Below are 72,089 nucleotides of genomic sequence, written 5' to 3'. Positions count from 1 at the left end.
CTAAATAGATTCGATTTGCTTTCCTTTTTGGTATTTAATAGTTTTTAGCAATTAGATTTCTTTCCTTATTTTTACAGAATTTTCAGAGAAGTTTGTTTTTAAGCAATTTCCTTGCGCTGTAAGTTTCCTTACGTTTTTAGGGTTTTCTTTATGTTGTTAGGGTTTTTTATTTATAAATACATGTACTGCAGAGTAGATCAATCATTCAATTATTAATATATTATCATATTCATCTGCAAATTCTTAATTCTTCCTTGTGGATTCAAGGTAACCCTCGTTCCTTTGTGAACGTTTATCGCTTCTGCTTACATCAGTTGGTATTAGAGACTTGTTGTACCCTGGTCTGATGGCAGAGGATGGAAACGACAACAACCACTCTGACAACGTTGATCAATGAGTGCAGGCCCTTTGGGCAGCCATGAAAAGCAAGAAACAACTGAATGAACGGATAGAGCGTACGTTGCAGGATCTCCAACGGGCTTTCGCTGGACTTTGGGTTGGTGGCAACCAGGTCCGTGAACCAAGTCAAGTTCACGCTAATGTTGTTCCTCGTGGCCAACCGAATATGGTTAACGTTCCTGTACCTCCACATGGGCCTCCTATGCAGGGTCTTCCAGTGAAGATTTTGGGAGATTTAATAAGCGAGATCGTGCTAGATAGTACAAAAATCAAGATGACCCAAACACTCGTGATTACTATATGAAGATAGAGCTACCCACTTACAATAGACATTTTCACATTGAAGATTTCCTTGGCCGGATTGCTAAGGTGGAACACTTTTTTGAGTATACCGATATTACGGAGGAGAAACAAGTTAAGTTTGTGGCATACAAGCTTTAGAGGGGGCGTCATTGGCAGTATGATGTTGATGCGATTTATAACGGGAAGGATAACACAAATCTATTTTGGTGGCACGACAGAAAAATTGTATTGATGCCTATGGGGGAAGAACTACCCAAAGCTTCCAAAGTAGAGGGGTGTTCCTTTCTTACTGTCCTTCAAGAACAATTCACAAATACAGTGGAAGAATCGGGCGAAGTTATGGTACTCGTTGTTAAGGGTGAGGAGGAAAGAAGAGATTCACCCATTCCTGAGATATTGTAACTATTACTGGCAAAATTTCAGGATTTAGTCCTAAATGAGCTGCCAAATGAGTTACCACCCATGCGGGATATCCAGCATCATATAGATTTGGTACCCAAAGCAAGTTTACCAAATCTGCCGCATTATCGTATGAGCCCAGCAGAAAGTGCAGAGTTGCAGAAGCATGTGGAGGGGTTGGTTTTTAAGGGGCTGATCAAGGAGAACATGAGTCTTTGTGATATTCCTGCCTTGTTGACACCAAAGAAAGATGGTACCTGCAGGAGGATGTGTGTTGACATTCGTGCAATCAATAAAATTACAGTGAAGTATAGGTTCCCAATTCCACGATTGCATGACATGCTGGACATGTTGGAGGGTTCGAAGGTCTTCTCCAAAATTGATTTATGGAGCAGGTATCATCAGATTAGAATTAAACCGGGCGATGAGTGGAAGATAGTCTTCAAAACAAAAGAAAGGCTATATAAGTGGATGGTTATGCCGTTCGAACTGTCCAATGCACCGAGTACTTTCATGCGATTAATGAACCAGGTGCTGAAGCGTTTATTGGCAGATTCGTGGTTGTCTATTTCGATGATATTCTAATTTACAGTCATAGTCGCGAAGAACATATGGAGCATCTGCCGGAAGTCCTACAAGTTTTACGTACCAGCCATCTATATATTAACTTAAAGAAATGTTGTTTTTTGACAGAGAAATTATTATTTTTGAGATTTATTGTAGGGGTTAATGGTATACAGGTGAATGAAGAAAAGGTTCATGCTATCCGAGAATGGCCTACACCGACACAGTAAGTCATATTCGTAGCTTTCATGGATTGGCAACCTTTTATCGCAGATTCATCAGGAGTTTTAGTAGCATTGTGGCTCTTATTATGGAGTGCATGAAGAAGAGAAAATTCTAGTGGGGGCACAAGCAAGAAGTGGCATTTGCTGTAATCAAGGAGAAGTTGTCCACTACTCCAGTTTTAGCATTGCCAAATTTTGAGAAGGTGTTCAAGGTCGAGTGTAATGCTTCTGTCATAAACATAGGTATTATTCTTTCTCAAGAGGACAGACCAGTAGAGTTTTACAGTGAAAAGCCTAGTGAGGCGAGACAGAAGTGGACTACATATAAGCTGAAGTTTTATACTGTGATCCAGGCTTTGGGAGTTCCTAATTTACACGCAGAACAGTTTAAACTGTATGCATACCGGGTGGATTACTTTTCTACAGAAGTTTACCTTCATGCTGAAACATAAATCAGGACAGCAGAATAAATTTACTAATACGTTGAGTCGTTGGGCAGCATTGTTGATAACCTTGAGTGCTGAAGTTGTTGGTTTTGATTGTCTAAAGGAGTTGTATGAGAAAATTTGGCCAAGTGCAATTCACGGTAACCTGCAACAAATTTTCATATTCAAGATGGTTATTTGTTTTGTGGTAATTAACTTTGTATCCCAAAGTCATCATTGCCAGAACAAATCATTCGCGAGTTGTATGGTAGCGGTTTGGGTGGACATTTGAGCCTAGATAAAACAGTTGCGCCAGCAGAAGAGCATTACTATTGGCCACAGTTGAAATGCGATGCTGGCAAGTTTATGTAGAGGTGTCCAGTGTGCCAAACAGCCAACGGCTAGATGCAGAATACTGGGCTATATACTCCACTCCCCATGCCAGAAAACATTTAGGAGGATTTAACCATGGATTTTGTATTGGGGCTTCCTCGAACTCAAAGAGGTATGGATTCTGTTTTTGTGGTTGTTGACAGGTTTTCAAAGATGGCACACTTTATTCCGTGTCAGAAAACCTCGGATGCCACCCACATGGCTAATATGTTCTTTCGGGAAATTGTGTGTTTACATGGAGTCCCGAAGTCTCTTACTCCATATCGTGATGTCAAGTTCTTTAGTCATTTTTGGAGGACTTTGTGGAAGAAATTTGATACCTTCCTAAAATACAGCAGCACTAGTCATCCGCAATCCACTTAAAAGACGTCGTTTGAAATTGTTTATACTAAAGCACCGAAGCATGCCCTAGATTTAGTCTCATTGCCCAAACTTCCAGGAGTGAGCATTGTAGTAGAAAACATGGCTGAAAGGGTCTAGAAAATTTAAGCTGAGGTCGAGCAAAATTTAGAACAGTCCAATGCCAAGTACAAGGCTGCTGCAAACAAGTATAGGCGAGTCAAGCTGTTCGAAGAGGGTGATCTTGTGATGGTTTATTTGCGCAAGGGTGGATTTCTGGCTGGAACTTATAGCAAGCTCATAGACAGAAAATATGGGCCATGTCGCATCAAAAGGAAGATTAATGATAATGCATATGTGGTCGAGCTTCCAGATCGTATGTCCATCTCTAATACCTTCAATGTGGCAGACTTATTTGAGTATCATCCTCCTGACGAGTCTCTTTATCCAGAGTTGAACTCGAGGGTGAGTTCTTTTCAAGTGGAGAAGACTGACGCAGAATAGATAGCTAAAAATTTTGGAATCCGTTTAGACCGTTAAAAGGTCAAACGGGCAGGCTAATCAGTTTTTATCAAATGATTTCAACGAATTCGTATTTGACCTGAAAAGAGCCCCATTTTATTAGAAACGGCCCAACTCGTAAATATCAGCAGCTTTGTTGCCGAGTTAGGACGCCTTTTGGCCGAATTCAATCGTTTAGGACTCAGGAATTGCATTTTCCCAATTTTGAATATTTCGAGATTTTCGCTAGAAGACTAAACAGATTCAATTTTTCTTTCCTTGTTGGTATTTAGCAGTTTTTAGTAATTAGGTTTCTTTTCTTATTTTTATAGAATTTTCAAAGCAAGTTTGTTTTTGAGCAGTTTCCTTGCGCTGCAAGTTTCCTTACTTTTTTAGGGTTTCCTTTATGTTGTTAGGATTTTTTATTTATAAATACATGTACTACTGAGCAGATCAATCATTCAATTATTATTATATTTTCAGATTTCTCTATGAATTCTTTTTTCTTCCTTGTGGATTCGAGGTAACCCTCGTTCCTTTGTGAACGTTTATCACTTTCGCTTACGTCACCTGCACATGGGGTAGGACCTGGGTCCATTTCAAGCTTGATTAGGGATGCTAGAAAACTTGGCGCGATACTATTTAGAGGGCTAGAAAACCCTATGAAGGCTGACCAATGGATCCTAGATCTAGAGAAGGCATTTGGAGTGATGGCTTGCATAGAAATCCAGATTCAAAGGCTAACGACCTTCGTTTTTTACTAGGGATGTTTATCATTAATGGAACTCGGTTACTCGTGCAGTGGAGAGGGCCGATATGACCTCGCAAGCCTTTAAGGGGGGTTCTACGAGAAGTATTCCGATGGTCAAAGACAAAAGGAAGTGGAATTTATGGGATTAGAGTAGGAAATGATGACAGTCTAAGCAGCACGAAAATGGATACGGGATACGATTATGACATGACACAGACATGGTGATACGAGAAATCCTAAAAAATTAGGATATGAACATAGCGAATAATAAATATTATATGATATATGTGTGTGTGTGTGTGTGTGTGTGTGTGTGTGATGTTGTAATTTAAGAATTAAGATTAATATTAATTTTTATCAACCTAAAAATGAAAATAAAAATTTATGTTTAGCTGGAAAAAAGAATGAATGAATGGTTGGATTTGTTCCTTACATGGGTTTGATTCATTCCCTAACCGAATGATTGAGAATACCTTGTATATTAATCTTAGAGAGCTTCTTTCTAATTAATGGAACTAGGGTGTGAGAATTGGCTTGATATTACATGCATATTAAGATAATATATTTTAATGATATATTGCACAGTTGATATTAAGGTATAGTAAGAGTTATTTGTTAAGGTGTGAGCTCACCTTTTATTTAACATTTCAGGTAAGGCATGTATGGAGCAAATTTGATATTTCCCTAGATGATAATCTTAGTTATTTTGCTTTAGATGGTTTTTGTGGCAAACTTGTGGGCGGGTGCAAGAGGCACTGACAGACTACCGCACTGGGCGAGTTACAGGTGCACAATCCCACATTGCCTAGTTGTGGAAAGGGGAAGTATTATATATAGGTGAGTCACTCCAATTGGTATGAGGCCTTTAAGGTAAAACTCAAGAACAAAACCCTGCGAGCTCGGGCCCAAAGCGGATAACATCATATCATGTGGTGGAGTGAGTCATTACAAATGGTATTAAAGCCTGACCAGCCGGAAGTGTGGCCAACGAGGACATTGCTCCCGAAGGGTGATTGTGGCGACCTTGTGGGCGGATGTAAGAGGCACTGACAACTTGGCGAGCTACAGGTGCACAATCCCGGGTGTAGAAGGGGAAGTGCTATATATATAGGTGTGTCAATCCAATTGGTATGAGACCTTTTGGGGTAAAATTCAAGAACAAAACCGTGCGGGTTCGGACCCATATCATGCCAAAGCAGACAATATCATACTATGTTGTAGAGTGAATCATTACAATTTTACTTTCCAAGCGAGACATGGTTTGAGAGGAATAATGTAATCATTGACATTTGTTTTCCTATTGCTCCTATTGATGACCTTGATGTTGGGTTATATGTAAGATTGATTTAACCTAGTTACTTAAATCAGTCTTTCTTAGTTGTTTGGATGGTTGGAATTTTGTGATTAGCCATGCCAAGTATTATTTGGGTGAGTGAACCCGATGTGAAAGTTGGGGTGTGACATGTGTACCCTGTCCTTGGTTCCGCCATTTTATCTATGTGCTCTGTCATGGCTGTCTTTGAGAGAGAAAGGTGTTATAAATTAAATAATTGGAGAATTCTGTGTTTGAGAGAGTTGGAAATGTTGAGAGATAAAATTGGTTTAATATGAGGGAACAAAATTTCAAACAAGAACAAACTTCTCAACTTTCCTTATGGTATACACAACTATTTGTAGGGTTCTTTACAATGGTAAGACCACAAAAATAAGAGATATCTTTGGTAACAATAAGATTCTTACTTCTACAAAATAGCAACTTGATTGCACTCATTGCTACAAAATACTAGCAACAACTTAATAACCGGATTTGACTAATTAAGCAATTTAAACCAAAAAAACAAATGCATGTTCAGTGTACATCCAACTTTATTAGTGGCGTGGGGCCTTACCTGAACTACATGCATGCATGTACATGTGGAATCCAGTAAACACACATAACACATTCCATCACTTACCAAATGGCTATTTTCTATTCATTCACATCCAGTTTGCCACTATAAAGTTGAAGAGCGACCTTATTCCCCCAATTTGTTCATTATCTTTACTATCTAGAGTGGTTAATACTCAGGGATGAATTATATACATTGTTGAAAAGTACTGAAGTTCTATGCTAGATTTAGTATTATGCTTACTTACCCTTTGTATCTTTCATGTGCGCAGATTCTCTCTTCCATTCCTAATTTACGGGAAAGGGAACCCTATATGTTTTGTAATTTGAGGTATATAAGGATCCTGACATAGCATAAATGTAAGGAGATGACCATTCCCATCAGTATTCTGACCTATTTACTTCAGAGCTCTGGTGCAAAAAACTCCACGTTGGATCTTCCCAAGGTCATATTTGTCTTTAGCTTCAATTCTTGTTACTTGATTTCTAAGCTGCTAACAAAATGAAAGAGAATAAAAATTCTGCTTCCAATCCACCAGATGGACATGTTTTTTTGTTTCAAAACACAATGAAATGCTTCTCTGTTTTTTTTCCTCCCGTTTTTTGGCACATAGATTTTGAGAAATATGCGGGAATCATGTTATATTGCAAACAGAAAGAGCATTGTAATTTGCAAGCTAATAATGTTATGGAGTTGCTACTAGCAAAAAAAGGGTTGCTTGCTTAATATGCCTTCACTTTGCATAAAAAAGATGCAGAACAAGTTAATCTCCTAATTTGTTTTTCTTTTCTCTTGTGGTTCTAGGTGTAATTGTAAAGGGGGTGATGTATAATATGTTCGGTCCTAACAGAAGTATTAACCTGCAATGTCTCCTCACCTTCCAAAGTGGAAGGTTGAAGGTTGAAGTCTCCGCAAGGGGCAAAGTGGATGTGGGAGTCACTTGCCAGGATCAGAAAAATAATAAAAAATAAATAAATAAGTTATCAAGACCAGTACTTTTCTGAAGTAGCAATTCATTTTTTACTAACTGGTTGTATATTAATTTGCTTAGATTCTCTCCATCACTCGTTTACTTCAGCACCAACCCACCACATTTTCTGATTTGAAGCATCTGAAGCTGAAAGCAGGTGGTAAAGGCATCAACATGACCATACCTTTCAATGTTTTGACATACTTACTCAGAAGCTCTCCTGGTGCAGAAACTTTGATTGTTGAATTCGATGAGGTGATGATTTACCCATTGAGTACTGTCATTTCTAATCTTTAGTTCTTTTAAAGCCCTGCACCTTTCATTTTAATGGCACCCATTAACAGGTAAGTTTCAATTTTGGGTGGTGAAAATCTTTAGGAGAACTGCTGCTGTTTGAGAGACCATAATCAGCACATCTGCCTATATTCAGGGTGATCCGTTTGTTGTACTTAATCTTATTGCGCACCAAATTGACATTAATGTCATAGATGTTTCCAGTGAGATTTGTTTTTCTTATAAAGTGATGCAGAGGAATATTTCCGAGAACACTACTCACGATCTACAATAAAATTGAAAACCTCTGCTTTACAATGTTGTTATGAACAAAATTATAAAAGAAAACACTCTTACAAAACATTTTAAATCTTGATTCCTTATCAAGTCGAGCCAGAGAGAATCAATCCCTATCCGGATCTTCTTGCGTTTGTTATCTCCCCTTACGCTTTCTTTTGATTCAAGCCCACCTTAGACATTCCTCAACACATCTTGCAAAATAATAATGGAAAACACTTTCCATTATTATTTGGAGTTCATCAGTGTACTTCCTACAAAACAATTTGTATAGATCAATTACACTGCGCTACAATGTTGTGAAAAGTAATCAAGTAACAAAGGTGAAGTTATATAAAAACAACAAAAATCACTTTACATTTTGATTGTCATGCTTTGCAATCATTAGAATTAAAATGGCAAATTTTGTTTGTGATCTTTAGCTGATTTGTAGTAGGAATTTCCTCTTTTCCTTTTAGGTTTATTCTTTGCCATTGTGCAAAGTTAAGCCCCTCAGTACAAACAAATCCCCTATAGATACAAAACCAGCAACAGAGAAACTCAAGTGATATACCGTGGAATGTTTTGAGTTGATGTGGCTGCAGCTGCAGTGATTTACACAAGTTTATTAGTCGAGGCAACTAAATAGCTATCAGAGATAAATGTGGATTTACGCACTTGGATTTATGAGAATGTCCTTTTGAGCGAAGGTTACTGACACAGGTTAGACCGTTTGATCAGAAGAACACGACGTTTTCTCCCAATCCATGTAGTCATCCATGGTGAATCTCCTGCGACGATTCTGTAGCCTGCATTCGTGTACAATTGGCGAGCACCCCAATCATCTTCATAAGCCCGCAGGACTAGATATTTAAAACCCCAGTATGCAGATAGCATGTCACAGCCTTTTAGCAATGCTGTCGCTACTTTCTGCCTCCTGTTAACTAAGCAGTAATCAGTATGAAAGCCAGAAGAAAATGTTGATCAGAAAATATGAACAACAGGAACATAAGCAGTGAAGAGAAAGCCTGTTAGGGTGTTTAACCTGAATTTGTTTAGTACTGCTATTCCGGAAATGTAAAGATATTCTTCTGCCCCTGGGAGATGCTGAAGAACAGCTTCGTCCCTGAAGACCGTAACATCTACAACACCCACAAGTTCCTTTCGTGACTCTGACTTAGTAGCATCAACAGTCTCGGCCACTAAACAGGCATACCTATTTGCAGATATTAAGAGTGAGACTTGAATGATTGTTGGCCTGAAATTGAAACTTCACAACTTGCAGTGCTAAATTCAGGTTATACGTGTCATGCTGTATTTTAGAGAAACACAGAAATAGAATGTTCTTTGAAGAGACATGCTTTATTAGATTTTGGTTGGTGCTACAAACAGGCACTAAGATATGGTCATTACATTGTGGTTGATCAAGTCACAGTGATGCTTCATTTTCCATAATTGATGTTTACCTGTCTGGTGCTGAGTTTCTAAGTCTGTAAAGAAGCCCCGAAAGCACTTCAGCCTGTATAGTGCAAGAATGTCATCTATAGTTAGGATTTAGGACTTGCAATGATTGTGGTGATTATATATATATATTTTCTTAGTTGGTACTCACACACATTGGTCTCTTTTTGAGACTTGAACATTTGACCTCCTTTTGGAAAGTAAAAAATTGGTCATTGCCCATTGGTGATTGTGGTGATTATAATGGTAACAGTAGTAATAACAATAGGAATTCACATTCAGAATTTTCTTGATTTCTTGATGAACTATTTATGGAAGCATTGCTTGGTGTTATAGTGGGAGCTTAAGCTGACAAGCATGAGAATGTTGATTTCACTCTCTGTATAATATTGCTAGGTCTGTCTCCAGTACTTTTCTACTAAAACCCTGCTTAGACGGCACCGTAATTGGTTAACCCACCATTGTTTGAGTTTGGTGATCGAGGGTTGGATGCACAATAGAGACTATTTCTGGTTTCGAACCTGTGACTTCCAAATCACATCGGAGCAATGTTTACCTTGCGGCACCATAATTGGTTAATGACCATTATTGATAATTTTTTTGCATAAGTTGTGTTGGTAGGGCTGATAGAAGCAGGATATAAAAGCCTGTACCCACAAGGGCAGTAGTGTCATCTCCAAACAAATAAATAGCTAAGAGCAGAAATAATAAGTAGAGGGAATGGGAAGAAAACCTGAAAGTATTGGAAGAACAAATCATTGAAGAAAAACACTGGTACATGAAATGCTTCAGCCTGAACTTGAGCCACCTTCCTCATCTCATCTTCCTTCTCAACCATCCTCCTTACCTTCCATCCGTACTCGGTCGCCAAATACCCATACTGCCACTCAACTTCCTCGGCCGATGAAGTCGGAGAAGAAGAGCTAAATCTCTGCAAATAAGAACCTCTCTCTCTCTCCAAAATCCTTGTATTCTCACTAAACCTCCCAATTTGACCTGCATTTTTCCAACTTAGTCTCCAATCATTCAACCCAACTCTATCATGTTTAGTGCCTCTATACCCACAAGAAAATTCTCCACAGATTCCTTTGGATATATTGAGGTACTTTTGTTGCAAATAAGCCATTTCTAACTCTTGTTGAGTAAGAGCCTTTTTGGTATAGCATGTGACATACATTGCTATTTTAATTTTGTGTTTGTGTGTGTGTGTGGGAGGGGTGGGTGTGTGGGTGGGTGCAAATAAGTCATTTTCTTTTCCGCTCCATTTTCTCATGTTTCAATGGTGCAGGAAACTGAGGGGAGGATAAGGGAATTGGAAGTGTGTGGTGGTGGACGTACCTTTGCCAGAGATTTTATAAGATGAGAGCTGCCACATGGAAGTGAATGAGCCAAACACTTGTTCCTCCAAAAAAAAGCTACTGTTTAAATCATTTTGATGGCTACACTTCACAGGTTGTGTGTTTTGATCTTACCTTTTGTGTTTTCCGGGATAATTATGACCATCCAACCTCATCTATGTCAATATATGGAATGAAGAGTCGGTCACTGACTAATCTACCGATGTCAATATAATTCTTAAATCGATTTCTCAATCCGATGTGGATCTCACTAATCTACCTGAGCATCTTTATTCCAATAATTGAGCAACTTTTGCTTTCACAACCAAATGGTGTCAGAGAGTGCAAAATATTTATACCCGGTCTGTTTAATATATATATATAAATATATAGTAATAATTTATGTAAAGTAAAAAGATTCATTCGCACTTTTTATAATAATCATTCAATTTAACTTAATGATCACACCCTAAACTCATATATATAATTTTCTTTTAACACAAAATTACTATTTCTATTTATAGTTTTCAAATTTAATATTTATTAATATTACTAATTATAATAATAAATGGTAATTACCAAAGAAAAAAAAAAAAAAGGTCTTCACGGCTCTTGAAAGCAAGAACTACAAAATAATTAATGATTAGTACATTATTGTCTACATTATTCTTAGTACTTCATTTTTTTGTTCTAATTTAGTTATATGTGTGATAAAAGTTCTTCTTTACAGGTTTTGGAAAGTTATGTTGCAGTAAATTAAGAACATGAGATTATCATAATTCACACAAAAGTGAAAAAAAAATAATAATAATTCACAGGGGAAAAAAAAAAATCATAGATTATAAATTGATGTAAGAACTTAATAGAAATTCATCATGGACCAACAGTTCTTCTTGAATTCTTCCTTGTGAAAGGTATTCACTCTCCATTCTTTCTTCAAGTTAGACAGATCAGAAAATGAGATGCATTAGTGCAATCAGTCAAAATAATGTCCAAAAAAAAAAAATTACAAAATCATATAAGCAACCTTTGTTTAGCATTACATGACAAACCAATTGTATAAATCATATAAGCAACCTTTGTTTTGCATTACATGATAAACCAATTGTATAACGGGTAGACAACAGTTTGCAATGTGGTTAGTATCAAGTCATGAATTCAATTCAAGTCATGGATTTAATTTTTTAACACTTGATTTTCTAATACAAAAATTCCAATCACTCGTGAGACGTTCCAAATGTGAAGAAGAAAATTTTTTTGGGTAATGTTTCTGATTGTATTTCTTTTGAGCATTATTTTGATTGATTGCACTGATGCATCTTAGAATGGAGGGAGAATACATTTCAAAAGTACAAATTGCTGGTCCATGATGAATTTCTATTAAGTTTTTATATCAATTAATAATCTACGGTTTTTTTTTCCAATCTTGTGCAATTAAGGCAACTTTTCAATTAACGTAACTTTTCAAAACCTGTAAACAAGAACTTTTGTCACACGTATAACTAAATTAGAAAATAATAATAATAATAATAAAGTAGGAAGAATAATGTTTGTTCTAAAATTCGGCTAGATCAGAGACAATAATGTAATATTCATCAATTATTTTTTAGTTCTTGGTTTGAGAGAAACCGTATTTTTCAGAGATGAATAAGTTTTTTTTTTTTTTGGTATTTATCTTTTAGGGTAAAGTGCATTAAACCCCCCTGAATTATTGGGGTATGTGCAAGAAACCACCCTGAACTATAAAAGTTACAAAAAAACCCCCTAAACTATTGGGGTATATGCAAGAAACCCCCCTGAACTATAAAAGTTGTAAAAAAACCCCCTAAACTATTGGAGTATATGCAAGAAACCCCCCTGAACTATAAATGTTACAAAAAATCCCCCTAAACTATTGGGGAATGTGCAAGAAACCCCCCTGAACTATTTTTTTTTTTTTTTTTTTTTTTTTTTTTTTTTTTTTTTTTTGCAATTTACCCCATTCGCGCGAATTGATTGACTGAAAGGGACGATGAAGTCGAGGAATTTGTTGCTGGGATCGTTGTGTCTCTTGTCATAGCTCCATCATAGTCGTTGCACCACCCGCCAGATCTGTCGGCCATATATATCGCACTTCTCTGCACCGTTGCGTCAACCATTGCCGTCACCATCTTGCCCGCCGTTCAGCTTACCTTGCTCACCGGTCCATTCCACCGTCCATTCCAAGCTCGCCCCGCCCATTCCGCCATCTCCATAGTCGAGCACACCGCCGTCCGTGTTTCGAGCACACAGCCGTCCACAGTTCACCGTCGAGCACCCTTGAGCTCACTGCCGCCTCCACAGTTCACGGCCGAATCAACCGAGCTCTCATCATAGCCGAGTCCTCCGCGCATAAGCAGCCATCATCCGAGACCGAGCCATCCCGCCGACCTCGGATTTCTTTGGTCTCTTCTCTCTCTCTCTCTAGCTCTCTGTTTTGGGTTGTGTTGGGTGAAAAATATCTTTTGACAGAAAAAAAAATGTAAGAAGTGTATAAGTTGAAACGACGTAGTGTGTTATAAGGATAAATTGGTCTTTCAAAATTTTTTGTGCCGGAAGCTAATGTCATGGGGGTAAATTGCAACAAAATCATAGTTTAGGGGGGTAAATTGTAGTTCAGGGGGGTTTCTTGCAAATGACCAATAGTTTAAAGGGATAAATTGCAACAAAATCATAGTTCAGGGGGTTTTTTGTAGTTCAGGAGAGTTTCTTGCAAATGACCAATAGTTCAAGGGGGTTTAATGCATTTTACCCTATCTTTTATTGTTATAATTAGTGACATTGCTAAATATTAAATTTACAACTCAAAATAAGAATAATGGTTTTGTATTAAAAGGAAATTATAAAGGTAGGTTTTGAATGTGACCGTTAAATTAAATTTAATGGCTATTATAAAAAGTAAGGATAAATTTTTTTATTCCATAAAAAATAAGAGATCATTACTCTATGTATACGCGCTAACACGCACATGTAAATTGGATAAGGATTATGTATGTGGTGGTGTTGGCAAAGTTTACATATAATTGTTATCTACTCTATGCATTATTATGCATCTTGTGTGAGACAACAACTTCATGCGGACGTGGGAATTATGTCTTGCTTGGAATTACAGATGTAACATACTTGTCAAAAGCCTGCTTCAATTCTGTTAGCTTTGCTTAGGAGATCAGTTTGACTAATTATTTATATCTTGTGGCGTAAGTAAAAATATATCTATTTTAATGGTCCTATCGGGTACCATATCACAAGTGTATTAAAATATTCTATATTATGATGATATAATCAAGTGTGTATATGTATATAAATAATTCAATTAAGCTCACACTGACCATTGATCTAAATGAAATCACACAAACTGACAATTTGGTCATCATAAGATTCTTAAAATTGAAGCCAAAGTCTGGTTAATTTTGAATTAGCCTTGGGTTCAGATTCTAAAAATTTAATGTAAATATATAAGACATTTTAAATAATTTCCCAAGAAATTAATTCTATAATATATGAATAGGGTTAAACATGAAGTGGGATGTTCTAGATTTGACTTTCATTGGGTACAAAAACATGAGAAAGTGTACAATACATTATCACATATCTCAGAGTCTCTCTCAGTCATAAAATTATCCATCAAGTGAGTCTCACCACCACATTCAACAATTGAAAACTTAAGAGGTAAAGTACCCGGTATTGTAAATTTTCATCAAACACATGAATGATATAGTATTTTTAGTTACCAAAAATGTGTGTATATATATATATATATATTAATAAATGATCATGATTATAAATATATCAAATACATTTAAGAGTCTAAATTTATCTGGGGAAAGTTCTTTATGGAATTAACTATTAAGAGGTATAAGTGGAGTATATCCAAATTGTTCATACATTGACTTTGGTTTGGCTTTATCCGGGGAAAATTTATGGTATTAGGAGCTACAAGTGGAGTATATCCAAATTATATACATTTTTCTAATTCAATTTTTTTTGGTTATAATTGTGTGTACTCTTGCGTTGACTTCCAACCTTCCGTTTGTATATCATGAAAATGTATACAATTGGAAATTTTTTTATAATTTCAGTGGGGAGCTGTAATAAAATTTTATAGGTATGTAACATAAATATAAATAAAAAGTAAGCCAAAAATAAAAATTTCAATGAGGGCAATTGCGCCCACATAGCCTTGAATAAGTCCGTGCATGTATACAATATGCAATCACCATTTGTCGGTAATTAGGGGGTATTATTGTGATTTCTCTAATTTTTGCTCCCCCACCCTCTTTTCTTTTACTTTTTCTTTTTTATTAATTTGTTTTTGTTTTGCAAATAGTTGAGGCAATACAAAATTCCTACAAAATCTAAAATGACTTTTAAAATGATATATTAAAATGACTTTTAAAATGATACATTAAAATGTTATTTTGTGATGATATATACATTTAAAATGACTTTTTTTTATACATTTAACATGACATTTTGTTTTTGGTCATGACAAATCTAAGTCACACATACATCTACTCCCATGGAGATTGGAGACGTGTGAACTCTCCCACCTTCTATGAGAAAAAGTAAAGGTGACAATTCGTATTCATGAGTCATGTTTATGTCGTGTCGTGTTGATATAAGGGTATTATATTAAATAGGTAAATCTAAACCCAACTCATTTAATAATCGTGTCAAGAATCCTCAACATTAACCCGACCTGTTTATTAAACAGGTAAACGTGTTAATCCATTTAATGACCTGTTTATCAAAACGAAATATTTAACATTTAATCAAATACTGAATAATATAAAAAAATTTCATAATTAACCCAAATATTCAAAATAAAAAGAAAATTTGTAAGACATAGACAATGTTTATGTTAAAATGACTTAACTATTCACAGTAATTGGATTTAAACAAGTAACATATTACATAGGTCACTTCTAACATGTTGAGTTAAATGGGTCATAAACGAGTTACGCGAGTTGAACTGTTGAGTTTTAATCAAATAAATAACATGTAGAAATCAAAATTAATCATAAATTAAAGAGATGTTTTGATATCATACATGATTAGAAGATTAAATTTTAGATACCTTTGAGAATTCCTTAGTGCCCTTTAAGAGATCTGAAAAATTAGAGCGCTTTACCCCCTTCTGAGAATTTTCAATACGATAGGTCTGAATAAGGGTTTTAAAACCCTTATATATAACAACAACAGGGGGGACGACTTCTCTACAAACAAGCATATATAAGTCTCCCTTCCTATCATGAAAACGTAGATATTAATGGTTAGAATTAAATCACACCAAATAAGTTAGAAAACCACAATCCAACGGTAATAAACCATACTCCCAATTAGACCACCAAATTGAAAAGTACAACCCAATTTATCAAATATCAATAATCACATTGCAATCGTATTTTAGAAAACATAGTGTATAGGACCATAAAATAATTTTTATTATTTATATATAAAATTTTCAACAATATTACACTTTGTCCATGCACTCTAAGTTTTATAAAATGATACTATGGATTGCAACACACTTTAGAAAAGTCGAGTGACCACTCATTTTTGTTTTATAAAATACAATTATCGAAATAGATGGATTGATACTTTAGAACACTCTCCTCCATAAAATTCCCCAATAGTAAATCATGAATGCGTAGACAAGTAATATATTTCGTTTAAACAATTCCATGATCTCAAAACCGATTCTGTCTAGGATTCAAACAAATATAGTGGTTTTTACTGCTTTTCATGAGATGTGCAAACTGCATATGGCCTAAACGCACACCTCACTATCCGTCCTGCTTCATACCATCTCGGTATGTCACCTGAACAAATTACAGCAAACCGCCAACCTTCTATTCGGTGTGAGGGTTTACCGATATGGAGTCAATCCCATATCTAGCCCAAGCTATCCTCATGGAGTGTGAAAAAACTCCCACAGGCAAATTTTAATATTTATGTTTGGATTTTCCAATGTGGTGTCAATTTCATATCTAGTCCAAACAACCTCATGAGTGTTTTACCACTCCTAGACAAATCTTATGTTTGGATTTAACGATATGGTGTCAATTTTATATCTAGCCCAAACAACCTCATGAGTGAAATACCATTTTCAAACAAACATAGTAGCATGTGCATAAACCATATATATCAAGATAATAATAATGATGCATCATAATTTTATTTTGGATGCAAATAACTGTCACCACAAGGCATAAATAAACTAACTGTAATGTAACATATATAAAAGAAATACCGGGCATCATAACATAATGACTCTCGAACACCTATCCGAATCACGTGCTTTATAAATATTTTATTATCTTCGGCTGAAGACCTTTAGTGAGAGGATCTACAATCAAATTTTCTACTCTATCTAGGAACCTCAATAACACCTTTCTTAACTTTCTCACACATGAAAAATGTACTTTATGTCAATAAGCTTACTACGTTTGGTCACCCTTAAATTTTTTCATATATTTAGTTAATATAAACCTTTAGAGAAAGTCCAAGTATGCTAGTAGCGTGATCCCTATGAATCCTAATGCCAAGGACATACTCTGCATACCCCATGTCCTTCATGTCAAAAACTTTACATAAAATTCTTAATATCATTTGTCACATGAATGTCATTGCTACCTAGCAAAATATTATCAACATATAGGACAAGGAAAGCAAAATGACTCCCACTGAACTTGAGGTATATGCATTTATCCATAACATTCTCTTTGAACCTACAATTAATAACCACTGTATCAAAATTTTGGATACCACTACTGTAAAACTTGTTTAAACCATAAATGAGTGATAATGAAAGAATGACTCTTAAAGAGTCCTTTAATAAAACTAGAGAAAAATCTCAAAGAAATCAGCACTTAACTGTTGCTTAAGCACTTGGCCATCATTTTTTGTCTTATATCCACCAGACACCTCAAAAACATCAACTACAACATACTTCCAAGCTCTAGAAGATCTTCTAAGCTAAACTGGCTTATGAACTAGATTGAAAAAAAAAAAAAAAAAAAAAAAAAAAAAAAAAAAAAAAAAAAAACTGCAAATGAGAAATAACTAAATGAGTGGGAATAGCTGAAAAAGTGAGAATAAGAGCTATAAATAAAACCACTAAATAAAGTAAAATAAAGTCTAAAATAAATGGAATAGATATTGAAAGTTGCTCATCTGCAAAAAGAAACTACAATATTCTAAACTTCCACTGGATTTACCACTCTCATTAAATTTGTATGATATATATCAATAATCTCCATAGGTAGACTGGACAGAAAAATCTTCAATCCTTTAATCTTTTAAGATGCCCAATAAAATAATCATTACTAGTGTGAGTATTAAGCTCATTGATATCTTCATTATAGAACTCTGTCTCTATAAAATATTCCTATTCTACAACTGTATTCTATTCAGGAAAACTAGGAGTGGTGTACTGTAGCACAATGCACTGCTCTTTAAGTATGTACTAAAAATACTACAATTTACACCCTCCTTATCCATTATCCTAATAAAACTCACTACCTCAGTTCGATCTTAAAACCATAATCACTATACCCAACTACTTTTAACTTTAGTCTGTTATATTTTACACACATCAAGTGCTTCAGACTTCTGGTAGATTAAGTACACAATCATACCTTGAGAACCCATCAATGAAGACAATGAAATACCTTTACCGCAAATAAGCTACAATAAGAAATGGACCACAAAATTCGATATAAATATAGTCTAAAAGACCAAATGACTGACTAGCCTCAAAATTGCGTTTCTCTGCATCTATCATTTGATACAACCAACGCATAAAATTTGTGACCCAATAATCTCATCATTGACCAAACGTTCAAGTTTCTTTTGAGAGATATTCCTAATATCTTATACATAACATAGATAAATCCTCTCTAACCAAAACACAATTTTATTCGAACGGTATCGAGTTAATTGAAAAACAACAAGCAGATATGATCGCATCCGGATCCATCTACCATGTCTATACCTATACTTTTACCAAGTTTAGCTCGAATATTAACATGACAATTTTCTTTCCTGCTTTGTTTTTCTTTTTCACCACAATATCCTTTTTCTTTTTTATGTCTTTTTATTTCTACAGAACCAACATTTATTATTCCATGATCAATGTCTTTTCATTTATTGTTTTGCCTTTTTTTATTTTGTTTAGCCTTATGTCACGGCAAGATGAGCTGACTCGGTTTTAATACCCTTGAGTCGCTCCCCTTCAATTACACAAAGTGCTAACAGTTGGTTAATGCCACATTTAACTTCTTGTGAATTATAATTCACTTTGAAAAGCTGAAAAAACCTAAGTAGAGAATAGATTACCAAGTAGACAAATAACTTATCATCAAATATGATTCCCTACTACCTTTGATCATTAACCAACTTGCACATTTTATAAATGTACTCCCTCACTGATTCATTGCCATCATATCTGATTAACATAAACTATGTCAGATAATAGTATTGTAGTTGCTTTTTAATACCCATTAACTTTTTCTTGATCAAATCAAGAAGCTCCCTAGCAGTATCAAAACCAGAATACCACCATGAATAATATCACCAATAGAAGCATAAATTAATCTAATGGTATGGTTATACCTTTGATCCACTTAAAAATGCAACAACTTTTCTACCTAAGAAGACTCTGCACTTGGCATATAGGTTTTTTCCTATAAAAAAAATACAGACTCGTAGTCCAAGAAACCCAATATAATATTAAAACATGTCTTTTAGGCAATATAATTTTAACCATTCAATGGTTCAATCCCTATGAGCTATCTTTAAATTGTAGAAGCGGCTGTAACCTGAATAAATGTTATATTGAATAACACCACATAAATAATATATAAAATATTATGTCACAGCTTTAGGGATTATTACTTTAATTTGTGCTTGGGGTTTTAAGTCGAATTTCTCAGGGTGTTTTACTATGTGCAAAAACTGTCCACCCTGCGAGAACAGATAAAATGCCATCTAAAATTACCTTTTGGCAGAATTTTATATTTTACTTTACCCCCAAACCTGCGATAAAATCGCACATAGACCTATTTAATTATACATGAATTTTTGCTAAACACTTCCATTACCTTTTAGCAAGAAGGTTATTTAGTTATAATTCAAGCACTCTCAAATATTCTATTCACTTACCTCAAACTAAGACATTAATCACCTTTTGGCAGAATTAATGCCCTCATGTAAGTAAGTGCACTGTGAGATCTCAATAAGACCAATGTCTTAAAATTTCAAAAAAATAATAATCTCCGTGAGCATGTCACCTTTTGGTAGGCATCACCCACTTTGGCTACCACATTTAAAACTGTCACTTTACCGGTCTTCCTAAACCCTAAGGAAGAACCTAAACTGCAGAAGTTTCATTTATTTAAGTTCGACAATTTTTTTATAATGCACATAAACTAAACCCAAATATTATGGAACACTTGATTAATTTCACTGTAATATAAATGGCTTTAATACAAATAAAATAAAGCCTCCTCATGCATCTTAAGAAATTACAGTGCATAATATACTAATAACATGCTGTAGGTGCAAAATTCCGCTCAACCAATAATGATTGAGAAAAATCGAACAACTCACTCAACAAACAATAAAAATAAACAAGAACAGTATATAGAAAAGCGTAGAATTGCTTCATCTTTTTATTGGAGGTCTTGGCCTCTATTTATACATAAAAAGTAGTAGAATTATGGTAGGACTCGCATTGCTTGTCCTCCAATTCTTTCCATGTATGATTTTCTTTACAATTAGAATTCTTTCAATTATTTAATTTTCTATGCACAGTACTTGCCTTGTACATAACTTCCTATCTCAGAATTTTCCTTCTATGGTAAATCCTTCAACTGGTAGGACTAATGCATTCTTGAATAACTGGGCTGAACATACTCTGATCCGGCTGGGCTTGAGTAACGGACCGGATGTTAAATATTAACAAGTTGGGCTGATGACCTCTTGATTCGCTTTGATGGAGGTTGGGAGACAGATAACAATGGTCTTGGGCTATAAATACACTCAATTTGGGCTTGAGCATGACGGGCCTTTGGAAGATAGATTTACCTTTGTGATGACGTGGAATATTCTTATTGGAGGGAGTTTTTTCCCTCCACACTTTGCCCCAAATTTCATTTTTAATTGAGTGACGGCTCCCATTAAAGAGGGAATTGAAACCGATTTTTTTGCTTCAGAGACGGTTCGAGGACTTTTATTATTACTCCGTCGTATAAGATTCTGCAAGTGTTACATTCGCCCTAGCTGCACTCCTGCGTTCTTCATTCCATCGCTTTGTCAGGTTAGTTTTTTTTTTTTGCATTTTTCTCTTCAATCTTTCATTATGAGTACTTCATCTACTCCCGAACGTATAGACATTGGGGATTCTGAATCCACACCTTCATCTTCCCCTGTTCGCATTAGGGTTCCCCCTCCTAGGGTTTCTACAGATCGTCTTTCGTTGAATCAATTAGGTACTTCCCCCCTTCCAGCCAAGACATCCACCTTAGGCTCTGATAATGTTCTTACTCATGAAGAGAGGAGAGCAATCATCTCTATTCGCCGAATCAAGTTCTCTGTTGCTTCGGTAATGGAAGAATTTGACATTCCTAAGGGAGTAGAAATTGTAGAATATCCCGAGGGTGCCGATTTTACCTCCGGTGAGGGAATTGGAGAGAATGAATTGCTTCTTTCGGTTGGGCATCTTAGCGCCATCCGGTTCCCTCTTCACCCCTTCTATCATTTAGTTTTGGTACGACCGAGCGTGTGCACAAAATAATGCACAACATTTTAGGTTTAGAAATAATGTCAAGTGGGCACCATATTTTAAAATTTATAAAACCACGAAACACTTATACTATGGAGTATGAAGTGAGCAGGGATCGTCCCAAGAGATCTAAATAATTATAGGTTTTCCAGAATTGAATTCTACTTTAATGCTTATGTGATTGCCAAAAGGGTTTTGTTTGTGATTAAAACTAATTTTAAACTAAATGATTGCAATAAAGAAATAGAGTTTAAGAGATTGGAAAGAGACTTAGGGTGTAGGATTCACCACTAAGCACATTCCCTAACTCACTCACTTTCAACTAATTGGGGAAATAATACTATGTAATCTATATGTGGCTAACAAGTGCAATGAAAAGTGTAAACCATCAATTTCAAGCATGAATCAACTACCTAATGACAATTAAACTAAGTGTAGTGCAATTCACCAATTCAAAGCATGATTTATCAATCCAAGTTTCAAATTTAACACACATTAATCTAGAAGATAATGCAATTGTGACAAAAAGTATGGAATTCAAACATAAGTATGGATGGTCTACTTACCTAATAATTGAATTGCAATTAAATTAATTAAACTTAAATTAAACTAATTAAACATGAATTTAAAACTAATTAGACAACAAATTAACCTAAACATGTAGTACCATCCATCAAATGGAAGCATTTTTCATCAATTTGAAACACAATTACAACTAAGCAATACCATGCATAGCCATCACAAGAATCAATTAACAAAGAATTCATGTGTAAAATTTGTTTATCAATCAACCACACATAAGACAATATGAGATTAATACAGATAATCAATTGGAAGAATTTAATTCATAATATTCAAGACTATACACTAATTACATAAATTAATCCCCAAAAAGTATGAAAAGAGAGAGAGAATAGGTTACATGCTTAGGGTTTATCCAACCCTAAGTAGAAGAATCAGCCACTCATGGTTGATGGAGTCGAAGATAGGACAATCCCCATCATCTGCTTCATCTTCTCTGAACTTTTCTTCCAAACCCTAGCCTGTTCTTCTTTTTCCCTTTCTTCGCGTGTTTTTCCAGAGAGAAAATACGATACTACGATACAGAAAAATAATAATAAAACTCCTTTTTTTTTTCTCTAATAATCTTTACCTAAATAAAAACTAAAACTAACCCTAATCTAATGGCTCACTGGGCCTTAAGTAACAATCTCATTAAAGCCCAACAGTTCCCAAAATGAGCCCAAAAATTAAATAAAAACTGTAATGTTGCTAAGTCCTGGGGGATCGATCCCCCCACCCTGGGGATCGATCCCCCCAGAGTTGACAAATTCCTTTAAGCCTTATTCAGCTCCATTTTTGCCCCGGGCTATTTGGTTTGCTTCTCCATCTTTGGGAACATCATCAAAGGCCCGAAATTGACCGCTTTGTGCCATTGTCTGAAAATCTTTGCTTAACTCCAAAAAGGCTTAATTGGACCGTTCTTAGCTCATTTTAACTTTATTACCCTGAAATACACATAAACATAAATTATGACTAAAACATAAAATTAAGATAGATGCAAAGACTAAAATACCTTAGCTTAGATGCTGAAATGTGCAACATTTAAGCACTTATCACACCCCAAAACTTAGATATTGCTAGTCCCTAGCAATGAACTACAGTATGGAAATGAAATAAACATAGATACAACTATGAACTAATAAAACAAATAAAGATAACTCCACTTTCGTAGGGATCACGGTTGCATTTAGCATATGCAACAAGCCTTTTAAACCCCTCGGTTACCCCTAGTGGACGAGTGAAGTCTCGTGAGGGTTTACAGAAATGGTACCCACAAACATCAACAGCTCTTTCTTACTTGAGAAGTAACGACACATATTAAACAAGTGTTGAAAGTAGACTACCTCAAGTATGCAAATTTCTGCCATTTCTAAGCTATTATCAACGTTTCAACATCATGTAAGCAAAAACGGTCCTCCACACATCAATCAATTAATCATGCAAATTGAATCAATTCTATCATCCTTTTAAGTGAACCGACATCAAAATGTGTTGCTATCCTAGCAAATCAAAGTAATGGCATAGCCTTACCCTCAAACTAGCATGCAGATATAGTACCAGACATCAAGACATTGAATGAACCTTGTTATTTAATCAAACATTCTTTTTTTTTTTTTTTATTGATTTCATTTTTTATTTATTTTTTATTTTTATGTATGACCATGTGCAATGTCCAAGTTCCTTAAGCTCTCTAATCACCCCATGTAACAAGTGTTGAGCCAACGACTCCCAAACTAGATGGTCTTAGGGCGTTAAGTGTAAAGACACTCCTAAGGGCGTAATGACTCGGAATGGCTAGGCTACGAACTCAAACTAATCATACATCTTACATTCTTCCCTTGTTTTCCTTTTTAATCAATTGACATGTTGAAAGAATGCAGTTTTTTTTTTTTTTTTTTTAATTTATTTCTTTTCTTTCCTTTGTAAGGTCATTTTATCAAGAATGAAAGCTTTCAAAGCATACTAGCTCAATTGGGATAAACCAAGACAATAATCAACTAAGCATGTACCCCACAAATTGAATGCTAGTGTGCACAAGTGCAAATGTAGAATTCTAGAATCAACTCTCAAAGCATTTTCAACCAACAAGATGATGTGTACCACAAAAGCAAACATGATGTCAAAAATTAAAATTTACCCCTAAATGGCATCCTAGAGCATACAAGAAGTATTAGACTCTAACAACTTGTTTTTTAAAGGCACTATGCTTCAAAAGTTCAAAATCATTGCCAAATATATCTCAAATCTCAATCATGCATTTAAAACTCAACTTAAAGTAGAATGTAACAAGGCTACTTTACCCCCAAACTTAAACTGCACATTGTCCTCAATGTGCAATGAGAACAATGAAAGAAATGGAAAGAGTATACCGTGATGGCAAAAGTTAATGACGTCCGGTAATGATCCATGACGAAAGAGGTCTTCCCCAAACTTGGATGCAAAAACCTACTAGAAAAGCCACACTAGCAACTCACATCAAATATTAAATGGAATAAGTAAAGCATACATTCTAAAACAATATAGAATAAGATGTAAAGAGATATGATATCAAGCCCTTTGTACAAGATGAAAACATGCATAACTAAGCAGAAGGGCATAACGGGGACACATATTTTTGAAAATTTGGTGATATGTTTTTTTTTTTTTTTAATTTCAAGAATGGGATTGATTTCCGAGTTTTTTTTTTTTTTTTTTTTTTTTTTTTTTTTTTTTTTTAACACAAAGAAAAATATTCTAAACTAAAAATAAAAAATATATATTAAACTAAAAAGAAATAAATATATACTAAAATAAATCAATTCAAGTTTTTTTTTTTTTTTTTTACAAAGGAAAAGAACATGTATATACAACCAACAAAATAAAATAAGAAAAATGGGCTAAGTTTAACATCTCTAGCAAGACGGAATGTTACTGAAATTTTATTTTATTTTTATCAAAAATAAATAAAGAAATAAATAACTAAAAACACTACTACAAATTCTACTCAGCCTTTTTTTTTTTTTAAACATCAATGCTACTTTTTTTTTTATCTATTTTTTTTTTTAATAAATCAATTCAAAAAATATATATATATATATATATACTTTTTAATTATTAAAATTTTTATGTTATGTTTTTATTTATTTTTTTGTTTTTTTTTATTATTTTATTATTTTAATTTTTTTCTTTTCTTTTTCTTTTTCTTTTTTTTTTTTTTTTTTTTTAATTTTTATGTATCAATTGGAACGGCGAAGCCAAAAGCTCGTCGGAGAAGATGAACAGCCGCGACCGCTGTTGGAAGAACCAACCGCTGGAAATCGTGGCCGAGAAGAACCAGCCTTGTTCGCCGGCGAAACCAAGCCGAGATGGCCAGAGAGAAACGAACCCGCGACGCCGGAAAAATGAATCCAGTTGTGACGCCGGAAAAATGGCTCAGACCCATGGCGCCGGAAAAATAAAGGCCGAAACAGCCTTGATCGCCGGAGAACGAGACAGATGTGAAAGGATGCAACGCCGAGATCGCTGGAGAACTGCGAACAGATGCGAAGCCTGAAAAACGATGACCCAGATCCGACGCCGTTTGACCCTCAACCCAGATGCGACCACCGTTGATCAGGGACACTGGAAATAAACTCAGCCGGCGCCGGAAAAGAACCGAGAAAACGGCGCTGCAGATGACGACGCATAAGCTCACCGGAAAGACGACCCACCAGAAAGAACCCATCCACGAATCACTGCACAAGCCCAGTCAAAATCGCCGGAATATGAAGCAGCCATGACCCATATCCGACGCCGGAATATGAACAGATTTGATCGCCGGAAAGATGATCAGATGGTGCGACCAAAGAAGAACAGAACAGACGCGATCAGAAAAGAACAGCGTCCTAGCCGAGATCGCAACGCCGGAAAAATAAAGGGCGAGTCTCAAACAGCGCTGGAATTAAAGCCCAGCCGGAATCATTCTGTTGCGGGAGATCTCGGTTCGTGTTCCACTCGAACGCCAGAAAGAAAATTGGGTGAAGAAATTTATGGGGAGGAATAGAAATTTGAAGAAACAGACAAGAGGAATGTATTCATGGTTTCAAAGGCTAAGGGGCGATCGATCTGCTTTGACGAGGGATCGATAATTTTAGGCAAAAAATGTCCCCTTCACTGTTTAATGAGAAGGGAGAAACATAAGTAAAATGGGATCGATCCCTTTGGACGGGGGATCGATCCACTTGGCCTATGTTTTTGTTGCTCTCTGCCAAGAAAATGGGATCGATCTCCTACCCATCTTGGGGATCGATCTTCCTTTTTTCCTTTTATTTCAATTTTTCAATTTTTTTTTTTTTAAAAAAAAAATAATAATAATAATAAATAAATAAATAAATAAATAAAATAAACAAAAAAAATAAAACAAAACAAAACTAAAAAGAATATATACACTAAAATGAAAAATAGATAAAAAATAAAATAAAAATAATAATAAATAAAATTGAAATAAAATCACTTATCAACCTATACTAATTAATACTTTTTAAAAATTTATTTTTTTTATGTTTTTGAATAAATCAAAATTAACATGAAATATATACAAAAATAATAAAAATAATAATAATAAAATAGAAATAAAATCAAACACCAACCTACATTACTCATTTACAATTTTTTTTTTTAATTTTTTTTAAATTAAATGTACAAAAGGAAAAATAGAAATAAAATAATAATAAAATGAAAATTAAAATGCAACGAAGGAGAAACTCGATACAACTAGTGTTTAACGTCGCTAGAAAGACGTGAGATGTTCTCAATCTTCAAAGTAAATGGGATCTACCAAGAGGGCAGATTCCACATTTCTTTGAAAATTTTGTCCATCAATGTATGGTTTAAGCCTTTGACCATTAACTTTGAAGGTCCCTTCATCTTTTAGATTTTTAAGTTCAGCAGCCCCATGAGGTGAAACGGAGATAATTTGATAAGGGCCTTCCCATTTGGTTCGAAGCTTTCCAGGGAAAAATTTGAGCCTAGAGTTGAATAACCAAGCCTTTTGACCGGCTTCAAAGGACTTTTTCACAATATGTTTATCATGAAATGCTTTTGTCCTTGCCTTGTAAATTTTTGAACTATCATAGGCATCATTTCTCAATTCCTCTAGCTCATTGAGTTGGAGTAAACGGTCCTTTCCAGCCTTATCAAGATCAAAGTTGAGCCTTTTTATTGCCCAAAGTGCTTTGTGTTCTAGCTCAACCAGAAGATGACAAGGCTTCCCATAAACAAGTCTATATGGAGACATGCCTATTGGAGTCTTGTAAGCTGTCCGGTAAGCCCACAAAGTATCGTTCAATTTTCTTGACCAATCTTTTCGGGTCGGATTGACAGTTTTCTCAAGAATATGCTTGATTTCCCTATTTGACACCTCGACTTGCCCACTTGTTTGGGGATGGTAGGGAGTGGCCACTTTATGTGTGACGGAGTATTTCAAGAAAAGTTGCTTCAAGAATTGATTACAGAAATGTTTTCCTCCATCACTTATCATAGCCCTTGGCATACCAAAACGAGCAAAGATATTTGATTTAACGAATGCAATTACCACGGAGTGGTCATTCGTTTTGGTGGCACAAGCCTCAACCCACTTTGAAACATAATCAACGGCAACGAGGATATATTGAAAGCTATAAGACATTGGGAATGGTCCCATAAAGTCTATGCCCCATACATCGAAGATTTCAACTACAAAGATTGAAGTTAAGGGCATCATGTCTCTCTTTGACATTAATCCCAACTTTTGACACCGAACACATACCTTACAAAAGTTATAGGCATCTCGGTGGATAGTGGGCCAGAAGAGCCCACTTTGAAGAACCTTCAAAGCGGTCTTCTTTCCACTAAAATGCCCACCACAAGCAAATGTGTGACAAAACGCAAGGACGCTCGGAACTTCACTTTCCGGCACACATCTCCTGATGATTTGATCCGGGCAATAACGAAACAGAATGGGATCTTCCCAATAGTATTTCCGGATGTTAACAAAGAATCGGTCCTTTTCTTGTTTTGACCAATTAATGGGAAGTTTGCTGGTTGCAAGATAGTTAACAATGTCGGCGAACCAAGGCAACGTCCCATTTGAGATTTGAAAGAGTTGTTCATCCGGAAATGATTCATGAATTTCAAGATTTGGAGAAGATTCAACCATTAATCTAGACAGATGATCGGCAACGACATTGTCGGAGCCCTTTTTATCCTTGATTTCAAAGTCAAATTCTTGAAGAAGTAGAATCCATCTTATCAAGCGAGGTTTGGTTTCCTTTTTCATTAAAAGATGCCTAAGAGCGGCATGATCGGAAAACACAATTACCTTGGATCCTAAGAGATATGACCGAAATTTATCAAGGGCATATACTACGGCAAGTAACTCTTTCTCAGTGGTAGAATAGTTCAATTGGGCACCTGAGAAAGTCTTACTCGCATAGTATATAGCATATGGTAGTTTACCTATCCTTTGCCCCAAAACAGCACCCATTGCGAAGTCGGAAGCATCGCACATAATCTCAAATGGTAATGACCAATTTGGAGGTTGCATGATGGGAGCGGATGATAGAAGAGTGCGAAGTTGATGAAAACCATTTAGGCATGCTTCATCAAAAACAAATGGAGTCTCCTTGGCAAGAAGGTTACACAAGGGTCTAGCAATTTTGCTAAAGTCTTTGATGAATCGGCGATAAAAACCAACATGTCCTAGAAAGGAGCGGATTTCTCTCACCGTAGTAGGCGGAGACAATTCAGAAATTAGCTCAACTTTCGCTCTATCTACTTCTATTCCTCTTTTAGAGATGACATGTCCAAGCACGATTCCTTCTTGAACCATGAAATGGCTCTTTTCCCAACTTAACACAAGATTAGTCTCCCGACATCTTTGAAGCACTTTTTTGAGATTTTGGAGACACGAATCAAATGAGGACCCAAAAACTGAGAAGTCATCCATGAAGACTTCTAAATACTTCTCCACCATGTCCTAAAAAATTGACATCATACACCTTTGGAAAGTGGCAGGAGCATTGCACAATCCGAAAGGCATCCGTCGATAAGCAAATGTACCGAAAGGATATGTGAATGTGGTCTTTTCTTGATCCAATGGATCTAAGGCCACTTGATTGTACCCCGAGTAACCATCTAGGAAGCAATAGTATTGTTGCCCAGCCAATCTTTCCAAGATTTGGTCAATGAAAGGCAATGGAAAATGGTCTTTCCTAGTGGCAGAATTCAGCTTTCGGTAATCTATACAAACACGCCATGAAGTGGCGGTGCATTTCGAAATAAGATCACCCTTAGCATTTTCAACAACTGTGATTCCCGACTTTTTAGGAACCACTTGAGTTGGACTAACCCACTTGGAATCAGAGATAGGATAAATGATTCCCGCATCTAGAAGTTTCACAACCTCCTTCATGACCACTTCCTTCATATTTGGGTTCAATCTCCTTTGAGCATCCCTAAATGGCTTTTCATCCTCTTCCATGTGTATGCGATGCATACAAATAGAAGGGTTAATGCCTTTTAAGTCAGCCACACTCCATCCAATGGCTTCTTTGTTAGCTTTAAGCACTTCCAAAAGATCATTCTCTTGGTCATTTTCAAGAGTGGAAGCAATGATGACCGGAAGAGTCTCTGTTGGGCCTAAGAAGGCGTATTTCAGATTTGATGGAAGGGGCTTAAGCTCAAGAATAGGAGGAGAGATGAGAGATGGAACTGGTGGAGTACTAGAGAGTGAAGGAAGAGGTTCTATCTTGCTTTTCCAAGGTGGGTAATCCAAAGTGGCCACAGAGTCCATTAAAGCATTCACCTCACTTATGGATCCTTCTGTGTCAAAACCACAACTTTCAAACATTTCGCAAAGGCACGCCTCAAGAGGGTCCTTAGATAAAATAGAGGGAAGAGTCTCCTCTATGGTTTCATCCAAGACATCTACTAGGAAACACTCGTCTTCATCTGTGGGATGTTGACTTGCATTGAATACATTAAGCTTAACCATCATGTTGCCAAAAGAGATGTCCATAATGCCGGATCTACAATTAATGGTGGCATTGGCAGTGGCAAGGAATGGCCTTCCTAGGATGACTGGAATGTGATTGGTGAGATTAGGGACTGGCTCAGTATCTAGTACCACAAAATCAACCGGGAAATAAAATTTATCAACCTTAATTAGAATATCCTCAACAATCCCCCTTGGTTTCTTAATTGATCTATCGGCTAGTTGGATTACTACCGATGTTGGCTTCAAGTCCCCTAACCCTAACTGCAAGTAAACAGAGTATGGAATGAGATTGATACTTGCACTTAAATCAAGGAAAGCTCTACGAACTTCTTGGTTTCCAATAACACAAGAAATAGTCGGACCACCCGGATCCTTGAACTTAGGAGGAGTGTTTGAAAGAATGATGGAACTCACTTGTTCTGTTAAAAGCACTTTCTTAAGGTCCCTTCCCTTGCTCTTCCTCTTTTGTGTGCACAAGTCCTTAAAGAACTTTGCATATGGTGGAATTTGCCTAATTGCATCTAGAAGAGGAAGATTGATTTTCACTTGTTTAAATACTTCCATCATATCATGAATTTTTCCTTCTTGTCTCCCAAATGATGAAGTCTCTCTCAAAGCTTGAGGAAATGGAGCTTTTGGCTCATAAGGCTTCTCTAATTGGGGAGATGATGATGAAGATAATGGAATGTCCTTTTTGGAACCACTAGCATCCAAGGAAATTGGAATAGAATTTGGAATGGGATGGATGCAACCACTTGGTTGTGCCAATTCATTATCCTCCTTAGGTACCTCTACCTTATTATCCACTTTCCTACCACTCCTCAAGGTAGTAATTGCTTGAACTTGCTCATTTCCAGAAAATTCTGATGAAGGACTTGCTTGCGCCATAAATTGCCCTTTAGGATTGGTCTCAGTTTGACTAGGCAACTTACCTTTCTCTCTCACATTTAAAGAATTAGCTAATTGCCCAATTTGAGCTTCAAGCTTTGCAATTGATTGAGAGTGAGAATGAAACAGTTGATTATCTTTTTAAAGATTACCTAAAACCTGCAAGACTTTGTCCTCAAAAGCTGAACTTTTAGGAGGCGCTTGATTTGGATTAGAGTAAGATTGAGAATTTGATGCTTGAGGATGAGAGTAGGACTGAGGATTTGATGCTTGAGGTTGAGAGTATTGATTCACATTCTGAGGATAGAATGAAGGACGGTAACCTTGAGAATTCTGATTTTGATTTTGGAGATGTGGGGGAACATACTTTGCTTGGTAACCTTGATTTTGAGGAGGGTTTGCACCGTCTCCTTGATTTCTCCATGCAAAGTTTGGATGATTTTTCCACCCCGGATTGTAAGTATTGGAATAAGGGTTGTTCCCTTGATGAATGAAAGCAGCATTTGCTTGTTCTTGAGACTCACTTGGTATAATTTGTCCAAGAGGGCAATTTGAAGTATGGTGAGTGTAACTAGAACAAGTCATGCACATTTCATTGGAATGGTGAGGATATGATTGAGTTGCCGGACCTTGATTCAAAAGGAATGTATCAAACCTTTGAGTAAGATTTTTGACCTCAGCGGCAATTTCCATGGAAGAGTCTATTTGATTTATAGCTTTCTTTCCTCCCATATGTGCTAGGTGACTACCCCTAGAAGATGAAGATCTATGCATTGAGTTTTCACTCATTTTTTCGAAAAGTTGCCAAATTTCATCTTCATTTCTTTCAATGTAGCTTCCGCCACAAGAAGCATCAACAATGCCCTTATTGGCATCGGATAAACTTGAAAAGAAACATTGAACTAATTGCCACTTAGGAATGTCATGATGTGGACACTTCCGTAGCAAGTCATTCAAACGTTCCCATGCTTCATGAAGGGGTTCTCCTTCTTGTTGTTTAAATTCACGAATGGAAGTTCTCATGGCATCAGTTCGACTTGCGGGGTAATACTTTTTTAAGAACTCTTGTTGCAATTGTGCCCAAGAGGTGATTGTATTTGGCCACAAGTTGTTAAACCAATATTTAGCTTTATCCCGAAGAGTGAAAGGGAAAAACTTCATTTTTAGGACTTCTTCCGGAACATCCGTGATTTTCACGGTGGAACAGACTTCCAAGAACTCATCTAAATGTTTATAAGGCTCTTCATTGCTCAACCCATAGAAAAGGGGGCACATGTTAATGGTGGAAGCCTTAATCTCATAATGATGAGCACGAAAATTTGGCAATTGAATGCAAGTAGGTGCATTATATTGATTTGGAGTGTAACGATCCCTAAGGACCATTGGAGGATTGAGAGGATTGAGAGGAGGATATGGCATTTGACCTTGTTGAGGGTATGCCATTTGAACATATTGTTGTTGTTGCTCACCAATTGGGAGAACAACATTTGGCCTTGGCATCCCTAGATTAGGTTGTTGCACCGCATGATTAACTGGTTGTGGCATTCCCAAGGGTGGATGCACACCTTGAAGATCCACAATATGAACTTGTGGTGGGTGGTGCACACCATTATGATCCACATGACCAAGATCTACAATGGGATCTTCAATTGGATCTTCCATTAAAGGTGATGGAAGATCAAAATTTGAAAGATTAAGATGACTATCCCTAGTACTACTTCTTAAACGCCGAAGAAAAATTTCGAGATTTTGATTTACAGGAGCAAGAGGACGATTAAGTGATCTACGACCATGCATGCACTAGAACAAGTCAACACACCAACATTTCAAAATTTCAACCTCCACATACGATGTTCCCAAACTCCTCAATAATATCAATGCACTTAAAACAAATAAGTGCCTCCACACGGGCCGATGCCTTCTACAAGAAGGTATGCTTGGACTTAAAAATAAAACAATTCAATTTAAGCCTCCACTTGGGCTGTCCAAAGCATGCAAATTGGTATACAATTAAAGTACTAAAATTAAAGAGAACTTACAGATGGTCCTTAAGCAACTTCAAATTTTTTTTTAATTGCTTCTAAGTCCAGCGTTTGCTCCACTTTGCTTCAAGTACCTAATTGACAAATCAAATAAAAAAAAAATTAAAAATTAAAATGACTTAAAAGTAGACAATCAACAAAGAACTAATGTTTAATTCAATTCTTCAAAACCGTTAGATCCCCGGCAACGGCGCCAAAACTATGGTGCGACCGAGCGTGTGCACAAAATAATGCACAACATTTTAGGTTTAGAAATAATGTCAAGTGGGCACCATATTTTAAAATTTATAAAACCACGAAACACTTATACTATGGAGTATGAAGTGAGCAGGGATCGTCCCAAGATATCTAAACAATTATAGGTTTTCCAGAATTGAATTCTACTTTAATGCTTATGTGATTGCCAAAAGGGTTTTGTTTGTGATTAAAACTAATTTTAAACTAAATGATTGCAATAAAGAAATAGAGTTTAAGAGATTGGAAAGAGACTTAGGGTGTAGGATTCACCACTAAGCACATTCCCTAACTCACTCACTTTCAACTAATTGGGGAAATAATACTATGTAATCTATATGTGGCTAACAAGTGCAATGAAAAGTGTAAACCATCAATTTCAAGCATGAATCAACTACCTAATGACAATTAAACTAAGTGTAGTGCAATTCACCCATTCAAAGCATGATTTATCAATCCAAGTTTCAAATTTAACACACATTAATCTAGAAGATAATGCAATTGTGACAAAAAGTATGGAATTCAAACATAAGTATGGATGGTCTACTTACCTAATAATTGAATTGCAATTAAATTAATTAAACTTAAATTAAACTAATTAAACATGAATTTAAAACTAATTAGACAACAAATTAACCTAAACATGTAGTACCATCCATCAAATGGAAGCATTTTTCATCAATTTGAAACACAATTACAACTAAGCAATACCATGCATAGCTATCACAAGAATCAATTAACAAAGAATTCATGTGTAAAATTTGTTTATCAATCAACCACACATAAGACAATATGAGATTAATACAGATAATCAATTGGAAGAATTTAATTCATAATATTCAAGACTATACACTAATTACATAAATTAATCCCCAAAAAGTATGAAAAGAGAGAGAGAATAGGTTACATGCTTAGGGTTTATCCAACCCTAAGTAGAAGAATCAGCCACTCATGGTTGATGGAGTCGAAGACAGGACAATCCCCATCATCTGCTTCATCTTCTCTGAACTTTTCTTCCAAACCCTAGCCTGTTCTTCTTTTTCCCTTTCTTCGCGTGTTTTTCCAGAGAGAAAATACGATACTACGATACAGAAAAATAATAATAAAACTCCTTTTTTTTTTCTCTAATAATCTTTACCTAAATAAAAACTAAAACTAACCCTAATCTAATGGCTCACTGGGCCTTAAGTAACAATCTCATTAAAGCCCAACAGTTCCCAAAATGAGCCCAAAAATTAAATAAAAACTGTAATGTTGCTAAGTCCTGGGGGATCGATCCCCCCACCCTGGGGATCGATCCCCCCAGAGTTGACAAATTCCTTTAAGCCTTATTCAGCTCCATTTTTGCCCCGGGCTATTTGGTTTGCTTCTCCATCTTTGGGAACATCATCAAAGGCCCGAAATTGACCGCTTTGTGCCATTGTCTGAAAATCTTTGCTTAACTCCAAAAAGGTTTAATTGGACCGTTCTTAGTTCATTTTAACTTTATTACCCTGAAATACACATAAACATAAATTATGACTAAAACATAAAATTAAGATAGATGCAAAGACTAAAATACCTTAGCTTAGATGCTGAAATGTGCAACATTTAAGCACTTATCAAGTTTTCAACAAGTTAGGTCTTGCCCCCTTTCAGGTAAATCCTAATTTCTTTCGCATCCTTTCGGCACTGTTGGTGCGCCGGAAATTAGAGGCTCTGGATTTGACCTTTGCCGACCTTCTGCTTACTTATAACATATTTAAGCATGGGACCGAGCCTGGTCGCTTCTTTTTTACCTCTAACCTTCATCAGAGGATATGCACGAACCTTCCTTCATTCGAGAAGAAGTGGAAAGAGAGGATGGTTATAGTTAAAGGAGATCCTGCGCAAGTTCGGGAAGTTAGGTATAGAATACTTAACCTCCCTCCATACCAAGTGTTCTGGCTGTTTTCCTTGCCAAGTCTTAATGTTTCGCCGTACTTATGAGTTTCTTGGTGTTTTTTCAACTACATTCCCATCCTCCGCAGTAAGGAACAGACTTTCTTTTCTTGAGGAACGAGTCTGGAGTAACCCCTCGCCTATCGAGGACCTGCTAACCTCTTCAAACCTCAAGGATATTGCCTCCAGTGCTGTTGCTGCAGACCTCATGGATCTGTCTCTACCATTCTTTGATAGTTTCCCCATGACTGAGGAGAAGATACGGAGGGTTGAGGCTTTAAAAAAGAGAGCCGAAGATGCCCAGCCTTTGGTCATTATTAGGTCTACTGAGGGTGAGGTGGAGGCTGAGGAACCACCAATGAAGAAATCTCGCCTCAACCCCTTATCCTCTGGCAAGGGCAAGGTCCCTTCTAAAAGCAAAGGGAAAAAGGCTGGAGAGGCTGAACCTGAAGATGAAGTCAGGGCATATGTTCTGGCTGAAACTGGGGCTCCTTGGACTCCTTCCTTCACCAGGGCTGACAAGTCAATCCTGCACTCAGGGGATTTTGTGATCACAGACCCTTCAGCTGCACTGGCTGTGGCCCGAGGGATGTGGCTCCCAAAGGACGAGGAAGCCATCAGCCAAATGGGGTTGGAACAACTACTCCCCTCTGCCTCGGTCCGGGCCATAGAGGTTCGTATTGCTCCTTCAGAATTATGTTACTCTTGCTTACTTATGTTTCTATTTATGCTCATATTTGTATCTCTGTTATCTTTTTATGCAGGGTCTATACCACACCATGGCCCTCTGCGCCACTGTTGAAGCCCAATCCCTCTCCATTAAGAAGCTGGAAAAGGATCTTGACAATGCAGAGAAGAGAGCCACCACTGCCTCTACCAATCTGAAGATAGCTACTGAAGCCAAGGGTGTGTATAAGAGGCAGTTGGCTGCCTCTGAGGCTAAGGTGGATTCTCTTCAGGCCGAAGTTCAGCGCCTGACCGAGGCTCTTACTACTTGCTTCAAGGCGGGGAAACAAATGCAGGGGCGCTACTCCTGTCTGGCACACCTAGCTAGTGCTAAAGCGTTCCGGTTTGGCTATAATCAGGGCTCAGGCCCCAGGACGATGGATCCGGATGCTTTTGACAAGCAGGTGGGGGTGCACTTCCCATATGATGAAGGGCCACAGGCTTTGGAAGCTGAAATTCGCTTTGCCGAGATGGTGAAGGCACACCTGAAGGGTACTTCTAGCTCTTCTGCCCCTGCGGCTTCAATTCCTCCTACCCCAAGTCCTACTGTAGTGGATGCTTTTGAATCTACTCCCTTTGATCCGAAGAGGAAGTAGAACCATGTATTTCGTTCTTATTGACAGTATGTTTGGGATAATAAATATAATTTTTGTTTTAGGCTTTCAATACCTGATTTGTTATTGCTGTATGCTTTTGAGATTGCTCATACTTTTCTGACTGGTAATGTTTTTATGACAAACAAAACACATTGTTTTTTATGCTTCGGATTTACGCCATCCGAGAAAAAGCAAGGATGGTGGGAAGAAGGAGATTCTTTTAACAGCTTATTTGATATCTCAGGATGATTCATATGGACAATAATCTAACTGTTAAGTGAACTCTTCTTGCCTTTGACTTGCAGTAGACGTATACATACTCTTTCTTTCTCGTGTGTTCCTGATGTGGGGTGGATCGTGATGAACTTATGATATATCCACATCCACAGGGTATTAAACACTCGGAGTCCGGAGGAGAAAGTTCTGATCTGGCCACCAGAGGTCTGAAGCGAATTGTTCATCGGCACTGAGTGTGGAGGAATATTGCTGAATAGGACACTTAGGGTCCGAAGCTGTCTCGGACACTTAGGATCTGAGGCGAATTGTTCCTCGGCACTGAGTCGTGGAGGAATATTGCTGAATAGGACACTTAGGGTCCGAAGCTGTCTCGGACACTTAGGATCCGAGGCGAATTGTTCCTCGGCACTGAGCCTGAGGGGAGGTTTTGCTGAATAGGACACTTAGGGTCCGAAGCTGTCTCGGACACTTAGGATCCGAGGCGAATTGTTCCTCGGTATTGAGCCTGAGGGGAGGTTTTGCCGAGCCGGACACTTAGGGTCCGAGGCAAATGAACTACTCCCCGGCGCTGAGCCTGAGGGGAGGTTTTGCCGAGCCGGACACTTAGGGTCCGAGGCGAGATTTTTGCCGAGCCGGACACTTAGGGTCCGAGGCGAATGAACTACTCCCCGGCGCTGAGTCTGAGGGGAAATTTTTTTTTTTCCCTCAAGCAACTTATCATGAGGCCGAGGATTCAAAAATGATAAGAGGTCAAGAAAGCGAGTAACAGTGGCTGTGAAGTTTCCTTTTTGTTAACTTTGGAGACTTTCCTCCTCCATTGGTACTCCCTTCTTGGCAACCAAATGTAGTGGACTACGCATATATGAACCGCATTTCTTTTCTATTTCTATCCGATGTGGGATATAGACTAAATTTTGTCAAAAAAGTCGGTGTAAGGAATGTCTCTGGTATCGAGCTTGACAGCCTTAAATACCAGTGGGCCCTCCTTACACCGTAATTAACTATTTGAATATTCCCATATATAACAGAATGTAGCACATACTTTTTTGTCGATGTGGGATAGAAAGTTTCAACCATAAGCCATAACTCATGTGTTTTTTTTTTTCCCCCCTTAAAAATCATTGTGACGACTGCTTTTTAACAGCTTACTTCTAATTGTATAAAAATTGCATAGTGCGACTTGGCATGCATAAAAATTGCCTAATGCGACGCATGCATAAAAGTTGCATGTATAAAAGTTGCAGAATCATAGAGTAGTATGGCCCCCATTTTTATGGAAAGAAATGAATAGCGTAGAGTTGTACTGAACATAGAAGCAAAATAAAGAAAAGGTTGGCTGACTGTGGACATACTCAGCCTTATTTGTGAAGAATTTGTAGCAAAATTGACAAACTTATTTAATGGAAATACCTTTTAAGGTGTATTGCATTCCAAGGACGCGCAATGGGACGTCCGCCAGCTTCGGCCAAACGATATGCTCCTTTCCCCACTACTTCAGTAACCCTGTAGGGTCCGGTCCAATTAGGTTCCAGTTTCTTTACATGAGCTGTCTCTTGCTTCAAAACCCAATCGCCTACCACAAAGCTCCTGAATCTGACGCGTTTATTATAACTGTTACACACCTGCTGTTGGTATGCCGCGAGCCGAATTGCTGCTGCATCTCTCCTTTCGTCCACAAGATCAAGGCTATGTTCGAGTTATTGCTCATTGTTCCCTTCCAGTACCAAGGATGTCCGAAGGGTTGGGATTATGGACTCGGTAGGAATGACAGCTTCGGATCCATATGCCATAGCAAATGGGCTTTCTCCCGTGGGTCGTCTTGGAGTGGTTCGATAGGCCCAGAGCACTTGAGGGAGATTCTCGTACCATTTTGTCTTTAATTTCTCTAATTTTTTCTTTAAGCACCCAAATATCGTGCGATTAGTTATTTCAGCTTGCCCATTGCCTTGTGGATGACTAACTGCAGCCAATTTTTGCAGGATTCCATGTTCGTTAAAGAACTTTCTTGTACTTCTGTTATCGAGGTTCTTACCATTGTCCATTACGATGACTTTTGGTACCCCAAACCGGCAAATAATGTTGCTCCAAATGAAATGCTTTACTTCTTCGTGGGTGACGCTAGAGAAGGCTTCAGCTTCCACCCACTTGGTGAAGTAATCCGTAGCCAGAAGCACATGCTTCTTTTTTTCCACAGTTTTGGGTAACGGTCCTACTACATCAATCCCCCATTGGGCGAACGGCCATGAATTAGCCATGGCGTGCAAACCTTCGGCAGGTTGATGCTTTACTGGACCATGGCGCTGACACTTGTCACATCTTCTTGTGTATTCTTCGGCATTCCGAGCCAAGTATGGCCAAAAATAGCCTTGGGTTAGAATTTTGTGTGTAAGGGATCTTCCTCCCGAGTGATTTCCACAATCTCCTTCATGAACTTGTTTTAGAATTGTGAGAGCCACAGTAGGGGTTAAACACTTGAGATAAGGACCGGAGAATGACCTTCGGTATAACTGGTTATTGATGATTGAGTATTTAGCCGCGGTAAGCCTAAGCTTCCTTGCCTCAGCTTTTTGATTTGGGAGAACTCCCTCCTTGAGGTAGGCCTCAATTGGATCAATCCAGCATGGCTCACGTGGAACTTCCGGGATCACCATCACCGTTTGCCGGGGATTAATGCTAGGTTCTTCGAGGACATCGATTGGAACAAGCCGAATCAACTCTTCGTCTGAAGATGATGCGGCTGCGGCCAATCGATCTGCTTCGGCATTTTCATCTCGTGGTACCTGTTGGAATTCGATTTGATCGAACTCCCGGATGGCATTCTCTACAGCATCTTTGTATGACTTCATACGTTCCTCCTTGGGATAATAGTGCCCTGTCACTTGATTGATCACAAGCTGTGAGTCACTAAAAACTTTTAAGCACCGTACCTGTAGCTGTTTAGCTAGTCAAAGGCCGGCAAGCAACGCCTCATACTCGGCCTCGTTATTAGTAGTTGGGAAATCTAGCCAAATTGACTGCTGCAGCTTGGTACCCTCGGGTGTTGTGATGTCAATCCCGGCCCCTGCCCTTTTCTGGTTGGAAGAGCCATCAACCCGTAACTCCCAGTACGGCTTTTGAAGTGTCGGCTCCTCAGATTGATCTTCATACTCCAGTAGGAAATCCGCTACTGACTGCCCCTTGTGAGATACCTTTGGTGCATAGGTGATATCAAAAGAGCTAAGTTCAATAACCCATTTTGTAATTCGACTAGACAAGTCTGGTTTAGCTAGGATAGCCCGTATAGGGTGATTTGTAAGTACCACTATGCTGTGAGATTCGAAGTAATGTCGAAGTTTCCTCTTGGCATAAATTAACGCCAGGATTATCTTTTCCGTCTTGCTGTACCGTGTCTCAGCATCCGTCATCATTTTGCTTGTGTAAAAGATTGGGTGCTGAACCTTGCCTTCTTCTTTGATCAACACTGCGCTTGTTACTACAGCCAATACTGCCAAGTACAGGATGAGAGTGTCTCCGGGCGTTAGAGCAGAAAGGATTGGGGGTTTTGTCATGTAGCTTTTCAATTGATTGAGAGCTTCCTGTTGCTGAGGTCCCCACATATCTTTGTTTTTGGACCGAATAGCATCAAAGAAAGGTTTATACTTATCAGATAATCGGGATATGAACCGACTGAGGGCCGCAATTCGGCCGGTTAGAACTTACACTTCCCTACGGGTTTTTGGCTCTTGGTTCTGTATGAGTGCCTTTGCCTGAGCTGGGCTTACTTCTATTCCTCTTTTATTTACAATGTGCGTGAGGAACTGTCCTAAAAAGACGGCGAATGAGCACTTGGTGGGGTTCAGCTTCATATTGTACCTCTTGAGAGTATCAAAGACTTCCTGGAGGTGCTTCGGGTGATCCTCTTTCCGTATACTTTTGACCACCATGTCATCGATATAGGCTTCAACTGTATTCCCTAGTAGATTATTGAAAATTTTATTGACAAGTCGCTGGTAGGTGGCTCCGGCATTCTTTAGACCGAAGGGCATCACTCTGTAGCAGTAAGTGCCCGTCTCTGTGATGAAAGCGGTTTTCTCCTCATCTTCAGGATTCATGGGAATCTGATTATAGCCGGAGTATGCATCGAGGAATGTGAGCCTCTCATAACCTGTCGTAGCATCCACCATTTAATCAATCTTGGGCAGAGGGAAGCTATCTTTTGGGTAAGCTTTGTTAAGGTTGGTATAATCTACGCATACCCTCCATTTCCCATTCTTCTTTTGAACGACTACTACATTTGAGAGCCATTGTGGGTATTGCACCTCTCGAATGAATCCTGCTTGTAATAGTTTATTTACTTCCTCAGCTATTATGCGATTCCGTTCAGGTGCGAACCATCGGTGCCTCTGCTTGACTGGCTTGAATTCCGGGTTAACCCTCAAACTATGGCATGAGACCGTAGGATCGATCCCCACCATGTCCGAGTGATCCCAGGCAAAGACATCCGAATTGCACCGAATGACCCTGATCAATGCTTCCTTCTCTTCGGCTGTGCAAGATGAGCCAATGTAGGTGACCTTCTGAGGGTTTCCGAGGACTACCTCTATAGCTTCGAGGGACTCCTCGGTAGGTGCTTCAGCTTCGGCTTCTTCCTCTGCCTTGAGATACTTGGGCAGAGGATACTGTAACTGCTATTTGATTGCGTCTTTGGGATTTGCCTCTGACTGAGGTGATTTCGATGCTTTCTTTGCTTCATGTAGCGTTAGCATGTAACATTCTTTTGCAGCAACCTGGTCTCCCCAGAGGTCGATGACCTCCCTGCCATCCGGGGATAAACACCTCATTACTTGATGAAGGGTAGAGGGGACTCCGTTCATAAGATGGATCCAACCTCTCCCCATAATGAGGTTATAAGATGGATGAATCTCCGTCACGACGAAGTTTTCCTTCAGAGTCCTCTTTGCTGCAGTAACGGATAGATCGATCACCCCAAGCGGATTCACCTTAGTACCATCAAACCCCATTAGGGGGCTGGAAGTTGGCCTGATGGATGATGGTAAAACCCCCAGCTGATCGAAGGCTGTTTTTGTAATGATGTTGGCGCTACTGCCCGGATCTATCAGCACCCTCCTGATCATATAATTCGCCACTAGGAGGCTGATGACCAAGGGGTCTTCATGTGGGTGCTGGACTCATCATTGCTGGATCTGTACAACTCTTCAGACTCTTCATCATCCTCTGACCTTCCGTGTATGGCATGGATAGCCTTTACCTGATCGCCCTCTACCCGTCAAGGGTTAACCTCCCGAGGTTTTACGTACTCCTTCGTGGCGAGATACTCCACCAACTCTCCTCTCGCTATCATGCTTTCTACCTGTCGCTGAAGTGACCTGTAGTCATTGGTGGTATGCCCATAGTCTCTATGGTAGGCACAATGTTTGCTTTTGTCCCTCTGCTCCAAGGGTTGTTTCATGGGCTGAGGAGTTGTGAACCTCGTCTTATTCTCTTGGAACAGGCGTGCTAAGGTAGTACGGTAAGCTTGTCCTCTGTCCTTTTCCTCTTCTCAGGCGCTTGGGTGACTTGTGTGGCGGCATAAGGAACCTTCTGCATCCTTGTGCTTGCAGCTTTCTCTCAAGACTTGTTTTCCACTGTGACGAGGGTAGCGTGCTGTGCACGGTGGGCTACGTTTTCCTCCAACCAAATGTAGATTTGTGCCCTAGCGTTCAAAGTCTGCATATCCGGGGGGGAATATTTGATCAAAGATGTGTGAAACTTGGTTCCCTGGATCATTGCCAACTTAAATGTTTCGATTGCCGTGGCAGGGTGGCAATCTGCTATCTCTGAAGCTTCCATGTTAAACCTGGATAAGAAATTTTGCAGAGTCTCTCCCTTCCTTTGCCTTATGGTGAAAAGGCTGGCGATACTTTTCTTCTGCTTCTTATTTCCGCAATACTGGGCTAAGAACATAGTGCACAAGGTCTCATAATCAGGGATAGACTTGTGTGGCCTATTCCTGAACCATTCTAACGCTGCTCCAGTTAAACTGGTAGGAAAAACCTTACGCATCCACGGATCGTTATGATCGTCCAGTGCCATCTTTTGCGCATAATGGTCAAGATGCCGAGAGGGGTCTCCTGCCCCATCGAACTGGGTGAAGGATGGCATAGTGAACTTCCTTGGTCTCTCCACGAGGTACACTTCGTCAGTAAAGGGGGTCTTGACCAGGGAGTTCTTGTGCTCTCTAGCCATCTCGGCTGGTGTCTGAATTCTTAATAGCTTCTTTTCGTCGAAAGCATCTTGACGCCTGCGCCATCTAGAACGCCATTGGACCATACCGTGAGCCTATGGCTGGACTCGGCCTGTTCGTCCTGTGTGCGACGCGGGAGATTGTCCGAAGCAACCGCCTCGGTCCTCGTCCCTTGCTGTTGCTGAACCTCATTAGGTCGAGCCCCGTTGGGTGGTGTCCCGTTGGCCGGAGGCTCGTGAACTAGAGGTAAATTCTGGGTGGGGGGTGGTGCTGCAGCATCGCCTGGTGGTGGTTGTGGCGTTAGTCCGGCCATCGCTGTGTGCAGCGTATGAGTTTGCTGCTGAAGCGCAGCTATCTGGGCGACACTCGTATCGTTTGCTTGCCGGAGTGTCTCGAATTGGTGCAAGAACTCCTCTCGCATCTTCTGCATCAATTCTATTTGTTGATTCATTGCTGACTCTCCGTTTGACATTCCAGATACGACTAAGGATTTGATTTGAAGAACAAGTGGGAGTATATTTTTATACGTTTCCCACAGACGGCGCCAAAGTGTAGGTGCAAAATTCCGCTCAACCAATAATGATTGAGAAAAATCGAACAACTCACTCAACAAACAATAAAAATAAACAAGAACAGTATATAGAAAAGCGTAGAATTGCTTCATCTTTTTATTGGAGGTCTTGACCTCTATTTATACATAAAAAGTAGTAGAATTATGGTAGGACTCGCATTGCTTGTCCTCCAATTCTTTTCATGTATGACTTTCTTTACAATTAGAATTCTTTCCATTATTTAATTTTCCATGCACAGTACTTGCCTTGTACATAACTTCCTATCTCAGAATTTTCCTTCTATGGTAAATCCTTCAACTGGTAGGACTTGTGCATTCTTGAATAACTGGGCTGAACATACTTTGATCCGGCTGGGCTTGAGTAACGGACCGGATGTTAAATATTAACAAGTTGGGCTGATGACCTCTTGATTCGGCTTTGATGGAGGTTGGGAGACAGATAACAATGGTCTTGGGCTATAAATACACTCAATTTGGGCTTGAGCATGACGGGCCTTTGGAAGATAGATTTACCTTTGTGATGACGTGGAATATTCTTATTGGAGGGAGTTTTTTCCCTCCACACATGCACATTAATCAAGATTTAAAAATCTCAATCTTTATATACTTTAAATAAAATAAAATAACAAAAAAAAAAAAAAAAAAAAAACTTGATGCATGTAAATTATATATCCGATGAACAATTTAAATTAATTGCATCTTTAAATCAATTAGGTTAATACTGCTTACTTATGGCACCCAAGTTTCATAAGTTTTCTAACCTAAAATTGAACAAATATCAAGAATTACTCAATAAAATTATTGGACATAAAGCACGGCTCGACTATTACGCAACTTCACATTAAACCAAAAAGGTCACTCGTGCATGTATATATTGCATCAAATAGTTTATCCATACAAAATATATACTGGACAATCAAATCATTCCATTATGATGCATGTAATTCAAGATCGATTTCTCATATTAATGCATAATAGAGTATTTCATTCAAGAATCGTATACAAATCAAATTCTTGAACAACATATCAACATGGATTAAATTTAACTGAAAAATAAATAAATAACTATTTATAACCATTCATATACATAAAATAAACTACTTCAAAATAATTTATTCAATGGTTCCAGAAGTGGGGCATAAATAATGAAACCATGAATATGATATCAAAACCAAATCATCTCAATTTTATATGCAGTCTCCTAAAGATTCAATAATTACTATTATAACTTTTAAACCTTTCATCTCAAAGGATATGATATCATTCAATCCCTTTGAACTTAAAAAATATAAAATTTGAATTGAAATTTTTTATTCCGAACATAGTGTATTACCCATATACAAGGTCGAATATATATATATATATATGCGAGAATACACAAACCTATATTACTTGTGACATCATTCTCATCATGTACTAATACACATGGGATCATGCAATTTCGTCACCATTCTGATGGGATTACTATCAATTGGGGAACAATTAATAAATAATACATGGAATTACTACTTCCCATGGAATAATTTTAAAAAGTTAATTAAATATTCAATCCAATACGATTAAAACCATTTTTTTTTCTCGTTTGGCGTGCAACTTTATGAAGAAAACGAATACTGATTACAATTACATAAACAAACTGATTCATACTTAAATCCATTTCTCTTTTCTTCCTTGTTCGGCGTGTTGATTATATGATAGCATTTTTAAACAAAACCTTATATGCTTATATATATAAATCAAGTACAAACACACACAATTTTCAACCTTACATCTTTGATCACTCACGAAAACGGAGGACACAAAGACAGAGAAAAGAAAAAAAAAAAAAATTTAGTCAATCAGTGGGATTTCAAATATTTCAATAGTAGATCATAAATTAATCTTTACAATTTTGATTTTTACAAACCATAACTTGGCTCTGATACTAATTGTTGGATTTTAGTCAAACAAATAACATGTAGAAATCAAAATTAATCATGAATTAAAGAGATGTTTTAATATCATACCTGATTAGAAGATTAAATTTTAGATACCTTTGAGAATTCCTTGGTGCCCTTTAAGAGATCTGAAAAATTAGAGTACTTTATCCCCTTTTGAAAGTTTTCAATATGATAGGTCTGAATAAGGGTTTTAAAACTCTTATATATAACAATAACATGTGTGTGTGGGGGGGGGGGGGACGGCTTCTCTACAAACAAGCATACCTATGTCTTTCTTCTTATCACGGAAACTTAGATATTAATGGTTAGAATTAAATCACACCAAATAAGTTGGAAAACCACAATTCAATGGTATTAAACCATACTCCCAATTAGACTACCAAATTGAAAAGTACAATCCAATCCATCAAATAGCAATAATCACATTGCAATACTATTTGAGAAAACGTAGTGTATAGGACCATAAAATAATTTTTATTGTTTATATATAAAATTTCCAACATGAATACCTCAATCTTAACCCGACACGGTTAAGTAAACGAGTTAATAGTGTCGACTCTTTTATGACTCAAATCCGTTTATGCCAAACCCTTTTAACTCGTCTTGTGTCATGTCGTAATTTGTCACCCCTAGTAAAAAGTATACAAATTCTATTATCTTGCATTTGGTGTACATGAATGAAATATAATATAAGTGATGGTGGAATGAGAATGAGAATGAAATGAAATGAAATGATCATTCTTATTCTATTGTTTGGTTACAAATATGAAATCTGTATGATTGAACTAATGTAAAATTTAAAAAAGAATTAATTTCAAATTGAATTATCCAAACTACCCCTATAAGTTACAAATAATTTAAATTGACAAAGTAACATTCTTTTATAATTTTTTAAAAAGAAATATTGGCGGCAGTGGTTGATAGTGGTGGACGTGGTAAGCGGTAATGGTGTAGGTGGTGGTGTTGAAATGCAATGGCGGTGGTGGCAGCAGGGTGTTGGTAGAAGGCAGTGATAGTGACGGTGTTGGTGGCGGTAATGGTGGAAGATATCAGTGGCGTAGGTGATGATGGTGGAAGGCAGTGGTGTGGTGGTGGTGAAAGGCAGTGGAGGTGAAGGTGGTGGTGGTGGATGAAGATGGCAGTAGAGGTGGCGGTGGTGGTGGTGGAAGTGGTGGAAGTTGGTAAAGGTGGCGGTAGTGGTGGAGGTGGAGGTGGATGTGATGGAGGCGATAGTGGAAGGTGGTGGTGGTGATGAAAGTCGGCGGCGGGGGCGGCGGCGGTGGCAGTGGTGGAAGTTGGTGGTGATGGAAGACGGTGGCGGTGGTGGTAGTGGTGGAAGTGGAGGTGGATGAGATAGTGGCGATAATAGAAGGTGGTGGTGATGGAAGTTGGTGGCGGTGACGGTGGCGCTGGAGGTGGTGTTGATGGAAGTCGATGGCGGTGGAAGGTAGTTGAGGTAGCGGTGGTGGAAGGCAACTACGGTGGTGACGGTGGCGGTGGCAATGGCAATGATAGTGGTGGAAAGCGGTGGCAGTGGTGGAAGTCAGTGGTGGCGGTAGCCATGGTGGAGGTGGCAGTGGCGCTGGCTAAAGGCAATGGAGGTGGCGGCGGTGTGGTGGTTGAAGATGGCAATAATGGTGGTGGTGACAGTGACGGTGGTGGAGAAAGTTGGCAATGGTGGTGGTGATTTATGGACTTGGAGCATGAGAGTGTTTTGAGAACTTGATTTTTTTAAAAAAATTTACTTGGGAATGGAAAAGTCATTTCATAAGTTTTGTTGTGGAATAGATTTTCATTATCAGAAATGTATTTTCATTCTAATAGAATGATCATTCTCACTTTAAATTATATATCAAATAAAAAAATTATTAGAATAGATATTTCATTCATTCACACCAAACGTAGCATTAAATTGCCGTCTTTAATGGTAAAATTGTTTAAATTAAGATTTAAGACATCATGCACTTTAAAGAATCTTTACTCTCTATGTAACATTGATGAGTTGTCCTGTAAATATTTTGCCACAACATAAATTATTATCACTATGTTTATTTTTGACATTTGTTTATTAAGAATTATTTTTGACAATATATGTATATATCAATGCCTAATGGCACCAAATAATAATTGTCCTACCATTATTATTTGGTAGGATACTCTCACCAAATTGGACCAGTGGACAGAATTATGTTGATGCCTATGGCATACTGGCACCAAAGAGTCATGTTAAATGAATCCTGAAATTATGAATTTTTTAAAAAGTTAATTGAACAAAATTCTTTTAATTCATAAAAGTTTGAACGTTACCATAATGAAGGTGATATGCAAATTTTTAATTAATTTTAACATGATATAGGTGTGTATTTCTCAACCCTAACTTGACAAAAGAGGGTTTGCTGCAAAACTTCATGTAGTTAGGGTTTTATTATTATTTTTAAAAATAAAATAGAGATTTTGTGCAACTAACTCTAAAAAGGGCTTTTTTTTTATGGATAGTAATCAATACATTGGTACCTCAATTTAAATCCGTCCCAACACCATCGTAAAAAGGATAGGGACGGGTTTATAAAGACCGTTTAAAACTTGCCAAGCTTTGAAGTTGCTAGGATTAATAGTAAATAAATATTATTTTATTTTTTAGTCTAAAGTTTGACTTGGTTAACAATTATTTGCAGAGATATGTAAATATCAACTAGAAAAATATATTATTTTATCAGCTAGAATGTTTATTTATTTATTTTATTTCTTATGATAATTTTAAATTTTAATCAATTTTTATTTTATTTTATATTATGGTTAAATATTTATTCAAATTTGAATTATATTTTTTTACAAAATATGTATATTGAGAGGCTCTGAACCAGTCCTGACTCAAATGTGAAGTGGGAGAAGAAAAAGATTTTTATTCACAAAACGGGCTTAATCGGAGCATGGGTTAATTAGATGATATGATATATTAAATGTCTGTTGCTTTATGATAAGATTAAAAATCAAAAAATTAAAATATAGAAAGCACCCAATTAATGTAGATATTTTTGGAATTGCACCTTAATTAGCACTCGTGTATATGATTACCATACATTTGAAAGAAGTCATAAAAAAAAAAAATTCAAAATGACCAAAAAGGATATGACCAAAATGACGCCGTGTCCCTTTTCTTTCCATATATATTTCACGTCAGGGTATTTTAGCATTTCAAAACTCCATTAACGGGACAGAAAAGACATGTCTGAAGACTCCGAACCTAATTAAAGGGTAGTTCTGTAATTTCACATAAAGTCTGAAACATTTTTATATAAAAAAAGTCATCGATTATCTCTGTGACGATTATTACCGCTTCATCGCCGGTCAGGCCTTTCTGTCTTCCTTTGCTTGTTTGTTGAACACTCCTCTAGTGAGAGCGAGTATATTAAACCCTAGAAAATTCAATCGATCCAAAACTCACACAAATATACTCTCTCTATATAATATATTATACAAAATATATATACGCGTATACAGATATACATTCTCTCTGTACACACAGATACATATACATATATATATACTTTCTTTTTCTCTGTAGTGACTGAGCAATGCCGGAATGGCCCAGCACAGGCAATCGGGCTTCGACAGAGTCGGCGTTCGAAGCCACGACTTCCACCAAGGGAACGGCTCTGTAGATCACGTCTCAATTGGGATTCGTGGGCCTCCTCACAAGCAATTCAGGAATCGAAGGTTCAAGAGCCGCAAGGTCTCGATCGGCGCTGTCATTGTGGTTCTCTCTCTTGCTTTTGTCGCCTCTGTCTTAGCTTTCGTGTATCTCTCCCGAGACAAAGGTCACTCACTTTTCTGATCTTGAAATTAGGTTATTCTACTTGGGGTTTTTTTTCGGAAAATTTAAATCAATTTGTGTTTGTAAATGTATAAGTACATGTTATGTATGTTTGTTTGTTTTGATCTTACAGAAATTCAGATTCAATTGGTTCTCTGGATGTGGGTTCCGTTTGGTTTGCTGAGAAGATGTGGGAAAATATAAGAAAATAAAATTTTAGTTAGTTAATTTTTAGTAAAATAAAAATAATGGTTTGGAAAGCATAAATCTAAGCTCGACTGAGTCTATTGTAATTGCTTTGATCAGTTAAGGCCGATCCTGTGTTTTGTTTTTCTGTAGCACATGCTTTTGTAAATTGGGAGTACTATGTTTCTAGGCAACCATACATGTGTGTTAACTGCTTTGATCAGTTAAAAGCATCTACTTACTGCAATATGTGTTGGTGCAGAAATAAATGGTTATCATGACGACAGTGACGACTTGAGGAATGATCCTGATTTTCTCACAAATGTGACCCGGACGGAGAGTTTTAGAGTGCTTGAGTTTGGCCGTGGTTCAGGTGCACAGGGCAGGGATTCACGGTACTGGGATAGAGATGATAGGAGAAGGGATGAAGATTACAGTGAGGATGTGTCAGAGCATGTTAGCGAGGGTGCTAGGAGTGGGGTTAGTGATAAAGTTCGGGATCAAATAAAAGGAAGAAATGGTGATAAGAAGTCTTCTGTTGATGGAACTCATAAAAGTTCGGATCATAAAGGTATTGGGCTATACAATGAAGCTGGGCGTGATGAACTGAAAATGTATGAAGCAGAATATGAGGCCTCTTTAAAGAAGGCTGGGCAATCAAGAGATGACAATAGCAACCTGCATCGGCTTCCTAATGTGGGTGTGGGAATTCAAAACAAGGAAGTGGATGTTGATGATGAGTATGACGATGGTCTTGATTCACATGATTCTACATCGGAAGATTATGATGGTAGTGAACATGAAAATGGGGACCACTCCGATGTTGCAAAATTCCACGGAGCAGATAGTAGGGAGTCTTCTAAAGCAGTTGATGCTAGAATTAAAGATGAGAATAATGCAGAGGAGGTTGATGAAACTGCCACTGGTTTGTCCGACGAGCTACATTCTGAAAAATTAAATGCAAATACTGGGCATGACAGTGTTCTTGATGGTCAATCTTCTAAAAGGTCTAGTTCTGAAAGGCGGTCAGCATCCAAAAAGAAGTCAAAGCGACGCAGAACTTCTGGTAATTTTTTTGCTTTTTGTAAACCATTGATGAGCTGTGAGTTGTTAATAATTCAATTTTATAATTATGTCTTTTCTGGCTACATGATCCATTTTCATTGGGCTTTTCTTAAGCTCTATAGAAACTAGGAAATGATCTCTTGTAACTTTTTTTCTTAACAATGAGGAAAATGTTGGACTGTTACCCATCAAAAAAAGAAAAAAAAAAATGAAGAGTGAGAGAGTGTGCTGAACTGAACTGTTGGGGAAGTTTTGGAATGTGGAGAAGTTTCTGCTGATGACACAATGGTTTGTTGTTTGTGCTGTCGGAATGTCATGCTTTGCCGCCCTGACTGTTATTTCTTATTCCTTAAGAATCCTTTTGCAAATGAGCAAATTCAGCATGTGCAGCTTCACTCATTGATGCTTTATTTATAAAATGGTTGGACAAATTTTATAGGCTTTGGAAGCCAAAACAGAAGCTTTGGGCTACATGACAGTAGGAAACCTTTTGGTTGATTGGTTAGTTTAAATTTTAGCCTCATTTATTGGGTTTTGTATATTTATAGTTTTTATCCTTAAAGTAGAGAAGTTAATATTGCTAATGCTGTTCAAGCTATTTTAGTTCAACGTTAACTTTACTGGAGCACTTTCTCATGCTACTGTAGCAGTGAATCAGTTTGGTTATTTTAATTCTTTTAGGCTTCTTTCATCTAGATTTAAACTGAGGTTTGGTGTTAGTTTGAATTTTAATTGTTAATATTTATTTTATTAGGATCTTAAATTCTGTTCAGAGGGCTTGCAATCATCTTTTTGTAGTTAGTGAATGCTGAAATAAGAACTTAACCCTTGGTATTTGTCTGTGAGATTGTAATTGCTTTGTCTTTCTTCTTTTATCTTTTCTACCAATTTTCTCATCTTTCTTTTATCTTTATTCCTTATTTAACAACTGAGCTCTTGTTGTCTTTATACTTAAGCTACAGATTAAATTGATGAAACTACTTCATTAAACCCGATCTCTTCAAGTGCCCTATTCATTTGGTTCTCAGTCAAACCTATTTAATTTCACAGTAAAACTTTAACTTTAGTTCCCTTACAAGTGCTGAAATTACAGAATTTATTGCATTGCTATTCAATAATGCTTGGAGTAGAAGAGAGACATTATTCCATTAATCTAGGTACTGAGAAAACACCTAAAAAATTTAATTTAAATGACATTGACATAGGAAGAATGTAATAGTCAAAAGATGAAGATTTACAAGTGTTGGGAAAAAAACATCTGCCTTCCGATTTTTAAGAATGTCCAGGATTGCATTTGGATTTGGAAGTGGTGGAAACCTATAGAGAGGCAATAATTTAATTTAATCCCAATAATAAAATCAAATTTATCGTTCAAAATTGTTTTGTTGCTCTTCTCACAAGTAAAGCCACACAATAGCCAAGAATGTATGTCACCTCTTGTAGATGCTTGGGAATAATAACTAAAAGAAAGACAAATCGTAAGGGATGACCTAACTAGTGATGATAGTCTTGCCAAACTGAGCATTGAAATGAGTATGCCACTGAGTATTGGATGAATAGATGGTTCACAATCACATTATTTGCTTTACAAATTGTACACATGCGTGCATAAGTAGCTTCAAATTTCTTTCTTGTTTGCAAAGTGTGACAAATGCATGCTCTCTCTCTCTCTTTTTTTTGATAAGAAAGTAAAATGTATAAAAAACGCTCAAAAGGGGAGCGTGTCCCAAAGGAACTACTCAAGGCCAAAAAGACCTCTAAACTTTCAAGGAGTCCACAAAATCTACAATCTCCTGTAAATATCTATAATTTCTTCCCATGACCAAACAAAAAAGAGTAGAAATAATAGAGAACTTAAGCATGGAGATAGGAGTCTCCTTTCCTTCAAAGGATCTCTTGTCTCTTTTATTATGTCCTAATTTTTTGAGTCAGATGAGTATCTTTTACCATTGCACATACATCTGTGAGTATGTGTGGATTTGAGTAATATGCAAAACATTCTGAGGTGCAGCCTTAACGGGCATGGGTTTATTGTTGTGTAGAATTAAAAATCCACTTTGCAGATTATTTTCAACAAATCCACTTTGTAGATTATTTTCTTCCTTGTTTTTGGTCTGAAACCATTTATACTCAATCTCAGGTTCTTGTGACATGAAGTTTTTGAATTCTACTGCAAAGCTTGTAGAGCCTTTAGAAAGTCGGAAATTTGCAAGGTTTTCCTTGCAGTATACAGGATTTGAAGAGAAGCCTAATGGACAGGAGCATTGGGAGCCCAGATTTGCTGGGCACCAGAATCTAGAACAACGGGAAGATTCTTTTTTTGCACGTGATCAGAAAATAAATTGTGGCTTTGTAAAAGGTCCTAAAGAATCCCCAAGTACAGGATTTGATTTGGCAGAGGACGATGCAAAATATATTAGTACTTGCCATATCGCTGTTATTTCTTGCATCTTTGGAAATTCAGACCGCTTGAGAACACCAATGGGTAAAACGGTAATGGATTGTTTCTTTTAAAATAATTTGTATTTTTCTTATCTGTATTCTGTTTCTTTCTGTTTTTGCATGTCGTGCTTCTCTTTATTGAGAGCTGTCTGTTTTATGTATTATCTTTGTGGAACTGTTGAATATGGTTATGATGATAATTTCCTTTCTTACACCTACCAAAAAAAACAGATAATTGCCTTTTATAAGATATAGGTTTTAAAAGCAAAAGAGGAAGTGCATTGTTTACTGTTTTTATTTTTATTTTTTATTTTTATCAAGTAAAGACTTTATAAAAAGGCCTAATAGGGCCTCTAAACTATTAGAGAATCCAAAAACTCAATTATATCCTCCATGAATTTACAATATCTCACTATTAACCCAAAAACAAAGAGTGTTAATAATAGAGAACTTTAACTCCCCCATAGGAGTTTCCTTTCCTTTAAACCCATAGGAGTTTCCTTTCCTTTAAAGGATCTTATATTTCTTTCAAGCCATAAACACCACCAGACGCAAAGAGGCGTAACTCACCAAAAATCACAGACTTGGGCCCCCACTATTCAACCTCGCCAAGCCTCAATCAAATTTCTGGGGGATCTGGGCATAACCCTTGAACCCCAAACAAGCTCAACAGTAAGACCTAGAAATCCCTTGCCATGGGGCAATGCAAAAGAAGGTGATCAAATGTTTCCCCATCTCTCTTACACATGTAGTACCAATTGACCACTACCTGTCTTCTCCGTCTCAAGTTATTCCCTAACACCGAAGTCCACGCAAAAAAAGCCACTTTGAGAGGGGCCTTGGATCTCAAAAAGGCTTCCATGGGAAAGACTCCCCATGGGCTTCCGTAATACACCTGTATAAAGACTGAACACCAAAACGACCTTGGGGAGAAGGATCCCATACTCATGAGTCAGAAACATTGCCCGTAAACTCTATACGTACACCATTTCCAAAAGACCAATGACATCCTTGATGTCCCAATCCTGAAAGTGCCTCAAGAAATGTATGTTCCAAACTGTTCTCTCACTATCAAGACGATAGCTTGGGAAGTGATGGCAAGAGAGTGATCCCCACACCAAATACCCACCCAAAAGTGGATCCCCCTCCCATCCCCCACTCAAAATCTAATGTGTTTTGAGAATGCATCCTACCCCCTTCAAATGGACTTCCAAACCCCAACACCGTAAGGGATTCTCACCTCCCTGGAACACTAACCACCTCTCTCCTCCCCAAATCTGTTTGCAACCACCCTTCTCCAAATTCTATGCCTCTCCACCCCAAATTCCACAACCACTTTCCCAGAAGGGCCTTGGTAAAAGGCACTAGTCTTCTAATACCCGGACCTCTCAAATAAATTGGACTACAAACCTGGTCCCATTGAAACAGATGAAACTTGAACTCCTCCCCCATCCCACCCCAAAGGAAATTTCGTTGCAACCTCTCAATCCTCTCATGCACAGAAGAAGGAATCAGAAAAGAGAAAAAATAGGTTGGAAGACTCGACAAAGCGCTCTTCATCAAAGTGATCCTCCCACCTTTTGAAAGATACTGCATTTTCCACCCAACCAACCTCCTCTCAAACCTCTCCACAACAGGGACCCAATATTCAGCTCGCCTTGACAGTGCCCCAAGCGGTAACCCCAGATAAGAAATAGGAAAAGAGCCAATGCTACAACCCATAATGTCAACCAGAGTGGAGATCTCGGGAACCTCTCTAACGGGAACCAAGACACTCTTTCCCACGTTCACCTTCAAGCTAGAGACGACTTGAAACCAGGTCAATGGACAACTCAAGTACCTCATCTGAGGCACATCACAAAAAACTAAAGTGTCATCAACAAACATCAAATGGGATATCTTCAACTGACTAAAGACGTCTCTGCCCCTCCGAAAACCTCGCAAAAATCCCAAATCCACAACCCTCCTCATCAATTCGCTAAGAGCCTCCATCACAACGAGGAACAAAAAGGGAGAAAGCGGATCCCCATCTCAAGCCCCTCGAACTACTAAAGAAAACTGTCGGCGAGCCGTTCACAAGGACCGAGAAGCGAACACTGGAGATACAAAATTCTATCCATCTCCTCCATCTCTCACCAAATCCCAACCTCTCCAATAAATAGAGAAGGAAGCTCCAACTAACATGATTGTAAGCTTTCTCAATGTCAAGTTTGCACAAAACATCGGGGACCCCACTGCACAGGCTAGAATTCACACACTCGCCAGCAATTAGGACGGAATCTAAAATCTGACGGCCTCCAACAAAAGCATTCTGGGATCTGAAACCCCATCCAAAACATCCCTCGAATCTCAACGCAAGAACCTTAGCTATTAATTTTATAGATGCATCCCACCAAACTAATAGGCCTGAAGTCCCGCACATCGGATGCCCTCCCTTCTTAGGAATGGGCGCAATGAAGGTGGCATTCAAATTTTCTCAAAACGGCCCTGAGTGTGTAAGCTTTGTAAATTTGAATTTTATAACAATAAACATTTACTAACTAGAAGTAGTAGTAGAGAGCCAAGTTTTATAGGTGATGCAGATGGTGAAGTGTTCTCCATTTTGCAGGGTGAGGTATAAATCTCAAGTTACATGTCCCTTTTGATTATTTTAATTCAATATATTAGTGAAATGTGTGTAGAAAGGTAATACCGTAATATTATTTACTGAAAAGGGGATGAAAAAATAGATAGCTGCTAAATAAGTAACATTCCATCCACTTCTTTCCCTTCTGGAACGTCCCAAAGTGTCTTTTAAAAAGTCAATGCACCAAAATTAGAACTTCCCTATATTTTTTTTTAGGTTTTGAAAACTTCCACAAATTAACAATTTCTATCTTTTAATTTTGGAGGGTTAGGTTTGGAATTTTAATGACTGGTGTGTGTGTCTAAGATTAAAAAGGAAGATCTATTAAACTACTATTAGACCGACCATTCTTCATGGGACAAAATATTGGGCAGTTAGGAAATAACATGTGTACAAAGTGAGCGTTGTGGAATTGCGAATGTTGAGATGGATGTGCGGTAAGACAAGAAATAATAGAATTAAAAAATGAACGCATTTGAGAGATAATTGAAGTACCACCAATTGGAGATAAAATGAGAGAAGTTGATTAAGATGGTTTGAACATGTGCAAAGAAGACCACTAAATGCACTAGTTGGGAAGAGTGACATGATTCACATCAGAGTAATGTTGGAGAAGGAGAAGACCAAAATTAACATTGATAGATTTAGTAAGGAAGGTTATGATTACAGCAGTAACATGATCCACATTTTGAGAGCAAGGAAGGTTATAAAAATAAAATGAAGTCAAGAAAAAATTATTATTAGAGCACAGCAGAAGAAGAGAAAAGTTTTGAAATTCTGAAACTAAATGAAATTATTAAGGGTTCGAGTTATAGATTAAAAGATTCGAGTAGAATCTCTATGACAGCCGACGTGTAGTTTCTTGAGTCACTTGAAGTTCGCTATTCGTCTGCCATCCTTATGCGAGGAGTGATGAATCTTTCAGTCCTAGGTTCAGATCTCACGAGTTTGTTTCTTTTTTCTTGGGATTGGGCTGTAAAATTTGGGGTTTAATGTTTAATATTTCAAAAAGGTTTCTGGACTTCCAATAGAAAATGGTCTGGAGGCCCAGAGAACTAACTCATTTAATTAATTTGGAAAAGCCAAACAATAGGATTCATAGGTTGCTAATGGGATCATGACCAGACAATGATATGGGCGATTTTATTGATCCCACTACGATTCTGATTTTGGGCGATCTTGTATGCGATTCAGATTGATTTATAAACTTGTGATCGTATGATCCTACTATCCGGATTTTGATATTAACCAACATGGTAGATGGTGTTCAGATTACTGAATTTGACTAGAATAGAGTTCATTTTACTACCTACACTGGGAATCAGAGTTACAGTCTGATGTAGGATTCTTTATGCTTGAAAAATCCACTCTTTTACAAGTTAGAGGTTTGTGATATGTGCAAGTTGAATCAAATATTTTGGTTATTTGGGGACTACATTATTGGTTAGATTTAGCGTGGATTGTATGGACATAATATATAATATTGAGTGAAGTTGAGAATCAGGTCCAGATACTGTGTTGTGTACTTATGTCTCTGGAGAATTTTATTTTGGAGGGTGGGGCCTCGGTGTTCGTGCCTCTTCATCCCATTATGACACCTGATTAGTTAATTTGTCACCGCAAGGTCTAATAACTGAAAGTAACCTGGAGTATGAGCCTCCTGTTCATGCTTGAATTTTGACTTAGGTTCAGATGTCCTTTCAGAGTTATGCTATAAATTGTGTTATCACCAAGGAAGAAAAAAAGTTTGAACTGGCTTAGTTCCATAGAAGAGCGAGTCAAACATTATATTTAGCATATATGCAGGTGTAAATGAATGAATGGATGCATTAATATAAATAGTAATAACAATAAAAGAAATAATCCAAGTTTAAGGATTTTTAATTTTAATTTAATTTCTCCTTATTTTATGACGAACCGGGTTATGGAATCCGGGGCATGACAACCCAAATGCTTATTCAAACATATATATGCCTAAGAAAGTAAGCCGACTTTACCGATCGTGAAATATTTTTTTTGGTTGGTGCAAATTGTGCATTTCTGTTGCATTATCTAATATGAGTTGAGCATGGTTTTTGGATGTCAAATATACTGCGTATTTCTGTGACAGTTTTTGATTGATAATTACATAGATGGTTTTACTGTGTCTCACATTAGAGTTATTTCTCATTTCAGGTCTCTCGTTTATCAAGGAAAAATGTATGCTTTGTTATGTTTGTGGATGAAATTACTTTGCAAACTCTTTCTTCTGAAGGCCAGATGCCAGATAGAATGGGTTTTGTTGGTATATGGAAGATTGTGGTGGTGAAGAATCTGCCTTACACTGATATGCGGAGAGTGGGAAAAATACCAAAACTTTTGCCACACCGACTTTTTCCTTCTGCAAGGTAAGAAAAGACCAATTAAAGTATGAAATGGGTTACATTGCTTTTTTAATGTAGTTCATATTGCTTAAAGCATTCCTTCCATTTGATAGTATCACTTTATGTTGTCAAGTATCTCTACTTTGATAATTGAGAGTGGGTTTTAGAATTTTTTTTCTCAACATAATCACTTGTATAGGCTCTAGTACAGTTTTTAATTCAATTTTGAATTTTTTTGTGTAGGTAACAATGGTATTCTCTCTCTCTCTCTCTCTCTATATATATATATATATATATCTGAACTCTGTCTTTAAATGTTATTTTGGGCTATGAATTTTATTCTTATTAAACTTGTCTTTTTGCTTCCATGGATGAGAATGTTCTGAAGTTTGATTTGTTATCTTTGTTTTCATTCTCTATCATTGTATAACTGGAGTTCTATGTTGCAAAGTTTGCTTAAAATTTTAGTTATGAAGAGACGAATTCTTGGTGAGGGTTAATGGAATTTTTATTTCATGTTTGAATGTTTTTGTGCAGATAATAATCCTATTCTTTTCTCTCTCTCTCTCCCTCTCTCTCTCAAATAATTTCTTTAAAGGTGATCTGGGCCATCAATTTTGTTATCATTAAATTTAAAAGTCTTTTTTGCTTCCAAGGATGAGGATGTTTTGAAACTTGAATTGTTATATCTATTTCATTAAATATATCAATGTGTCACTGGGGTTCTATGCTGCAATGTAAAATTTAATTATGCGAGTGACAGTTTCTTGGTGAGTATTAATAAGTCATTGCATGAAGAAAATGCACAGCAAATTTTTTTTTTTTGATAAGTAAGATTCCATAAAAGGTGCTCAAGAGGGGACAACATGATGTAAATACAAGACGCCAAAGGTGACAACAAGTGCACCAAATTTTCTTCTCTCTCTCTCTCTTCTTGTTGTTGTTGTTGTAGTTGTGATTCTTATTCTCAAATTATGTACTAACTATACTGTATAAAGAGTAACTAATATAGAAATACTCCAACATTTAACTGTATTAGTGATTGTTGTATCAGTGTCCGAACATTCAAAAACCCCACTTTCTATTATAAATTCTTAAAATTTATAGCTTTTTAAGTATTTTGATTTATATATAAATTTTTGATAAGTAAAGATGTAATAGAAAACGTTCAAACGGGGAACGCATCCCACAAAAGCTACACAAGGCCTAATAGGGACCCTAAACTCTCAAAGAGTCCAAAAAAATCAATTATTTCCCCCATGGATGTACAATTTCTCTGAAGAACCCAACAAAAAAGAGAGCTAACATTAGAGAACTTCAGCACCCCAATAGAAGACTCTGCTCCCTCAAAAGATCTCCTATTATGTTCAAGCCATAAGCACCACCAAACACACAAGGGCGCTGCCCTCCATAAATCACGAGCTTGGGGCACCCACTGTATACCCTCTCCATGCCTCAATCAGTTGTCCTCGCATAACCCACAACACCCCAAATAAGCCCAGCAATAAGCTCCAGCAATCCCAAGCCACTGGGCAATGCAACAGAAGGTGATCAACAGTCTCGTCATCTCTCTTGCACATGCAGCACCAGTTGATGACCACCTGTCTTCTCCTTCTAAGGTTAACCAGCATCAGGATCCTCCCCAAAACAGCAGTCCACACAGAAAAAAAACCCACCTTAAGAGGGGCCTTGGAATGCCAAACAGCCTTCCACGGGAACACAGGCCCTGGATCATCAGTAAGGCATCAATAGAGAGATCGGACATCAAAGCGTCCCTGAGATGAGGGAACCCAAATCCGAGAATCCAACCCACAGCCCAAGACCTCCTGACGGTACAGAACCTCAAGAGCGCAAGAATATCCTCCAATTCCCAATCCTGAAAGTGCCTCGAGAATTGAACATCCCAAATCGTCCTTCCGCTATCAAGCCATTAGCAGTGGGCAACCATGGCATGTCTATTCAAGGCTATCCTAAAGTGTACGTGCATACATATGTGTCTGTGAATGTGTTATCATGGGAACAATAGGAGAAGGTTCCTCCTCACCAGTGACTCAGTGAGTAGACAAGTATTGTTCTTATCATGGCTTGCATGTGTTTGAACAGAGGATGTTGGAAGTATTCTCCTGTAGTTAAGTAAGGCCTTGTTTACTAACTTTCACACAATTCTTACATTCACTCAATGTCTCCCATTTCCTATTTGAGACCATTCTTCCAGTCAACTTTCTTCATGTTCTGTTTTCTTATTTCACCAAATCTTACATGTTAGATAGATCTTTGATTGGTGGTTTATTGTTCAACAATTTCTGAAGATGATTTTTATGCTACCATGAAAGTGCATTAGCAAAGCAGATTTAGAAGTTTAAATGGTGTAAGATATATATTCCGGATGTTCTATGACCATCTCAATATTGCAAGGACTTTTAAGTAAAGCAGAAGCAAATATGAATCACCCTTCCCTTTAATTTAGCATTCATGCAAGCAAATACAGTAAAAATATGTTATTCCCTTTTTAAGAAGTACCTATTTCTTTGCAACTCTTGTTGGAAGATTGATTTTGCATTTGTCCCTTCTTTGATATATTGTTCTCAACTTCTCATGCTGATCAATTGACTGGCTTTCAGAAGTTCTATTAATCCACTATATTGTTGCGAAGACATGCTGAATCTCTGTAGTTGTTGGCATTGTGAAACAGTTGTGCTAAAAATCACTTTAGTTACCGTGTAAATGCTCGGGCGTAAAGCATGAGAATGAGGGTTCAAATCTCGGGAGCAATTACTTTGTGCACATAATGTCAAAGATTAGGTCTGTATCCAATTTACCCCTTGTAGCACCCTGGATTAATGGGGACCACTTTGGATAATAATCCTTTTTATGGTACTGTGCACTTTTGAGGCAAATTTACATGGTTTTCCGGTAGAAATGACACTCATCTGCTCTCTTGCTAGATTTCTGCAATGATATTCTATGTGAAGATGACCCTCAATGTCTGGGTAATCATCTTCAAATTCAACTATCGATCTTCCCTTATCTTACCATGCATTTCAGAAGTGAGTTTTCGAAATTTACAACCTATAAACCTGTAAGGTTTTGTTGCCACGTTAATGTTGTTGACATTTGTAGAAGTGCTCGTGCCGACCCGATGAGCCCATCAGTTTTTAGCGAGTTCAGGTCAACCATATTAATTTCTTGGCATGCCAAGTTTAATCAAACCCAATTATAATTCACAACTTATCTACTGCTTGTACCATGTGTAACTTGTAACATGTTTTTCTTTTATGTAAATGAAAATTTATATCTTAAAAGGATTTCTACTGAAACGTAGGATTGGATCTCCTTAAGTTGAGAGAGAAAAAGAATATATATATATTTTTTTGATAAGTAAAATGTATTAAAAGGCGTTCAAAAGGGGAACACGTCCCAAGCTATACAAAAAACTGAAACTATGATCTCAAGGAGCCCAAAAAGTCCACAATATCCTCAATGGAGGAAAAATCTCTCCCCCAACCCCAACAAAAAAAAGTACAAATAATAGAGAATTTCAACACCCTAATGGAGGAATCCTTCCCATCAAAAGATCTTCTATTCCGCTCTTTCCAAATGTTCCACCAAACACAAAAGGGGGTTACCCTCCAGAAGACTCTCGCCTGAGCCCCCACCCATTGGCCCCTCCAAATATCCAGCAAATCTCGAGATGTCCGAGGCATAACCCAATGAATACCAAACAAATCAAAAATGAGACCCCAACAATCATGAGCCACAGGACAATGCAGCAACAGGTGATCCACTGACTCCCCATTCAACTTACAAAGATCACACCGATTAACAATAATATGTCTTCGTTTCTTCAAGTTATCCAAAGTCAAAATCTTGCTCCAAGCTACAGTCCACCGAAAAAGGCCACCCTAAGAGGCGCCTTAGACCTATGTTACCCGGACTCGGGTACGGGTGTCGGACACGGGTGCGTGTCTAGGGGTTGGATTCGTCAATCTATCAATTTACAGGATACGTGGACACGGCTCAAAAGTGTCCAAATATTGGACACAGGTACTTGGACACTTTGGAAAGTTAAAAAAAAAATTGGAATATTTTTTTATGTTTGAGACATCAATCATAAAACTAAAAAAATAAATATATCAATTGTAATTTTTTATAAACATTTTATAATTATTACTACCATTTGTTTGCCTCATTTGATTGGTGGCATGGCCATAGTCATGGATATGCATTCCCGTGTCACTATTTGATGGGAACCTGTAATCAGAAATTTTAAGGGCTCCTTTTGGGCAAAGTTTGGGCTTGGGCTAAGATGCCTTTTAATTGTTATCTTAGTCTTGACCTTTGGGCCTGCACAAGTCAAAGCACAATTAACAAGGAAGCCCAACTCAACAATATAAACAATATGTATATCAGTCATAACTCGTAATAAAGGTAAGTAACAGCTGTATACCACACGCAGCTGTAGGTATTGCTTTCCAGCTGTAAGGAATTGAATTTTTTACTTTTATTAAAAAGCCCATTATTGTCTCTATCTTTTCAGATCCAAATAAATAGGTAAATAGGTGGCATCATCCTGGCCATTAAGGCTGGGTATTAACAATTGCGTGAAACCACGCTCAGGTAGGTACTTGCAAAGTCAGCGCATGCGATTTCACAAACAAGAAGTCGTCTTCAACCTTTAGATCACCGATTCGAATCAGAGCGCCATTGTTGAACCAGGAAGCTTCGTATAGCTGCAGATCTATTAAATAAAACTCGAAAAAAATCCCTAATCCTTCACAAGCATCGAGTTACACATCCTTTTGTTTATTTTCGTCATCAGCTGTGTCCGGTTGAAGATCAGAGGGTCGGACACATATCCCATGTCGGTGTCCGTGTCGTGTCGTGTCGACACGGACACTCTGGCCGTCGCCGGCGAGTCCAGGTAACACAGCCTTAGACAACCACACCATCTTCCACGGGAAGGAAGCGCCATGAACCCCAGAAAGGCATACAAAAAAAGACCGGACCTGGAACATCCCCTGAGAAGAGTGCACCCAAAACAGGGAGTCAGTACCAGTGCCCTTCACCTCCTCTCTGTACAAGAGAGCCAACAAGCCAGTGACATCATCCAACTCCCAATTCTGAAAAGATCGCCGGAATCGCACATCCCAAGATAACCTCCCGCTATCAAGGCGATAGCAGTTAGCAACCATAGTATGTTTGTCGACAGCAATCCTGAACAGCCTTGGAAACAAAAGAGCCAGAGGCCTATCCGCGCACCAGGGATCCTCCCAAAACCGGACAAACCTTCCAACCCAAACTTTGAATCTAACATGTTTGGAAAACTCGTCCCATCCTTTTCCAATGGCCCTCCACACCCCTACTCCACTAGCAGACCTGACTGGCCTAGCTGACCACCCCCCTCTCTCCTCCCCAAAGCGACAGGAGATAACCCTTTTCCATAATCTATGCCTTTCCTTTTCCATAATCTATGCCTTTCACTGCCGAATCTCCAAAGCCACTTACCGAGGAGAGCACTGTTAAAGGAGGCCAATCTCCTAATCCCAAGCCCGCCCAACTGAAGAGGCCTGCAAACCTGCTCCCACCTGATAAGATGATACTTAAACTCCTCTCCACGACCCCCCCAAAGGAAGTTACGTTGCAACATCTCCAGACGGCCAACAACCGAGGCTGGAACCCGAAAGAGCGAAAGAAAATACGTTGGAAGGCTTGACAAGACGCTTTTCACTAGTGTAACTTTACCACCCTTGGAGAGAGATTACTTTTTCCAACCAGCTAATCTTCTTTCGACCCTCTCAATCATCGGGTCCCAACTTCTCACCCTCCTGGCCGAGTCCCTTAGTGGCAAACCCAAATACGAGATAGGGAAACTTTGTGTCCCACACCCTAAAGCAGCGGCCAGAGTGTCCACCTCCTGAACCTCCCCCACAGGGACAAACACACTCTTGCCCACGTTGACTTTCAAACCAGAGACAGCCTGAAAGCAAACTAAGACACATCTCAGATACCTCAACTGGGACACCTCTGCCTACCGATGATAGCTCCCTAAAAGATGTAGCGTAACACAATCAATTTATCTTATGAACTGGAACCATATGATTTTTGTTTTTCTAATCACTTTATCCAGTATAACTGATTGTTTCTTAGATAGGGCACACCTAGTGTTGGGTAATGTCCTAGTGTAGATGTGCCACATGAATCACATGATTAGTGAAGCTATTTTAGGGAAGTGTAACATAGGAGGCACACGAACCAGGATGTTTGAAGGGTTCATTTCAGGCCTGACCTTCAACTTGATTTGTACATGACAACCCTTTTTTTTTCAGACACTTATTGGTAAATAATTGCTGAACTTTTGTTATAAATTATATTTTAGCAGAAGTTCAGATTAAAGGGAAGTGGAGCTTCGTATATAGAATCTCTTATAGAGTTTTGGATGAGTATGTATTATTTACAGATTCTTAGTGCAGTATCTCTTTCTTTCTCCTCGCATACTTGGGTTACTTCCACCTTTTGGTCCTTCTAGTGGAGTCTTTAACATTTAACTGGAAAAAAAAAAAAAAAAACGAATATTTCTCATCAAGATTAAATTGCTTAGGGAATGGAGCTACTCCGTGGAAGTTTATGCATATTCCGTTGATTGGAAGGAGAAATACCTGGATGTGGTTCAGGCAGCTGTGGTTCCGTTGGTGCTGGACTGTGGTGGGTGGAGGTCTAGGAGTGCTCCTTTTAAATTTGAAAACATGTGGCTTATGGCAGAAGACTTCCAAGGGAGAGCTCGGTCTTGGTGGGAGGAGGCTACTGTGGATGGCACCCCGAGCTTCGTTTTGGCAGGGAAGTTCCATTTTTTGAAGTCCGAGATTAAAAGGTGGGATAAGGAGTAGTTTGGGAACCTCGAGTGGAGGAAGAATAGGGCTCTTTCTGAGATCGCAAAGATTGATTGGCTGGAGAGGATGTGTGGTATTGAGGCAGCTCAGAGGAGTAGGAGAGTGGAGTGCAAAGCAGAGATTGTGGAGATTGCTATTTCAGAGATCTCATGGCGGCAGAAATTGAGGGCTTTATGGCTCAAGGAGTGTGACAAAAACACGTTGTTCTTCAGACTTGCCAATGCCCATCAGAGGGGCAATCATATTGGGAGGATCCATGTGGATGGGTTGATTTATGTAGGGAGGAGGAGGTGTGTAGCGGGGTCGCTTCCTTCTACCAGAGACTTTACATGAGACCTACAGTTGGAGACCTCGGCTTGGGGGGCATCATTTTGATTCAATCTTAGAGATGAAGAGGGGTGGGTTGTAGAGTCCTTTCTCTGAAGAAGAAGTGTTGAAGGCACTGAATAGTTGTAATGGGGATAAAACCCTGGGTCCCGATGGATTTACTATGAGGTTCCTTTTGGAGAGTTGGGCTGTGGTTAGGGGTGAGGTGATGGGCACTTTTCATGCTTTCTATTCCCATGGGCGCTTTGAGAAATCTTTCAATGCGTTGTTTATTTGCCCTCATCCCTAAGAAGGTTGGAGCTTCTGATGTTAGGGATTTTAGACCTATTAGTTTGGTGGGTTGCATCTACAAACTAATAGCTTAAGGTCCTAGTTTTAGATTGAGAGATGTCTTGGACGGAGTCATTTCAGAGTCCCAGAATGCCATCATTGGTGGTTGTCAGATCCTTGATTCAACCCTTATTGCCAGTGAGAGTGGGTTCTAGAATGAGCAGTGGTGTTCCTGGCGTTCTCAGTAGCTGGAGCTTCCTGCTTTATTTGTTGGAGAGGATGGACTTTGGGGAGAGATGGAGGTGGATTAAGTTCTGCATTTCTTCGATGAGGTTCTTGGTTCTGGTGCATGGGTCTCCGACTGGCTTTTTTAGCAGCTCGTGGGGCTTGAGGTAGGGTGATCCCCTTCTTGTTCATAATAGAGACACACCCACCTGGTTAACTACTAAGTTTTAGTATTAAGATCTATGCTACCATTGGGCATGTTTGTTGTTGCAAGTCCTGGGAAATGAAATGATGAGAATAATTGAGCCAATAGTATTTGCAAGCCTTGATCCATGCATATGGAATACAATTGCTGTTTGTACTTGTTAGTTACTTGTCATGAATATGCATTGAACACTAAGAAGTTGAAGAGACATTCATGGTTAAACTCTTCATCTCATATAGTTCCTTGATCTGTTTAGCATCTGATTTATTGTATGAGATGCTTTTCTCAATCCTTCTTCTTCTGGGTAGGTGGTATTTCACAGACGGCCTATAGCAATATGTCTAAGATTTTTGTTTATAATTCTTCTCAGGTATTCCATTTGGCTGGATAGCAAATTACGGCTCCAACTTGATCCTCTGCTCATCTTGGAATACTTCCTGTGGCGTAAAGGCTATGAGTATGCCATTTCCAATCACTATGACCGGCATTGCCTGTGGGAAGAAGTGGCCCAAAATAAGAAGCTTAATAAGTACAACCATACTATTATAGATCATCAATTTGCATTCTACCAGGCTGATGGACTAAAAAGGTTCAATGCATCGGACCCGAACAAGCTTCTTCCCAGCAGTATGATTTTGTTTGCAAGTTCCTATTTATTCTGAAAATTTTGTTGCTTGAGCGTACCCATTTCCATCTTTAGTTTCACATTGTTGTTGTTGTTTGTTTTTTTTTTTTTTTTTTGACAGATGTACCTGAAGGGTCTTTTATAGTGAGGGCGCACACACCAATGTCGAACTTATTTTCTTGTCTCTGGTTTAATGAGGTTGAACTGTTTACTCCTCGTGATCAGCTTAGTTTTGCATATACATACCACAAGTTGAGGAGCATGAATCCTAGCAAACCTTTCTATCTCAATATGTTCAAGGTGAGGAAATCCTGTATAAACCATGTTTAACTCAATTGAACGCAACCAATTGGTAGACCCAAACGGTTTTCTTAATAAATCTTGTATGATAGTTCTTTTATACCCTTTTTCCTTCTGTTGCAGGACTGTGAGAGACGTACCATTGCTAAGTTGTTCCATCACAGGTCAGAAGAGAGGCGGAATATTCTTCGACATGTTACGGAGTAATTTATGCTCATTATGTCTAGTCTAGCTCTTGGGAAGATGGTTCTATCTGATCTTACATTATGCTCGGCAACACTTTTTGGTTGCACCAAGGAGGTATGCTGCAAACATGTTGTAGAAGTGCTGGTTGTTGGATCATCCTACATTGTATATTACAATCGGATGTGAAGGTCAGGCAGATGCTCAAATAAATTCACACAATTCAATCAATACACCTCAGGTTTGCTTGCTCCTTCCCTTTACGTTGAAAAGGAAGAAAACAAAGGGGGGGAAACAAAAAAAAAAAGCTCAGCATCTTCATTGTATTCATTATATTTTTCATTCATTTCATTGTTTTGTGAGACAAGATGAAGCACCCAATACCTTTGTACCAAAACCGTCAAAGTGACCCCTCCTCGGACCATATATTTTTACTCATTAAATGGGTGTCTTTTGTTGTTGTCAATGAGAATTTTGATGAGGCTTTTCGAAGCTTGTACAATATTATTGGTAATTTGAATATTTCCATTGCCTTTTTTGGCCCCCTCAATCGAAACTCGAATGTATCCCCGAGGGTGCAAGAAGGAAGTTGCAAGGGTGGTGGAGAGGGGACTGGGAGATGCTAAACATGCATGCCCCGAGGGTGCTAGTGGTTTGTTGGGCTGCCAAAGACTAGACTAACAAAAGTGTTGATTTGGATTGTTAAAAATTGACAAGAGACATGGTCATGGTCACCGTGGGTCCTTTCTTTCCGGTATTGTAGAGGACCATCACAAAGATGATTTACGGAAACGAGACCTTGACAAAGATGTGCGTGTCTATATATGTATATATATATATATATATACACAGATGGAGTTCACAAAGGAGGTCAATCAAACGCGTAGAATTAAAATTTACTTGGAAAGAAGACTAGGATATATATAGTGACATTAAACCTCTCGAGTCAAGCTAGTGCCAATAAGTACAGTGTGGAACTCAGTCATTGACTCAGACTCACTTAATTCGGTCAAGCATGCTTTCATTTGGAAGACATTAACGTAAGAGGAGTTCGGGACCACGTGTGATTCAAACGGACAAGTTTGGACTCATTATAATAGGTGTTAGAGCAGATAGAGGCTCCTTAATCCAGTGTTATAATAGGTATCAGAGCAGAGCAGGATCCTTAATCCAGTGTTACACCAAGCCTCCCACTCCGGAGGTCAATCAAAGGCATTGAATTAAAATTACTTGGAATGAAGACTAGGCGATATATAGTAACATTAAACCGCTATATATAGTGACATTAAAGCTCTCAAGTCAAGCTAGTGCCAATAAACCTTCAAGTACCATGTGGAACTCAGTCATTAACTCAAACTCACTTAATTCGGTCAAACACGCTTTTATTTGGAAGAAATTAATGGGAGTCTGCGTTGGACTCATTATATAGGTATTAGAGCAAAGCAGATTCCTTAATCCAGTGTTACACTAAGCCTTTCACTCTGGAGGTGTGGATCCAGTTTGTCACTGGATTAGAGAGAATGGGTAGAAAGGTGGTCCGATCACAACGAGAGTCTTAAGCATACAAAAGCGATTACAACTTATTATATGGGAGGAGGAATGATTTTGGGAAGAGAAAACCTATTTATTTATTTTTTATATTATTATTTAATTAAAAAAAAAAAGAAGCAAGCCACTTATAAGAGTCAACTCATAGTCTTTATTATGAGCTCTCTTTTAAAGTATTATATTTTGACCATAAAAATTAATGAACTAGTAGCATTACCATGGTACCCATGTAAAATTACTTCTATAGCTGTACAAATTTAAAAGTTTCAATTTCATATATATATATATATATATATATATATATATATATATATATATATTAACTTATGCACGTAACTGTCCTCTGGATCAGAATGTTAGTTTAATACATACATATACTATGGCCTTTTCAGAAATTGTGCAACCTTAGTTACGGTTGCACAACTATAACGTAGGGACAAGAACAGCAGACAAATGGGAAGCTAGCACAGTAGAAGTAGAACATGTAACATCATAGGAATATCAGTAAGAACCCTAAAACCACCTCTAGCCAAGACCGAATATCTTGCTACAAGTATAGAACAAAACTGTTAACACGACCCCAACCGTGAATCCTAAAATGTATGAAGCATTACAAAACCACATGGATGACGAGCCTATATTTCTAGCTGCATCTGAACCCTCCTCTTGGGGTTGTAATTGCTGGAATTTGATCTTGTGCACTTGTCTGTAGATCGATATCGCAATAAGCACGACTGCCACAACACCTAGGACTGCCACAACCACCACCGTCACAGAAACTGTTTTCTTCTTCTTTGGTGATGGTGGTGCTGGTGGTTTCAGATCCTTATTCCCAGTTATAACAACCACAACAAATGATTGAAAGTTGGGTACAACTCCAGAAAGTTGATTGTTTGACAGTAAAACCTGTGTTAATCCTGTCATTTGAGCCAGAAAGTCTGGAATCTCACCAGAGAATCTGTTGTTGGAGAGATCCAGAACTTCTAATCCGGTCAAATTGGAAAGAACGGAGGGGATAGGTCCATCAAAGAGGTTGCTGCTGAGATTCAAAGCAATTTGCAAATTTGTTGGCAGTGATGTGATATTCCCACTTAATCTGTTCATCCCAAGTTGGAGTTCCAACAGATTATTCAAGTTGCCAATTGAATTGGGTATTGGACCACTGAGATTGTTGCCTTGTAGATTCAAGTTGGAGAGACTATGCAAGTTTGAGATTGAAGGAGGTATCGAACCACTCAGTAAATTCCAGCTGATATTGAGTTTCTGCAATTTTTGTAACTGAGTAATTTGATTTGGAATTTCACCATCCAACTTGTTGAATTGAAGCTTCATCTCCTGAAGATTGCTAAGATTACCCAACTGTACCGGCAACACACCGGTCAGGCTGTTATTAGCTAGATTCAACAGTGCCAACTTCTGGCACATACCCAACTGAGGAGGTATCAATCCACTCAAATTATTGTTATCCAGCTCCAAATACATCAACTGTTGGAGACTACTAAATGATGACGGTATTTCGCCATCAAAAGAATTGCTTCCCAATCTCAATCTCACCAAGTTTGGTGACATATTTTCAGGTATTGGACCGTCCAAAGAATTGTTGGACAGATTCAAAAACTGCAAATTTGAGTTCGACAGAAAGTCCGTCGGGAGCAACCCATGCAACTTATTGTAACTGAGGTCTAAATTAATGAGGTACATTGTAAGACCAAGTGGAAGTGTACCATTAAAATTATTCTGATTCGCTGCGAATCGGTACGGGGTTTTGATAGTTGAAAAGATTGGGGGGATTTCACCACTCAAAGAATTTGAAGATAGAATCAAAATCTTCAACTTGGTAAGGTTTCTAAATGAATCAGGAATTGACCCAGAAAGATTATTTGCACTCAGATCAACCAGACTCAAATTCCTATAACTTGATATTTCTATGGGGATATTACCTTGGAAAGAATTGCTAGAAAGCTGAAGCTCCTCCAAAACCATGGACCGTCCAAGCTTTACTGGAACAGAACCACTGAATTGGTTGTAGCTAAGGTTCAAACTTTTGAGACCAACCAATCCATCAAACTGTAAATCAATCTTTCCATTCAAAGAATTATGAGACAAGTCCAACAACTCCAACACACCAAAACCTTGAAAAGTGGGCAAAGGACCACTCAATTTGTTTCTACTAAAATTCAACACCATTAACCCACCAATCTGTCCACAATCTGTAATGAACCCATTTGGAATTTCATTCAAATGGTTGTTGGACAGATCAATAGACTGCAAGGTATCAATTTGGCAAAGAACAGGGAGAAAATCAGAGCCAGAAAGAGAAAAACCAGAGATAGAAAGTTGGATGATGGAGGAGTTGTTGGGACCGCACGAAACCCCCTTCCACAAACATGGGTCTGAATTTGGATTGATTTTCCAGGGAAAATCAGGAGCTGAGTTGTTTTTGAGAAGCTCAGAGAGTTTGAGCATGGTGTTTATCTGGTTTGGAGGCAATTGAGAGAACACCAATTGAAGAATTGCCAAGAACATGAGGAGAGAGTTAATGGGTACATACCTGATCATCTTAGTTTTCCCTCCAAAGTAATCTACAACTGCAATTTTTATTGTATAAAGTAGTATTATATTTGTTTCAGGTAGGCAGAGGAACAGATTAAGGAGGGAATTTAAGAGATGAGAGAGAGAGAGAGAGAGAGAGATTGGGGTATGCAATGCCATGGGGAGGGAAAGTTGTGGGAAAGATGTAAGAAAGAACGAAAATGGTCAGTGTTTAGCATGTTGTTGCAGGCCTGACTGATCACTGCCAAAGACCAAGACTAACAGTAGTTTTACTTTGCATTGTTGTAACGTTAAAATTTCTTCATTAAGAAAGACTAAGATTATCAACGGGGCAGTAACCTAGTAGTATTAGGTCCTTACTTTTCAAAAGGAAATCTAAGAATTGAAGTCTCGGTAATTTGTGTGAGTACCAATTAAGAAAAAAATATATATACTAAGATTAAAACCATATCTTTTTGTAGGGACCTACAAAGATGATTTACGCTAAAAAAAAAACAGAAGAAGAAAAAGACCTTTACAAAGATGAGGTGTACAAATATATATATATTTCACTCCGAGTATTTTGGAAACTGTTAGGATGTTATATATATATATATATATGTTAAGCTATGTAATTACATATAGTTGGTAGTGTTCTTGTGTTATTTAGTTGACTTGTATCTTTTATATAAGCCTATAAAGGCTTATTAGGTTGTGGGTGTGAAATATATACATACAAGTTCTCTCTCTCTCTCATGATTTGAGCATGGTATCAGAGCTACTCTTTCTTGGTGGCTGCTAGTTCTCAAATTAGTGCTTCTGCTGCGTCTGTGTGTTCTTGTACAAATCAAAATCGAGAGAGAAAGAGATAGTCTCTGATCGACACCGGAAATAAGAGAGAAAGAGATGTTTTTCGCCGGAGCTCTATTCGTTGTTCTATTTAGAGCTGGAGATCTGAAGCTGGTGTTATGGTTAGCGCCTTTGGTCTGTTGTTCTCAGATCAGAAGCTCTTTTGTTCTTAGATCTGAAGCTCGTGTTGTATCATCGCTTTTTTTTTTTTGTTGGTTTGTTGTCGCTGCTGCAAGGGCGAGGGTGTACTAGCCTCGATTCTTCATTCGCGAACCTCTGTTGCTTAAGTTTAGTGTCGGTAGTAGATTTTTGTTCTCGTCGGCGCTGATCGCAGAGAAGAAGAGACGTGTTTGTTTGCAGGTGTGAAGTTATCCCAACCTTGGTTTACTAAAACCAGGTT

The 72,089-nt window shown here is 38.0% G+C and overlaps 4 protein-coding genes and 1 non-coding gene across 10 annotated transcripts; 3 read left to right on the top strand and 2 right to left on the bottom strand.

The window, feature by feature from the left end:
• Positions 1 to 7,627: 7,627 nt before the first annotated feature.
• Positions 7,628 to 10,455, bottom strand: LOC132273825 (GCN5-related N-acetyltransferase 10, chloroplastic). Of its 6 annotated transcripts, XM_059774905.1 has the most exons (7): positions 9,901 to 10,003; positions 9,724 to 9,814; positions 9,173 to 9,225; positions 8,752 to 8,922; positions 8,385 to 8,643; positions 8,281 to 8,311; positions 7,628 to 7,981 (listed from the first exon to the last, which is right to left on the bottom strand). In XM_059774905.1, the coding sequence occupies exons 1-5, from the start codon at positions 9,945 to 9,947 to the stop codon at positions 8,418 to 8,420; spliced, it is 588 nt and encodes a 195-aa protein (XP_059630888.1). In that variant the 5' UTR covers positions 9,948 to 10,003; the 3' UTR covers positions 7,628 to 7,981; positions 8,281 to 8,311; positions 8,385 to 8,417. The 6 variants fall into 6 exon arrangements, with proteins under 6 accessions (XP_059630888.1, XP_059630884.1, XP_059630883.1 ...); XM_059774901.1 differs by lacking the exon at positions 9,724 to 9,814 and having other exon boundaries at positions 8,086 to 8,311; positions 9,901 to 10,446; XM_059774900.1 differs by lacking the exon at positions 9,724 to 9,814 and having other exon boundaries at positions 9,901 to 10,446.
• Positions 10,456 to 31,672: 21,217 nt separating this feature from the next.
• LOC132275600 (small nucleolar RNA R71) lies at positions 31,673 to 31,779 on the top strand. The gene has a single exon (XR_009470683.1). It is a non-coding gene; the product is annotated as a small nucleolar RNA R71 (small nucleolar RNA).
• Positions 31,780 to 46,623: 14,844 nt separating this feature from the next.
• Positions 46,624 to 46,929, top strand: LOC132272573 (uncharacterized). The gene has a single exon (XM_059773695.1). It carries the CDS (start codon positions 46,624 to 46,626, stop codon positions 46,927 to 46,929), a length of 306 nt encoding a protein of 101 aa, XP_059629678.1.
• Positions 46,930 to 48,562: 1,633 nt separating this feature from the next.
• On the top strand, positions 48,563 to 67,282 carry LOC132273824 (uncharacterized). The gene is made up of 7 exons (XM_059774898.1): positions 48,563 to 49,060; positions 49,505 to 50,308; positions 52,448 to 52,800; positions 57,551 to 57,762; positions 66,023 to 66,279; positions 66,399 to 66,577; positions 66,701 to 67,282. The coding sequence occupies exons 1-7, from the start codon at positions 48,826 to 48,828 to the stop codon at positions 66,782 to 66,784; spliced, it is 2,124 nt and encodes a 707-aa protein (XP_059630881.1). The 5' UTR covers positions 48,563 to 48,825; the 3' UTR covers positions 66,785 to 67,282.
• Positions 67,283 to 68,613: 1,331 nt separating this feature from the next.
• Positions 68,614 to 71,051, bottom strand: LOC132273823 (probable LRR receptor-like serine/threonine-protein kinase At4g36180). The gene has a single exon (XM_059774897.1). It carries the CDS (start codon positions 71,018 to 71,020, stop codon positions 68,834 to 68,836), a length of 2,187 nt encoding a protein of 728 aa, XP_059630880.1. The 5' UTR covers positions 71,021 to 71,051; the 3' UTR covers positions 68,614 to 68,833.
• Between the last annotated feature and the right edge of the window lie 1,038 nt (positions 71,052 to 72,089).

Source organism: Cornus florida, unplaced genomic scaffold, assembly GCF_030987335.1.
Source record: "Cornus florida cultivar Cherokee Brave unplaced genomic scaffold, ASM3098733v1 CherokeeBrave_3.0.0_Hap2_Chr09, whole genome shotgun sequence".
Taxonomy (NCBI): domain Eukaryota; kingdom Viridiplantae; phylum Streptophyta; class Magnoliopsida; order Cornales; family Cornaceae; genus Cornus; species Cornus florida.
Note: the sequence above shows the minus strand (reverse complement) of the source record. Positions and strands in the feature narration are given on the sequence as shown.

Excerpts from the sequence above, each read along its gene's own strand:
- LOC132273825 (XM_059774902.1), bottom strand. The coding sequence starts at position 10,440 with ATGAGAAAATGGAGCGGAAAAGAAAATGACTTATTTGCACCCACCCAC. Across the intron at positions 9,226-9,900 it reads TGTTCTTCCAATACTTTCAG|GCTGAAGTGCTTTCGGGGCT; the intron begins GTTTTCTTCCCA and ends TGCACTATACAG. Across the intron at positions 8,923-9,172 it reads AGAAACTCAGCACCAGACAG|GTATGCCTGTTTAGTGGCCG; the intron begins GTAAACATCAAT and ends ATCTGCAAATAG.
- LOC132272573 (XM_059773695.1), top strand. The coding sequence starts at position 46,624 with ATGGAAGTTGGTGGCGGTGACGGTGGCGCTGGAGGTGGTGTTGATGGA.
- LOC132273823 (XM_059774897.1), bottom strand. The coding sequence starts at position 71,020 with ATGGCATTGCATACCCCAATCTCTCTCTCTCTCTCTCTCTCTCATCTC.
- LOC132273824 (XM_059774898.1), top strand. The coding sequence starts at position 48,826 with ATGGCCCAGCACAGGCAATCGGGCTTCGACAGAGTCGGCGTTCGAAGC. Across the intron at positions 49,061-49,504 it reads GTATCTCTCCCGAGACAAAG|AAATAAATGGTTATCATGAC; the intron begins GTCACTCACTTT and ends GTGTTGGTGCAG. Across the intron at positions 57,763-66,022 it reads CGACTTTTTCCTTCTGCAAG|GTATTCCATTTGGCTGGATA; the intron begins GTAAGAAAAGAC and ends AATTCTTCTCAG.